The sequence below is a fragment of the Anopheles coustani genome, chromosome 2, assembly GCF_943734705.1.
Source record: "Anopheles coustani chromosome 2, idAnoCousDA_361_x.2, whole genome shotgun sequence".
Classification (NCBI taxonomy): Eukaryota; Metazoa; Arthropoda; class Insecta; order Diptera; family Culicidae; genus Anopheles; species Anopheles coustani.
In genome coordinates this window covers 65,756,143-65,822,063 of record NC_071289.1, presented here as the reverse complement: position 1 = coordinate 65,822,063, position 65,921 = coordinate 65,756,143, and the positions used below count along the sequence as shown (strand labels likewise).

The following is a 65,921-nucleotide window of genomic DNA, read 5'->3' as shown; positions in this document are numbered from 1 at the left end:
TCAAATTGTATAACCTTTGTTTTGCTGTCATTCTGACAGCATTTGGCAAAAGTAAACAAACTTTTCGAGAAATTCGATTTCATTTCAAATCCGCACGAGCTTCTCGACTTTGCGTTAGAAACGAAATTGACAAAAATTATAAACCGAAGAACACTTTACAAAATGTATATGAAAAACTAAACCCACAAATTAAATGTTTATGCTACGAATTCAACAGAAAAATGTAATTTATATAACCGTCTTAAGATTCCGGAACGGAGTTAACGGTTATCGGATCGTTGACTGGGTTCATTTTTGATCGTAACTGAAACTTGTTTGAAAACCTCGTTCCAAACTAGCAGAAAGTAACTCGGGGTCCACACTGCAGCGCGACGTCCCGTTTCAAAAGTAGCCCAGTTTCGGCAGAACAATCGCGCAACCCAAGCGCGACAGAGGTAGGAGAGTATGTGGAAATATGTATCACATTGGGGCGCAAACTCGGCTAATTTTTTTTATTGAATTTTGAGGTAGTAATGCATGATATTTGTTTAGCTACGTATTGTATGCACCCTGAGTGAGTTTGGCGCTTCCACATTTGAAATTCACTGAGAAAACAAACTTAAACAGACAACGACGATATTTTGGCCCGCCGTAGGAGGTATATATTTCCACATCATCTCCTACTTGTTGAAGAGCAGTTTGTCTACGTTTCGGCACCCGAAAAAAATTTGGTAAAAATATCAATTAAAACGGAGTTTGATAACTGAATTTCATTTGTGAATGTTAAAAATAAGTAGTACAACGAAAAATCCGATGTTTCGTGGAGAATATTGCTAGTTTTGTTCGCGTTTGTTTTTCGGTTTGTTTACGTTTTGTCCAGCGTCGGTTTGTTTTCGTTTCAAATTGACATTTGACAAGAACTAGCGTGACGTCGCGTTTTTCGCTGTTTCTACACTAGCGCGATTTGTGCGACATTTTTTTGTATGGAGTTCGGCCGCCTGTCAGGCGACGTCCCGTTTCAAAAGTAGCCCAGTTTCAGCAGAACAAATGCGCAAGCCAAGCGTGACAGAGGTAGGAGAGTATGTGGAAATATGTATCACATTGATAACTGAATTTCATTTGTGAAGGCTAAAAATAAGTAGTACAACGAAAAATCCGATGTTTCGTGGAGAATATTGCTAGTTTTGTTCGCGTTTGTGTTTCGGTTTGTTTACGTTTTGTCCAGCTGTCGGTTTGTTTACGTTTCGAATTGACATTTGACAAGAGCTATCGCGACGTCACGTTTTTCGCTGCTTCTACACTAGCGCGGTTTGTGCGACATTTTTTTTGTATGGAGTTCGGCCGCCTGTCAGGCGACGTCGCGTTTCGTGACGAGACGTCGCGCTGTAGTGTGGACCCCGAGTAAGATTAGCCGTACAAATTGAATGGATTAGTAACGAACCGTACACATTAAACGTGTTAATTAGTGATGAGGAAACTGAATCCCTACAGGGATTCAAATCTTTCGATTCAAATCCATTCTGAGATCCGGATCTTCGAATCCGAATCCCAATCCGTCTTATCATACATGCTCATCTAATGCCGATTTTTCATGTGATGTGTTTAATTCAAAGAATCATTTACATAAGAATATCAGTATAGTTGACATTATTTATCAAATTTTATTCAAACAACACGAACAATCTAGTCCTTTTTGGGAATATGCAGACTAACTGATTTACCCGAGTTTATTCCAAGAAGAGTAGCATTTATTATGTTTCAAAAACAATTATGACAGCGTTATCATTCAAATTGAATCCATCATAGGTCACTGAAACAGTGAAGCAAGTCCTTTGTGATGTTTTTGCGCACTTTCCCGGCGGGGACTTTATCGCGGATCGAACATGTTTGATGTTCCGATAACATTTTTCACAAATAGCGCCTCAGACATGGCTGCTACCATGTATTTAAAGCTAGACATGTAAGTAAACTGGTGCTTTGCGTCCATTACAATATATCTAATGTATTTGAGATATATGGGGGTGCCCATGGCGCAGCGGTAGCGCGAGGAAACACCACACCACAGGTGTGGGATCGAATCTCGAGTCTGGCACCCTCCGGTTATACGAACGGCTGACCACCGATCTATAATATACCGTCTTTCGGTCACACAAACTCTCTTCGGAGAGAGGCCTTGTCCCACTAGGGGATGTCGTGCCACATAAAAAAAAAAAAACGTAACGCGACGTCGCCTGACTCGGGGTCCACACTACAGCGCGACGTCCCGTCACGAAACGCGACGTCGCCTGACAGGCGGCCGAACTCCATACAAAAAAAAGTCGCACAAATCGCGCTAGTGTAGAAGCAGCGAAAAACGCGACGTCACGCTAGCTCTTGTCAAATGTCAATTCGAAACGTAAACAAACCTACAGCTGGACAAAACGTAAACAAACCGAATCAAAACAAGTGCATCAGAGCGGATGTTAGCAGTGCATAAGTTTCCTGAAGTAGTTAGCGGAAAAGTAAGGTTACGGCACGACCGCGTGGTGACGCCGAGCTGGAGCTCAGGTCAGATAAATCCTAGCTGCCGCACATCTCGTTCTGTTTGAGTCAATCAAGCGGACCACGAGTTCTTGTGTCCTGACAACGGAAGGAATTATCCCTCCCGTGGCCGGCGGGTGGACATATGGCTATTATTAGCCGGTCCTAAAGGACGAGCCCCTTCATAGGAGTTCGGACAGAGTCGGTACGCCTCTGATTACGAGTAAGGGAACAAACGTTCGACTTAGCGTAGGAGGATATACCCCGACTCGCATAGCGAAAGAAGAAGAAGAATATTCTTCACGAAACATCGGATTTTTCGTTGTACTACTTATTTTTAGACTTCACAAATGTAATTCAGATATTTAATAATTAATAATTTGATATTTTTACCAAAGTTTTTTCGGGTGCCAAAACGTAAACAAACTGCTCTTCAACAAGTAGGAGATTATGTGGAAATATATACTTCCTACGGCGGGGTAAAATATCGTCGTTGTTTGTTTAAGTTTGTTTTCTCAGTGAATTTCAAATGTGGAAGCGCCAAACTTACTCAGGGTACATACAATACGTAGCTAAACAAATATCATGCATCGCTATACACATTGCGCTAACTGAGTGGTTCCATTAGATAGCACGATTGAGTGAAGTGAGCACGTAAGCGAGATGCACTGATGTAACGCTTTTCTTACGCTTAGATAGCAATATAGCAACGAACGAGCGAAGCGAGCGCGAAAACGAGATGCACTGCAGCATACCGGTTTTCCCACGCGTTTGCTATTGCTAAGGATACTAAGGATGAAGGGGAAATTTTTGTTGCGCTCTGATCGGGTGAACGATTTGATGAGCGAATTTTTGGTAGTTGATGGTTACTTTGATTATCGATGGCTACTTTGCCGGAAAAAGCGGAAATCTGCAGACACAGTTTCATTCAAAGTTTGTAAAAGGAGGGAAATGAAACGTTTTCATGATTACGGAAACAATTTTTTCGAACATTGCATTTACTCTAGGGAAAGGTGGTGCTTCAACGTGATGAAAATAACCAACGCGGAATAAAATCAACATTTAAACTATATCCATAAGGTTAGGCCCTGTAGCCAGGGCCTGTAAACGGGCAATGCAAACGGGCAGTGTAACCGGGGCCTATAACCAGGCCCTGTAAACGGGCACTGTAAACGGGCACTGTAAACGGGCACTGTAACCGAGCCCTGTAAATTGGCCGTGTTACCGGGTCTTGTAAACGGGTCCTGTAAACTGGCACTGTAACCGGGCCCTGTTAACGGGCCGTGTTACCAGATCTGTAAACGGGTCCTGTTACAGGGCCCTGTAAACGGGCACTGTAACCGGGCCCTGTAAATTGGTCGTGTTACCTGGCCCTAAAACCGGGTCCTGTAAACGGGCCCTGTAAATGGACACTGTAACCGGGTCCTGTAACTGGGTCCTGTAACTGGGTCGTGTAACCGGGCCGTTTTACCTAGTTACTACCTCAAAATTCAATAAAAAATTTTAGCCGAGTTTGCGCCCCAATGTGATAAATATTTCCACATACTCTCCTACCTCTGTCGCGCTTGGCTTGCGCGATTGTTCTGCCGGAACTGGGCTACTTTTGAAACGGGACGTCGCGCGGCAGTGTGGACCCCGAGTGACAGGCGCAGAACTCCATGCAAAAAAAAACCTAGCGCGATTCGCGCGACATCGCGCAAGGTTTTTTTTATATGGAGTTTAACTCCTGTCAGGCGACGTCGCGCTGTAGTGTGGACCCCGAGCCAGAACCCCGGTGGCAAAATCATCATGCTTTCTCATTCTGTCCAATTGACAATTGATACCACCAGAACGAGAAAGCATGATGATTTTGCCACCAGGGAATCTAATCAAATCGAGTCCCAAACCAATCAAATCTGATTCGAATCCTAATCAAATCAAATCTTTAAACTCTGTCAGATGGGATTCGAATCTTTAGAATCCGTCAAATGGGATTCGAATCTTTGGAATCCGTCCAGGGATCGAATCTTCGAATCTTCCGAATCCCGATTCTGCCAACACTAGTGTTAACATAATGTCAAAGTCCGAGGCTGGTCAATGTTTATAAAAACGGTCACAACATCTCCAAGTTGCTTTCATTTCGGTGATTCGACTCTAGTGGACGGTCAACGACAGAATTACTCCACATCTTTGTGCTGCGAGTGCCTTGTTGTGAAATTGTAAATCGTTTACAAGTTTTCATTCGTCTCCAGTGTTTGTGACAGTGATCTGCGAAAATGTCCCGCAACCCAGCCGAAAACCAGCTCAACCTGTACAAGGAAGCCCAGAAGGTATGTGTTGTTCGGACGTGCTACTTTTCCCATGTTGGTCGAATGTTTTCTCTAAGTGATTGCCATGGAAAATCATGTTAAACCTGTTGAATGCTGCTACTTAGGTTTAGTTATGGAAAACTTTGGTGGCTAACTGTGTATTTGTCAATTCAACGTTAAACGCCGTCGTTTACACATGGCAGAACACCCCCCCGCCGTCGCTGTATCGTTTATTACCGATCGAGTACTAAATAGTAGAAGAAAATGCGCATTGCACGATCCAGTGCAAGCACTAATGAATGATCGTTGTGTCTATTTAGAAAAAATGTACTTGGCGTGAAAAATGTAAATTCATTCATCTTTCAAATAACGACGCCATTGCATTCATAGATTAACTAGTAGGCCTCGATTCAATGCATCAAGAATCAAAATTTTACAAAAACCGGGTGGAGTAGTAGTTTAGTTTACTCATTTCGAGTATTTTTGTTCACACTTAAAAATATAGTCAACAAACAACAACAGCGTCATTATCAGAAAGCAAATGTTTACTAAACGCAAAGCTGCCTTTTTTTTGCAGCTCCTCTGCTTAGCACACTACGATCACTGTAGGCTGCAACGGCCACCATGTCTCGACGGGAATGATTTGCAAAAAAATTAGCAGCACTAAGCAGCCATGATTCAATGGACATACGAGCCAGTTTTGTTGGTGGATGCTAACCACCAGAACCCCAGTTGTATCTTCTAGCTCGATTGCGTCTTTCAGACGGGGTTCTTATTTAATATGCTGCAACAACAAAATAAACAACAATAAAAAATGGAAGTTATTAACCTGCGCAACGGTTTCACTTCGATGGCCATCGCAGGAAAATAAAATATCCGGTTGAAGGAGCTGATTTATTTGAATGATTTGATTATTTTTCACCTCCTTCAAGGTCAATCGAATGGAGGGCCAATGTTCAGGAGTGTGGAACAATAAGTAAATAATAGGTAGTGAGGCAAATGTTTACCTCCCGCCCGCCTTTTTTTGCTCGCAAAGTGTGCTGGATTGCATAATTATTTGCCAGATCGTAATCGAAACTTGATGAACTAGAAGTGCAGTGAACAAGAACTGAAATCGAGGTAAAAGGATTTCCAGACGGGCGTTACGGTCCATGTAATATTGCACAACACGAGACAACTTGTTCCTAAGGTGTAAATAAGAATCGATCATTTATTATAAATCAATGATCGCCATTGGTAGAATTGCAAATAAAACGTTAATTGTCCGTTCGAAACCAATCTCGGAACAGGTAGCAGGTACCCACTATTGATGTAATTGTAAAGGGAGACAACGTCAAAACTAACCTCCGGTCATGCGAGTCATTAGCGAAACCCATTACGTCGTCAATTATGTCCTCAACCGAGATCTTGGCCCTTGGGCTACCGATCACAAACACTCGCTACATTGGGAGGAATAATCAATTAGTGATCGAGGTGTTGAGAAAATCGAGTCACAGCCATCGATCGTTGGATGTTTTATACCCTTTTCTCACACTTGTGAGTAACTTGGAAAAATTGAAAATGAGCCACAAACAGTTACACTAACGGTTGAAGGCAGTACATTGAAATTGTTGTGTACTACAATTCACCGATCTTTCAAATGACCCTAGAAAGTTCATTGCTATGGATAAAAATACCAGCATACAATTTCAAGGGATTGACTGCTTTTCGTTGTGTGATATACACCAATTGCGCTGCGACGACAGTTTACTCATCAGTTGGTCAAACGATGATGGCGTTTTGATGACTATTAAAGTGTCGTATCAATCACGCACGTTGGAAAAGGACCAATAATTATTGGTCCATGCGTAAAACAAGGCAACGTTTTCGTATCAAGCTGTTGTAAATTACACTGCTGGTTCACATCTTGATGGGATGTGCCTTTACGTGAGCAACCGGTAGCATAATGCTAGGCCCTTCTTTCTCTTCAGAAAGACAGTAAAGACGACAAGACATGCAATGTTTTATCAACACTATCGCTATGGTTCAATCTGCTGACTCGATGTCAAAGTCCTCCTATCGGCTATCACGTACGTGACCATAGGGAGGGGAGCCAGTTAATGTATGTTTTCCTGCAAAAGCCACCAGCCGATTTATCGACCCTACAGGTGAGTGATACAAGATAACGCGCGCCAGTTATAACGTGCCAGGCTCACAACCTCTTAAGATCGGCGATAGCCGGTGACAATGGCATGTGTAGCCCGGGCGTACCCGGCAACCGGTTACACGGATACCGGCATCTTGCTTTCGTTGTGTAACCGCCGCAGACCGCTGGATTTAAAATTAAACACCTCCTTACCGAAGGAAGCACACACTATTGGACAAACAAAATCGATTTTTATGACCCAAAAAAACTGACCCACGAGAGGGGGGGCTTGCTTTTCTTGACCTCCCTGATGCTCGACATGGGGTGGAGAGTTGTTACTCGAAATACAACGAAATGCTGAAGTAAAGGTAAAATTCCGTCCATCATCATTCCGGCTGATAAGGGTCCCTAATCCCTAATAAGGGCCGGTCGGTTCGAGTCCGCACCGCCTGTTTACCGTTGTGATTCGTCGCAAAGTCTTAAAAATCGACTGCTCAAAGTACGGTTAAGCCGGTCAATAGGTCAAACCCAAGCCAGTCTACCAATGGTTCAGAGGTCCACACAAAAATAAGTAACCGATGTCAAAATTAAGAAATTAAAAATTCCTTAATACGGGTACTTAATTTAAGGCTGCCTTAAAGCAATTGCATAAAAACACCGAGAATGTTCTTTATCAAAAAAAAACCAAAAAAACCGCCACCTAGGAGATAACTTATCATCGCACATGGGCTTAAATCCCACATTGCATGGTATAACAGTTGCGAAAATGGCAAGGTATGATCCGGGAAAGGAAGTGAGGAGCGCCACTCCGCTGCCGTACTTGCAAAACCAATACAATGCAAATGAATATGCAAAATGCGCATTTACAATAGCGATGGATGTTGAATAATTATGAAGATTGTTCCGGGCAGCCATTTTCTTTCTAACGAGTATTGCGATCGGGAATTAGTATCCGTGCTAGCGAACAAACCACCCCAGAATTGGTGCCCTGTGGTGAAGTAATTCGTTTCGAAACTACCTCATTAGTTAACGTTTTCTTTCGGCCTTGGGGGACATTTTGTTCTGGCTGAAAGAGACACTTTAAATAATGTGTTTAAATACAGTTAAAAAAGGAATGAAAATATCTCGGCCTGAAATGAGAAAGTGTGACGAAAAAGTAGTTTCATGCTGCTGTTCTACTTCACTGGTTAGAACTAGCTCGCGTTTCACATGGCATCGTGTCCAGTCAGTTCGCGGTTTCTGCAAACTCTCTCCACATCGCTAATCGTGTCCGTGGCCAAGCAGCGAAACTCCGTCGCGAAGCTTATTGCGTCCACCAGTTGGCTTTGTTAGCAAGTCATTGCGATATGGACTTTTCTGTTTGTTTGTGCGGTTTGGTGCGGCTTCTGGTGCGCAACGCAACCGTCCACCCAGACCACCATCGCACGACTTTGAATCAACAATGATAATGAGCCGAGCATTATCAGCTACAGACAGGCGGACTCGCGGGGTTCCAAACGGCCGAACAGACAATCATACTCCGTTGGGGGGACCTTAGAGAGTTTCATCGAGACTAAGATTGAAATATTTAAAACAGAAACGTAATCAAATCGGTCAAATAACAAGCGACCTTACGGTTCGTCGCTTATATCTCTACTGTAGATCAACATACAGAAACATGTTTCAAACCCTTGACAAACTTCACAACCTTTCCATTCTATCGTGGATAAGCAATAAGGAACAGAAGATATTTCTTCCCATTGGCAGTTCACTTCATTTGTCGACATCTTGTACCTCGAGCAAGCAACCCGTGGGCCTGTGATCGCCCGGTTGGGGTCAGTTTGAAGTCATTCCCTACTACGACGTGTACAGCACGGAGAGTGGCCACAAAACGGGTTTTCGAGACGCACTACGACGAGCGCGATCGGTTTTAGCTTTTATGTGGCTGCCCGAATTCTTTCCTTATTTTTTGCGCTGGTTCCCGATTGTGTTTTCACTTCACGAGCACAAGCAACCAAGAAAGAAAAAACGATGGCGAAAGTACGGCAATAAAAGTGCAGCCGCAGTTAAAGATAAGGTGGTACGGCTTTTACCGTTAAATATCATTATAGCATGTGTGTAGCATAAGATAAACATGCTTCCGTCTTTCCGAAGGCTGTTTGATTTTGTTGAAAATCAACAAGTACATTATGTTGTTTTAAAAATTTGTAAAAGTTGAAACAATCGACATAAAAGATGTTGCAATTTTTAAAATATGTCCAATAACTATTTTATTTTTTCGCAGCAAATATGCAACATTCAATGGTCTCCAAACTGCAGTCTAAACTGTGAATAATTTGAAGCTCAGGAACAGAATGAAAACCAAACAAGATCTTTGACGATCGCTAGCAGCAGTCTACGATCATTGAAGATGGTTGGTGCATATCGTGCATTTTAATGCAGTTTGAAAGTGGTCAGAAAAAAAACAAATGAACTGAAATGTCTTAACAAGCCTCCAACGAAGACATGGACGGCCGGAGCGAGCGACCGGAGGAAGCGTACATATAACTACGTCCTACGGAAATTAATCGTGACCGGTTTTTGCTTTTCGATGATGGTGTGTCGCGCCACGCCAGGTATGCATTTGTATGCCGTTCGAGTGGCGAAACGCACCCAAAGACACACCGAACCGGTCCCAGAACGGGATGGTTTTTATTTTATTTTTTACTTGTTTAAACGGCCACTCCGCATACTTCTGCCGGTAACTAGTTTATTAATGTTTGAGAGAAAAATGCCGGTGAGGCGATCTGCCTTTGCGGCTAAGTAGAGTGAAGATCGCCTATGTCTTACGAACATTTCTATACTTTTATTTATGTTGCATTCAACCTAAATATATTCATTACATCCTGCACATCGATTCAAACCGACAAACCTTGTGTGTTCGAAGTGCGAACGCTGCTGATAAGACAATTCACAAGCTGGGAGGTGAAAAACAAAACCGTTTCAAATCTTTACTGTTAAGAGAATATTTTCGGCCCGGGGGGCTTTCATAATTTGATGACCCGTTCAAAATTGCCGTGTAAGCTGATAAGATAAAAAAAAATCGCGTTTCATTCGAGCTTAGTAACATGATAACGCTCCCCGAAGCAACAGTGTTTACATAATACCTTGTTCACTTGCATTTTAGAGATGATAAATTAGATGTTTGCTTTAAAATATGTTTATGGTAGTTGTGTTCTTTACTTTTGGAATTTTATATTTTTAACATTTGTTGATAACACTTTTCCATGTTGTAAGACCGGTTTTAGGTGATCCGGAACAAGATCTTGTTAGATAGACGACTATCCGTGTTTACGACATCGGCGCTGTATGGCGCTCTCTGGTAGTTGTTTGCTAAGGAGTTGCTTTTGCAAAGATAGTATTCCACCATATTTGATCTGGTCGATAAAATTTTGTAAACAAATCCGAAGAAACAACAATACATGGTTATTCGCCTTGTTCGCCTCAACTAGTTGGAGATTAATTGCATCAACATATTTTCATACAATTGCGATGTAGGGCACATTCCGTGGACCGAGATTTTATAGAAATACTAGCGTCATTCGGATTCGAGAACAGCCACGTCCTCGTGCTGCAGTTAAGGTGACCATTTTATGTTCACATTCCGTTCTATTCCGTCAAAGTCGTCGGAGTGCTAATTGAAAGAAGGCATTTTCTACTTTACGCTCAAGTTTCACCGCACTAAATTTGTGGTTGTTTTAACGTTCAACATGAACAGTGTTGATTAGACCGTTTTTCTGCCCCAGTTCCGATCGCGTTAGAACAAGCCGGTAACGTGTTTAGGAGCCATTCGTCATAGCACTTGTTTGTGGCACCATTTTTTCCACTTCTTCCGCGCCGTTAAAATTGCATGACTTAAACGAGCGAGTGAGTCAAGGACAGGCGAAAGAGCATCAAGTTGAGCTAAATGTCGTGTAAGAAAACATGCAAAAACAAATTCGGAAAACTGCAAGCAAAAACTAAATACAGGATCACTAGCAGAATATGTATTCTTACTTACTATGTTATTCTATTTTACTCTGGCAAACCTTCTCCACCAGCTTATTGCAACAGGTAAAAGCTGCATGTAGTTTGCAAAAGAACAACCCCTTGTTCCTGCGATCACCGAGGATCGTTGCTGAATAATTCATTGGAAACCATCCACCGGGTCCACGCCATATCTGCACACGAATGCGTCCCAAAACCGACGAACCGTGACCGACTGTCTCAAGCACTATACAGAAGGGTTTCCAAGCCAAGTTCCTTCCGACAAGCAGCGGGGCCCCAAAAGAAGGAGGAATCATTTGCAAATTAAATTTCCTGCGATGGGCTTCGGCTGTGAAGCGCAACTGGTGCGAATAATTACCATTGAGCTTGGCGTGGTGGACAACACCACCGTTTAAGACAGCCCGCGGAAGACGATGTTTTTACAACACAGACACACGCAAATGGATAGTAAATGGTGGTTCAACAAGTCCAAAACATTAGTTTGTTTCATAGCAAATAATAAATGCCGAATGGAAATATTGTTTGTGCTTGAAATACTGAAAAAGATTGAAAATTAATAATAATAAAATTAAATTATAAAAAGTAAATATAGTGCGATATTAAACCGTGTCTGGTTTTGTACTCAGTTGTACTATTTTACACAATAAAGAGGTTCAATTTCTCAAAAAGCAATGCACGCAGAATAAACGGTTATTTCTCCCGTGTCTGCCTGCACGCCATTCGAAAGTATACTCCCAAAAATTTCTCCAATCTCCCCGATTCGATCGGTGTTTCGGTTGTTCCGAGTGTGGGATCCAACAAACCCGGTACTCCGATTCTATCTGGGTCAATCCGTGGCTGGTGGCTTAGCTTTGGCGGAACATGGCCTATGGCGGAGAGCATGGGCACTGGATGAAATGAACGGTGAAATGGAATCTTAAACTAAATCTCTTACCTTCGTGGTGTGTATTTGAAAGGGAACGTGCGTATGTTGACTCGGGATGATTTTTTCCCTTCCAGTAACATCGATTGATTTCGGTGATCTGAACATGAACATACTCTTAATGAGGCACTTCTTGTACGGGGGGTCGATGAAAGGTCGTAGGTTTAATGCGTAGATGATGGGCTACAGATGGGCTAGCATCCCGTGACTTAAAAATCAAGAGCAAAGTGAAAGGGAGCGTAAAAATTGAATGTTTTTGCAAATTCATTACCTTTCGTTTCTAAATGTTGCTCAAACAAATCAAATTTAATCCGGAAAATGTGATCATTAACCAAGCGCTATTGTGCTTCTTTTTTTGTATTATCTATTTCACTTGAATCTGGGTCAGGGAACAAGAACGACTCGCAAACACTCTGACCTGTTCTATTAAATCCATTCTAATAAATGTTCCCCAATGGGATTGTGCTCTCCGATCTTTGTAGGATAAGACGAAGGTCACCACCAGCCATGGAGCTCCGATTGGCACGAAGACAGCCTCCCAGACGGTGGGCCCACGTGGTCCGATTCTGCTGCAGGACGTGCACCTGATCGACGAGCTAGCCCACTTCGATCGTGAGCGTATTCCGGAGCGTGTGGTCCACGCCAAGGGCGCCGGTGCCTTCGGCTACTTCGAGGTGACGCACGACATCACGCAGTACTGCGCGGCGAAGATATTCGAGTCGGTCGGCAAGAAGACGCCACTCGCCGTCCGCTTCTCGACCGTCGGTGGCGAGAGCGGTTCCGCCGATACGGCCCGCGATCCGCGCGGGTTCGCCGTTAAGTTCTACACCGACGAGGGCGTGTGGGACCTGGTGGGCAACAACACGCCCATCTTCTTCATCCGCGATCCGGTGCTATTCCCGAGCTTCATCCATACGCAGAAGCGCAACCCGTCGACGCACCTGAAGGATCCGGACATGTTCTGGGACTTTATCTCGCTGCGGCCGGAGACGACGCACCAGGTGATGTTCCTGTTTGCGGACCGTGGTATCCCCGACGGCTACCGGTTCATGAACGGATATGGCTCTCACACGTTCAAGCTGGTCAATGCCCAGGGTCAACCGATTTACTGCAAGTTCCACTTCAAAACGGACCAGGGCATCAAGAATATGGATGTGTCGCGTGCGGACGAACTGGCCGGATCCGATCCGGACTACAGCATCCGCGATCTGTACAATGCCATCGCGAAGAAGGACTTCCCCAGCTGGACGCTCAAAATCCAGGTGATGACATTCGAGCAGGCCGAGAAGGTGCCGTTCAATCCGTTCGATCTTACCAAGGTGTGGCCACAGAGTGAGTTCCCGCTTATTCCAGTCGGTCGTATGGTGCTTGATCGCAACCCGAGCAACTACTTCGCCGAAGTTGAGCAGGCGGCGTTCGCCCCGTCGCATCTGGTGCCCGGCATTGAACCGTCCCCGGACAAGATGCTCCAGGCCCGTCTCTTCTCGTACGCCGATACTCACCGCCATCGTGTCGGTGCGAACTATCTGATGCTGCCGGTGAACTGTCCATACCGGGTGGCCACCCGCAACTACCAGCGCGACGGTCCGATGAACAGCACCGACAACCAGGCCGGAGCACCGAACTATTTCCCGAACTCGTTCAACGGCCCCGAAACGTGCCCATTCGCTCACAAGCTGCAAAACTCGCCCTGGAAGGTGTCGGGCGATGTGGAGCGCATCGAGACGGCCGACGAGGACAATTTCTCCCAGGCGACCGTGTTCTATCGGCGCGTGCTGGATGACGCTAGCCGCCGCCGGTTGATCAACAACATCGTCGGTCACCTGCGCAACGCTTCGCCATTCCTGCAGGAGCGTGCGGTGAAGAACTTTGCGATGGTCGATGCCGATTTCGGCCGCCAGCTGACCGAGGGACTGAAGCTTAAAAAAAACGCTAGCCTGTAAGATGGTAGGCAAAGCGCGGGTATGATGTAAGGTTTTTCTAAAGCTTAAACCGCGGGAATGTTAATAGCCGCATTGTATGGCACACGGTCGGGAACTGTTTCGCAAATATATTCTTTTTCATGTCATCACAATCCACACGCCCAATGGGAGCAATCACATTCTATAGCGAGACATTGATGATCACGTTTTTGTTATTTTTGTAATCTATTTCAATAAAGTTAATACATAAAGCGCACCGTTTTGTTGTGATTTTGAATGGGTAAAGGGGACACAGCAGCAATGGGTAGAAAGTGAAAGAGGCGAAAAATAATAGTAAAGTATGCCCATTACCAGTTATGGTTGTTTTGTAAATAATAGAACGAGCTTTTCTTGTAAATTTATTAAGTCGCCATTTATTATAGAATTATTAGTATTATATTCAAATCAATAGGTAAGTCTTATTTTAAACTCTTTTTAAAAGGAAGCACCAATATTTCCTTAGAACACTAAACATTTATAACGACATTTTTCAAGCGACACTCTTCTTCTTCTTCTTCAATTCGACGAGGATTTACTCCAGTACGGCTATTGAATCCAGCTTCCTGGGCCTTCGCAAGCTAACCTGGAGACATAGACCTCTTTAGGTTAAGGACTGGCAACTAAAGGCCATATGTCCTGATTTTCTGTGGTTTTCGATTTTCTGTAGGCGTCGCCTTTTGACTGCCACCATGCGGCCAGGAGCACTGCTAGCCAACCACGCTAGTGCGCAGTCAAAATGCGGCTGTTCACCCGCCGTAACGAAAGGAATATTTCCTTCCGTTTGTCAGATCGCACGAAACTCGTGATCCGCTTGATTACTCAAACAGCACGAGATGTGCGTCGAGCCGACGAAGTGTCAAAATCGCTACGCTACGATGCCGTGTGGACGCTGCCTAACTGTGGTTGGAAAGTTCGATTTGAAATCGAAATGCAACAGAGCTTTCAAACTGATAGCGCGTATAGGCTTTCACCTGGATTGAACACAAACCAGGCAGTGTAAACCCATTATCAGATTCAAACAAGTTTCACCGCCTTGGGCTGTCAAACGTCAGTGACGTACAGAACCACCATACATTCTAGTGATGGGAAAACTGAGTCCCTACAGAGATTCGAATCTTTCGATTCAAATCCATTCTGAGATCCGGATCTTCGAATCCGAATCCCAATCCGTCATATCATACCTGCTCATCTAATGCCGATTTTTCATATGATGTGTTTAATTCAATGAATGATTTACATAAGAATATCAATATAACCGGTGAACCGGTTCAGGCGAAACGTTGTTTCTGTACACGCACCGCGCATGTGCAAATACAGTGCGCGAGAGGAAATTTCCTCTTTTCTCTCGACGTGAGCTGGTAGAATAACTAGAAAAGATGGATAAAATGTAATATGAGACAAAATTACGCGACTTGCAAAGACCTTTCATTTGAGGGGTCATTTGTGGAAATCGGCCAAGGAACTAACAAGTTATGCGAGAATTGGCTTTTTTAACCTAAATTGCCAATCGACCTGATTTACCTTTTCGCCCCCTCGGGCGAACACATTCCCACCTGTGTAGTATAAAAGTACTGTGTAAAGTACGGAAAAATCTACCTTCAACGCAGTTGTGCGTCTTGAAAAGACCTTTCCTTTAAGGGGTCAATTGTGAAAATTGGTTTAGCAAATCAATAGTTATTAACAAATAGGCAGATTTTGGCTTTTTAGTTATCGATGTTTATTCACCTTGTTCCCGGTAGAGTGCTGTCTCTTTTCCACACAATTAGTTTTCTCAAAAACATATGACAAATATGAATGGATCTATTGTAAGATAGAGTTATGTGTCTTGAACAGACCTTTCATTTAAGGGGTCACATGTACAAATCAGTTCAGCAATTGTAAAGTTATTCACAAATTAGTTATTTCAGCAGAAAATACCAACCAAGGTTTCTGCACCTACGCCTCAGAATTTCATAAACTAAGAATTGCGCAAGAGTCTTTGTTGCACAGAGTTATCAGTCTTTAAAAGACCTTTTATTTGAGAGGTCTGGCGCTAAAATTGGCCAAGCCACTAAAAAGTTATTGAGAAATTAGTTAGTTTTTGAAGCTTGTTGCACAAAGTTTGGCGCGCAGCTTCGTTCGTAGTGGTTGGTAAACCGAATCCCCAAATCCGAATCCCAATCCAAGAAACAGTCGGAACAGTCCAAGCAGCGGATAGTGTTCCTTTGGAACTGTGGTCTTTGTGTACAAAATTTTGAAACGCCTGGTACCAGCGTATTTGGGGGAAAGGATAGTAGTTAGGACTCACACTCCTAATGCCGGTGAGCCAAGACTTCCCGGCTATCTGTCTGGAAACGTCCGAAATTCGTTGTTTTGCAAAGGAGTACAATAGTACAACAGGATGCCGAGAGAGATTAAACAAGCGTGAAATCTTAGGGAGTTCAAACGCCTATGCGCCGTATACGTAAAGCGGGTAGTCTGACGCTGTGCTTGCAATGCATTTAGTAAATGTTGTAGTTTTTGAGCCCGTAGTATTGCATTTGTCAACATGGTCTTCGATTATGATGATGATGAGTAAAAAAATGAACAGGGAATTTTTATTTTTATTATCTTATTTAACTTAATAGAATGAATGAGTCTACATAGTTTTGAGACACGCGCGCGTAAATGAGGACAATTGGTGATAATTTCTGTACGAAAAGAACTAATAGTATCTACACATCTCGCTGTAGTTGGGTCCCTTTCTGTTCTTGATACTGGAACCACATTATCAACCAATGGTAATTGGCGGGGGGAACTACAAACAGAGCCAAAATATTCTCTTACACTCCGGAAAGTGGTGCCTCGTTAACCTTGGGGGACTCGGCGATTTACCTTTCGAGGTGATTGCTCGGGACCGTTGTATGGAAGGAGCTAGATCAGGTCCCTTAAGTAGTACTGGTGGATTTCTCCACACTATCAACCATTAATAGCTGGCGGTGTTAACCAAAACTGTGCGAAAATACCTGCCCTACTCCGGAAAGTGGTCTCCTTTTGCTAGTTGGGAAATCTAAGATGTACCCCCTTGTGCAATCGATGGCGACCGTTGTATGAATGGAGCAGAGTTGGATGTGATTGTTCTGGAGAGTATTACCCCAATGACCCCTCTCGTTTGATGATTTATATTTAATATCGCAAGATACTTTCGTCCCTCTCAAACCTATGTAGGGGTAGGCGGTGGGACTCATCATCATCATCATTAACATCATCATCATGTAAACAAATCAATGTCGGTCTGGAAATTGTTTATCCTAATCAGAATGCCCAGAATCCGATTCAGAATTCGGTAAAAATGGTCTGGTCCTGATGAAATGGGTTTGGTTGGGTAGAACAACTCGGATCATGGACATTCTACTGTATTTCTTCGTAAAAAATAGGTTCCAGGAATTTTTCTCTCTTTAGATCGACTAGTCAGGAAATCTCTAGATCGACTATTTATGTGACTAATCCGACTCAAATCATTGTGAGTCGATTCATACAGTTTAGGAACAAGTCAGAATCGAATCAAATCGAGTCCCAAACCAATCAAATCTGATTCGAATCCTAATCGAATCAAATCGTTAGAATCCGTCCAATGGGATTCAAATCTTTAGAATCTGTCAGATGGGATTCGAATCTTTAGAAGCTGTCAAATGGGATTCGAATCTTTGGAATCCCTCTACGGATCGAATCTTCAAATCTTCCGAATCCCGATTCTGCCAACACTAATTCATTCGCACCAAAGTAGCAACCGCGACGGGTCCGCCGCGTCGTCGACGTATAAAAATTCTTTCGTTTCAATTCGATTCCCGTCCCGACGAAGCAAACTGTACGTGCGTGTCGAAAAAGTGCGAAATAATTGTTGATAGCAAAGGTGCCACAGGAAGGAAGCAGTGGTTCTTGCGAGGCAATTGTTGTTTGTGCGACTCGCTGTGTAGTGTTGACGCTTTATCTGCGGAAAGGTCATTATCGATGAAATTTTTCGCCACTGCTCCAACAAGCTTGGTGAGATGATAGCGACAAGTGAAACCGTGAAAGGATAACGAGAGCAGGCATCGAGAAGTGTAATCTAGGGCGAACGCAAGCGAAAAGCGCTGAAGACAAGTGGAGTTTGTGGGCATCCGGAGCCACAACAAAGCCAAGTGACAGCTTGTTCGCAACCAAAGCCCAGGAAAGCAGTGCCGTTGTTTTGTGAAGCAACCACCGCGACCGACACTCCACGAGCCTACAGTGCCGATCTAGTGCCACCCGATTGTCCACGCGCTCCCATCCGTCGAGAGACACACACACGGATCGGGAACCAGAAAAAACGAATTTGAGTGTAGTACAATTCCCCGCGCGCGCTTCGGATTCCATCTCTCGTTGCGATTCGTCGAAGCGCGAATATATCGGTCGTCGGTAGGGCGATTCGGACGTTGTCGCTACCAGCAGTAGCAACAGCAGCAGGGGCAAAACACAACACGGTGCACAGAAACGCGACAACCCTTCCCGGACATTCTTCCCCCGAAACCAGCCCCGTTGGGAAAACGGATTGCACATCGTCACCACAGGCGAGCCTTTTTGCAGCGGCTTCCTCGGTACGCCAAGCGCGTACCAACGGATCCCTTTTCCTACGCATACGCACGCGCCGAGGGCGCCTCGGGTAGGGCGATTCGAGGGACAAAAATTTCCACCGGGTGTGGCGGTGGCAGGAAGCGATTGGCAGACAAGCGCACAGGAACTCCAATATATCCCATCGTCGTTGTCGACGTCGGTGTCATCATCGTCGTTGCTCGTTTTTCTCGTGCACAAGGACCGAGGACGGAAAGGAAATTTCGTCGAAAATATCCGCCCGTGACTTTCGGCTGCTGCGCTGGTGCTACATAATCACATTCGCTCTGCATTCGGGTGAATCTTGTGTGGTTTTCGGTCTGTCGTCATCCTCGTTTGTCCCGTAAATCGGTCGAAGCGACAAACGTACACACATACCTCCACCTACTAGGAACACAGTCGTCCTTCGCATTTTTACTGTCCTTGCTGTGAAACCTACTTTCCACGACCGCCACCAGCAGCAGCAACAACACCGCTTCGCAGGAGTAGTCGCTGCTTTCGATGGATACAGATATTCCGGAACTTTCGGATGAAGCTGAGGAACACGTTAAACTAGAGAACGGCGATGAGGTAACGTATAATGGGTACCTTCCGCCAAGTGTAACTCATATTACCTGCGGTTATGTTTTTTTCTGAAACACCCCTGATGTTATAATTTCTTCTCTCCACCATGTACAACACCAAGCTCCATCGGACGTAGTAGGCTTGGTGGTTTTATTTGATAATTTTATTTTGCAGTTTGACAGATGTGCTTGGTTTTATTGTCGAAATAAGGGAATTATACATATAAATTAAAGCACTGTCGAGTGTTGTAAACAACAAACTGTGTTCGTAGTGAGGACGTCCATAAAATTGGACCGATCCAAACACCGAAGCGCCACGCTGTAGATGAATCCATCAACTAACCACCAGACCAAGTGCGGTTGGGGAGAAAAAACAACTGGAACCGAAAGGATCATCTCACGATGCACCCCCGGGATAATGGCGGGCAACCACCGCACCGCGATTGCACTGACAACACAACAGAAAAAACCGACCGACCATGCCGCCCGATCGGGCGAGATCGATCGGACCGCACGGACGAGACCATCGAGCGCAGCAGCAAACAGCAGCGGTACGTCTTATATACGTACGCCGCCCGAATATATCGGTCAATCTCGGCCCCGCCGCGAGAAACGAAAGGCGAACGAACGCGTGTCATGCTGCTGGCGTCCCCAACATTAGTACCGGGAACCGCTGAAAATACACACACACACGCGCTCGTACGCACACGTACATGCGGTTCCTAAACCATCGATGGCAACCCGCGGCGGCACGGCTTTGGTCGTCGGCGTCGTCGTGGTCTTCGTCTTCGCGATCATCGTGCGTCCGTCGTTTTTCATATCGCGGCTGTTACATTGTTTGCTGCACCGATTTCTCCGAAGCCTCGGCCACTTGCTGGAACACTAGCGCGCTGCGTCTCGCGCAGTAGTGGCGCTACGCTGGACAGCGAAGAACGTACGAAGGAAATTACAAACAAGAAAGACGTCCGCATACTCCCAGCAGCCTGACCCCGCGAGGGTGTGTAACGTTTGGCGTTAGCAATCCAGTTGTTGTGACGTAAGCGGCTGCTGTGTAGAGATTCGCACACTGATTGCTGTGCGTAGCATGCTATAAAACCTCTCGTTGCTGCTCAAATTATTTTTCATTCATCGTCGTTATGTTTAAACAACAAGTAAAATCACCCCAATCATCAATGACAACTTACAAGAAGAAGCTGCTAGCGCTACTATGTTTTTTGTCCAATAATGGAAGAACATTGCGTTATCATTGTGTGTAGGGAAGCACACAAAAACCCTTCGTCAGCCTCTGTACGGTTCGAAGTTGTTGGTGCGCATGCATTATACGTGTGTATGTGTGTACGTGTGCTACGATAACGGTGCTAGGCAAGTCAGATGATGAAGGTACCGCGACTACATGCGTGCGCGCATCCGTCAACTGGAACTTTTCCTAACTGTATTTTTCTGCCGTATGTAGGACGCGGCGAGATGGGAAGAAACACCCTAAATCGAGCTAAGGAAGAATTTTTCTTTCATCATGGTATTCAAGAATTTTGTAGAGAAGCTTGCAAGTATGTAAGGCTTAATTTTCAAAATTAAAATCAACCACACTGGATTGATTGAGCGAATTTTTATTTTCTGCATAAATCTTACTGTACCGCGACTCAAATGTATTATGTCCCTATACTATAAGAAAAATATCATGGAACTTTAGGCATGTCATAGTGTCGAAGTAATTAAAGGCAAAGTACTTCAGAGTCTGGAGACAATTCATAGTATTAGTTTTCAGTATTTTTAAAATTTACTTGTTTTGGGGTTTGATAAATGGAATTTTTTGTGGTTGTTGTATCGATTCCTCACAAAAACTGGTCACTGGGACTGGGTTTCGTTTTGTTAATTGGAACATAAATATTAACTCTAGAACACACCCCCTTACCAATTGCTACTCAATTGAAACGACCAAAGTAGACCACATTGTAGAATTCACATCCCAAAATGACCATCAAACTGTTTGAGAAGGGAATATCAACACTAGAAATTTACCGGAACACTTGGATGGATCTTTTTTCCGCGTCCAATGGCATCTTAGACTGAATCTTGCTTTGAACCTGACAGACGGTTTCAGTTACAAACACAAGCGTTTTTAATCGCGGTTAAATTATCGCGATTGTCCGATCTCGACACGTGGTAACGAGGGGATGATGTATGCCTATCGTAAAGGGTATAAACGACGAAGTTCACCGGTCGTGTACATGGCCATCCGCGATCCTACAACCTCTCTCCAAAAGAGGGGCGGTAGAACTAATCTGCGAGTGGAGCATAAGATCGTGCGATCAGGCTTCCATCTCCACCGAATCCGCGCATCCCACATCAGAGTGTGCTGGGGATCGTATGTTGTAACGAACGGCAACGAATGAGATGAGCTTCGCATCTTCACTACGATATAGCCGCGGCATTGCTGTACGTCGTTGTCGTCCGGGTTGTTTTGGTCCCCGATGTCGGTGAATGAAAAACGCGCGCCGGACAACCTGAACTTGGACGATTTCATCTTTCCGTTCGGGGTGTATTTTTCTTTTTATTGGATCCACCTCCCTTTCATCCCGGCGCGCGCGACCGTTTGGTACACACATCTCTTCGTCGGTCGAGAATGGGGGATGTCGATGATGGCGCCAGGCAGGTTGTTCGGAAACGGCTCGTCGTCGTGAGCGAGTGAACGTGTGTATGTACGTGCGGTCGGGTCGGATCGGTCGGAATTGGTTTCCGTCGGCGGGTGTTCGCTTTCCGCGTACAACATCTCGTAGCGGCACACGGTACGTTGTTCGGTCGCTCCATTCCGTTCCGTTTCGGGCGAAGCGTTTTGCGGCCCAGGATAGGTTTGTTTACGTTTTCTCTCTAACGCCTTCGTGAATACGCGCGCGGTGCGTTTTAGTCGCGCGCTACTCCCCACCCTCCCTTGGGGAAAGGGATGCTTGTATTTTGCTTCCTCCCACTCCCCCGATGTTGTTATCGTTGTTGGCAGATGTGCCGTCGCGTTCGATGGACGGGCCAGACGAACGCGGGCTATGGCCTCGCACGCGCCACTCGAGAGGCCGACCGAATCGGACTTCGGTCTTTCGGGACCGGCGTCAATAATGAAAACACCACCCCGGGAAGGGCAGCAGACCGGGTGGCTGCGGGTGGTGTTACTGGTTCGGTTCGGCTGTGTCCGTTCGATGTCGGGCCTACACCAATGTGTGACACGCGCGAGACCTGCCTGTGCCATGTGTTCACTCGGGTCCGGGATGACGTGCATCGCTCCAGCACGAACGCATGCACCAAGCATCGTCTCTTCTTCCTCCCGCAGAATATCTCCGCCCGACGACGAAACCTCGGTTGGCACGACGCTTCATTCCTCACGCACGGCGAAAGAACGCCGTGAATCAGCCACATGCAATTCCGTAGCACACGCAAAAGCGAGTGAAAGGTCAAGCTTTTGCTGCTAGAGGGTCAGACTTGCTAGAAAGTAGAGCAACCGGGCACATGATTTGCCTTCACGACGTTGCTCTCGGAGCACATGGCGGACCCCGCAGTACATGGCTATTTTCGCAACTGCGACCATTTACGGGGCGAGCCCGAATGCCGATGACGGGCGAAGGAGTCCAATCGGTTGCGGCTTTCAATTTTATCTCGTTCTCAATTCACTTTTTTTGTTTTATTTGCACCCGAACACCCCGTTTTGGTCACGAATCTCACGGTGCTTCCTTCCTCCGAGGACGACGAGGGTAAGATGTTGTACTTTCACTTCCACCTTGAGGAAGCTGTAGCACATTCCTTCCGACGGCTTCCGAGCGTCGTGTCAGCACGATCGTACGAGCTCTTCCCCGACTTTTCGATTGAAATAGAAAGCCATCGATACAACTACGATCTTTCCTTTTGCCCGCGCCTCGTTGGACGAACGAATGAGACAACAAAACAATTTAAAGAAAAAACATCACACCAAGGAATTTAAGGACATTCGTGTTCCGATGCCATGGACGGCTCACGTGTCGCACATTTGTTTTCAACAATACTTGATCCTTTTTCCTGGTTTTGTTCGTTTAGCTCATTAGAATTAGTAACTGTTTTGTTTGCTTTGCCAAAGACGAATTATGAGTTGAAAACATTAGTTGAATAATTGATTACTTTTTTTTTGTTTTTGTCCATTACAGTCTACGGCCGACGAGAGAACATATTAATGTTTCAAATAATGGCTCTTTTGAGCTGAGTTTTTTAGATGGCTTTCATTAATAGATTGTCTACGCGAATCCGATGGACAAACCATTTTTTTTCTTCTATAGGTTTTTGAGCAAATGGCTTTGCCTTTGCAAAACATGCAACGGATGAAAAAATTGTACTATGCTACTAGGACAAGGTGAATTGAAAAAAACAAGGAAAATTGTACTATGCTACGATATTGAAATGGTGCTGATCCGTGAGCACTTCACCATATGGTTATAAAAATTTACATTTATTTTGAACTCGTTGATTTGAAATTTCACTTCTCAACGAAAACAAATGAAGCTCAAAAAAGCCGTTGGTTTTATAAAGTTGCCATCGCAGCGAAAAAAACGTTGCTTATGTGTTTAAAAGTACTTGCTTAGGGTTCAGAAGGCATTTGGCAGTTCGGCATTGATCAACACATGCTGTCGTATAAAATAAGCTTAACGGACATCTTATGCTCATCATATTGTTGTTGTTGTTGTTATGTTTATAGAGATTTTGACCGGTTAAGGATGCTCATCATATGATGCGGTCATCATAATGTAGTAATCTTTGAAAAAAAAGTAAATCCCAACGTTATCACAGTCTGAGCCTTACCATGGTTTTCCTCTCCTTTCAGGTGGCACTTCCTCCTCGCACACGCCTGGTAACAACGGCCGACGTTCAGCAGGGCAACACACAGGTGGTACAAGTACCAGTCTCCCTACCGGTCGGCACACTGATCGGTGGCGCTACCTTTAACGTGCTCACCTCGGACCAGATACAGCACTTCAAACCGATGATATGCGTCGACAACAACGGGTTCGTCTCGAGCAGCACGGTCGTCGGTGACCTGGGCGGTGAGCTGAAGCAAACGCATATCGTCATCCAGCAGCAGAGCACCGGCGACTCACAGCAGGATGACGTGCTCGACGGTAACCAATCGCAGAACAACTCCCAGCAGGGCTCGACCCAGGAGTACCGCGTCGAAAGCAACAGTGCCCTGGCGAGCCACCTGGCCAACGTGGAGGTGCTCCAGGTGCGCTGCAAAACGACGACCGGTGAGCTGTACAAGAGTCGGCTCGGTTCGGGCGGCCGGGGGAAGTGCATCAAGCATAAGGATGTCTGGTACACGCCGAGCGAATTCGAGAACATTTGCGGGCGCGGCTCGAGCAAAGACTGGAAGCGCTCGATACGGTACGGAGGGCGCAGCTTGCAGACGCTCATCGACGAGGGCATCCTGACGCCGCACGCCACCAGCTGCACCTGTTCGGCGTGCTGTGACGACGAGTCCGGAGAAAGTAAGTATTTGTCTCCAATTCGGCAACACGGAGGAATCGAGAGGTTCTAAGCAAAAAAAAAAGCTCAAATTGGTTAAGTTTATCGCGAACTTTGTAAAACTCAGGTTGTCTCGTTTTAAGGATAAATGGTGTAAACTAATCGAAGAAAAGAACAGGATACTCTTTTAAATTTTATTTTAACTAATTTCAAGTTAGTGGTGACTTCTGTAGTATTTCAAGCACGAAAATGTTTTACTATCTTTCGTTAAATAGAAGAAAAATACTGAACATAATTTCCACACGGTCATACGACTACTAGCAAGTCGGCGGCATGCATAATTAATACTAATCCATCAATCTTTTACCTCCTTTTCAGACTCAACGTTTCGTAAATATAGATTATTTGTTGTGCTATTAAAAAATACTGTTTGATTACCTACAGGCTCTTTGGCAGACTTTTTTGTAGTCATAATAATAAGGGAGAAACATATGATCAAACTGATCCAGTTCAAAATAGGAGATCCATCTAAAACAGGAGTAAAATATGAAAGGCCTATAGATACACAATTAATAGTTAGGGAAATGTAGAACAATAAGAGAATTTAATGCAATTGAAGACGAAAAACAAGTTGTACATTGGTTTGTATTTTTTCCGTCTATTTTTAAGCTGCGACTGGACCTGTCCGATTGTTTACCCCCTACAAACGGCGGCGAAGGAATCAAGCCGAGCCCGAACTGGTTGTGCTCGAGCAGAAAAAAAAGCGGATCATTGTGACCAGCGGCAACAGTACGACCACGACCGGAGGTTCGTCGAACGCCACAAATACATCCGCCTCGAATGCCGCCAATAACGGTACCAACAACAACAACGCCATTATAAGTAACAGTACCAACAGTTCCGCGACCACTACTGTCACCAGTGTGGTCAACAATTCCGGTATCGCCCAGCATCAGCAGCAGCAGCAGCAACAACAACAGCAACACCAGCAGGTTGCGGTGCAAGCCGCTCAGGTGCACGCGACGAGACAGCAGTTGCATCAAGCGACCATTAATGCGACACCGATTATAACCAACAATACAAGCACCACAACGACCACCACAACCGTCAAGGTTGTTCAGCAGCAGCAGGAGCAGCAGGATCTGCAGAACGAGCTGGCCATCACGACCAAAGAGGAACCGTGGCAGACGCTAACGGAAGGCATCGAAAGTGCGACGGAGTACGTGGACCAAACAGCGCAGAGTAAGTCAACCGTTTACTAAAGATTTGAAACGAGAGTGTTACAACCATTTTTTTTTTGCAGTACTAACCGAGAACAATCTGCCGTTCGAGAAGCTGAAAACATTCTGCTCCCAACTTACCAAGCTGGCGCAGGAGATGCGAAAATCCGTCGTCGAAACGCAGGAGTTTTACAATCGTCAGATCGACTGCATGCAGCGGGAACGGGACGCTGCAATACTGACCGTAACGCAGCTCGAGCAAGAGCAGAACATCAACAGCAACTGTATTCCGCCCGGATCCATCCACGCTAATAAGAAGGTAAGCATTTCGAGTGCCGCTACTCTGGTTGAGATGAGCGGATCTGGAAAATTGACACCTTTCGTACGTTTTTTTACACACTAGTGCGCCAACTGCAACCGTGAAGCCCTGGCCGAGTGTTCGCTGTGCCGCCGGACGCCCTACTGCTCGACGTTCTGTCAGCGGAAAGACTGGATAACGCATCAGAACGAGTGCGCCCGCAGCAACCAGGAACCGACGCACCAGATCATGCTTATAGTGGATGAAACGCAATAGCCTTTAATGTTCTAATCGGGCCATCCCACCCCCTCCGGGCGGGAAGAGCTGATCGAAGCGGGAATCCACCGCCCCGGCAATTAACACCCCAACAAACCGATCAGTTCGGCTCCGATGACGAACACATAATAGGAACAAATGAAACGAAACTGAACAAAAACAAAAAAACACAACTCACGCCACAAACAAACCTTTGCTTCAGTGGAACACTGCGATGGTTTCCTGTGAGAGTGCATCAAAGAGAAGGCGGTGGAAAAGGAAACTATCGACAGTGGAACAAACCGCTAAGGAACAAGTCCCAAATCGAAGCAGGCCCGGAATTTACAGTGCCGGACAATCGTTTAGCTGCATCTCTCGCTGAAGCCTTTCAATGTGGAAGGGTGCGTTAAATGATTTGGCTCCTCACTGTAGTTTATTTGCTTTGCTTTTTATATTGTTTTTTCTTCTTTTAAGCATCAGATTAGATTCATTTAATTTGGAGGATTTGTTTAGTACATTGTGTACTAAATATACAACTGCATCAGTCAATATGATTGTACATTGTGGAGCTGAATCGGTTTCCTTCAGTTAGGCAAAGTAAAAGTGAATAGAGTATATATGAGGGATTAAAAGACTTACTTACCACCCGATAAAGTAATGCGGACTCACAAAACATCTGCAGCCCCCGTGAAAACCGTAACCTCTCTCAGAACCCATGCCCCGCGTCGTGGTAATGTTTATATAGGTAAAAGGAAGAAACTTAATTGTGTATGAAGACGACCATCTTTTGTTTTAAATAATTAATAATATTTTGTATATAGTTAGATATTTGTTATTTTAGATAAATTTAACCCATTAAACCTATTTAAGTAGAACGGTTTCCTTTTACTTTCCGTTTTCCTTGGCAGTATGGGGTTCGCAAACGTAGAAAAATATGTTTTTTTTAAAGCACTACTTATTTTTCTGTTGTAAGAATGTAACATGGAGTTGTTGTGCATCGTTTTATAGCTACAACTACATTGTACTGGACTGCTGTCGAAGTTAGTAGGTTTAGTGGGGGCCAACATGCTCGCCCGCTGTAAGGCCTGGGCGAAGGAAATACATCATCCGTCTAATGGCATCTGGTTAGAATCAGGCCGCTCTTCTGTCTGCGTCGAATCGGAAGTGTATTTGTAAAATCACAGTGTGAGTTTAGGACAAGATGAATACCGTGTTCAAGAAAAAAGCAGAATACGCTATTAACTGAATTTATTTTTTCTTGTTATTTCAATTTCCTTGTCATGAACGTTTGTTATTATCTTCTGTTGTTTTCTCTCTAATGCTTTCATGCTATTTCATATTTGCTTTCAAAGTTGATTTTATCGAAAAACAGACAATTACAAAACAAATTGTCAGTCATACTACCTTCTTTTTTGTTGGTTATTTTCTAATTACAATTATTTATCGGGAAGAATCATTCATATTTATGAATATACACCTGGTTCTGTTACTGTGTAACAGAGCTTAATTAAAAACTTGTGCAAATTATGTAATGCTCGATGGATTATCAATTTGAGGTAGGATGGAACACACGATATGATCATTAGATTTTACCTTCTCGGAGTGTTATTTAATCTTGTGTCAGCACACTTTTACAGCAGCATGGTATAGCCGGCTAGCGTTGAATTTACATCATCACGTAACAACTTGAGGAAAAGTAGAACCTATTCACGATCACTCGTAAATGCTGGAAGGTGTGAAAAGTTGACGAAAAATTTCAGAAAAAAGAGTGTGCTAAATTCAAAAATTCATTATCCATCGCATCGAAAGCATATTATAAACTATATAGGATTGCACTAAAGCGAGTCGATCAGGCGATACAATGATGTAAGATATAATCAATTCAAACAATTAACTCATATTTTGGGTAGATGTGTCAATGTACTAGATTCTAAAAATATTTCATTTTGGTTGTGTAGAAAGGGTAACGATTAAAAAACACACACATCGGAGATTGCACCAAGAATGGGGGAAGACAACATGCGTATCGAATCACAAAAAGGAACCAAACAAAATTAAAAATGAAAGAAATTTGTAGTTGAAATTTTATCTGTGGTGATCCATTCGTTTTGAAATATTTGAAATCATATTTGTACGTACCTTTGAGTAATTAGTCGCATTATCCATGCACAGCGACCGCGATAAATTAATTTACAAGCATGTAAATCTAATGAGGCAAGAAATGTAAAACATGAATCATAGCGGAATGAACGAAGGCATCATAATTTAAATTAACCTAAATAGCCCTTGTAGGTAACGCGCGACAAGGATCGATCGTTTCGATAAGTCATTCATTCGATTGGTTCTTAATCTGGACGAGTTTCTCGCGAGCCGAATAGAGGCTATGCGTGAAACGAAACGATTTTATACAATGAATGCAAATACGAAGTGAAAGACTAATGGAATAGAGATGAACGGCGCGATTCGAAGTAGATGTATTGTGGATCCCGAAACACGTTAGCTAAATACAGGTACTGGACTAGAGATTACTTGTGTATTGTAAAGAAAAATAAATCTTCACTGCAGACATGAGTGCAGTTGTCACTGTATCTCTACATAATTATCATATTCGTTGCATAAGGTAGCTTTTCTAATGAAAGAAAGAGAGTTATATAATTTATGTTAAAAAAATGTTGCTTTCCTTCGGTTACACTTATTTTTGTAAGTTAACGTTCACGATGTGCTACGATTCAAATTGAACGATATAGCATACTGAGCTACTATTTGACATGTGCTAGAAGGGGTGGTTTTGCTCAAAAAGGGTCCTTCAATTTGCTGCTTTAGTAAATCACATGCTACTGATAACCCGATACATAAACTAAAAAGAATCCAATAATGTTGTTTTAGACTTTTGATGCATTTATGGATTTTCATTAACAGAATAATTGATGAAATCCCAAATGAAACGTCCTTGCTGCAACTCAATCCATTTTGAAGTTTTCAACATGGTATTAAAAACCAGCGTGCTGGTTGTTTTGGTGAACCGTATGTTTAGAATGTTGATAATTATTTTTATTTCTCTGCGACAGCTCGTCCTGCTGCGTCGTATTGTGTGTTAGTTTCCTGATCTACCTCGAATAAATTTAATAATGTCCAGGATCTACCACGCCTTAGTGAACACTGCCGACAAGTTCGTGCCCGGAGCGCTCCAACCCCTGTGGAATCATGCTGCTGGTGAGTTTTGATTGGCAACATTAATTAGGTTTATATAACACCAATCATGAATCGTGCGTACTGTGAACTAAATATGATTTGATTGCAGGTCCCAAAACGGTGTTCTTCTGGGCCCCCGTGTTTAAATGGGTAAGTTCTTGGCACTGCCGCCAATGGAAAGGTAGAAACATTTCAACAATCGAACGAGTGCTGCAATGTTTACAAGACAAATTAGATACAGTGTATCGCTCGTAATGTTTGTTTTAGGGTTTGGTTGTTGCCGGACTCAGTGACCTTCGTCGATCCCCGGATCAGCTGTCAATTTCGCAGTCCGCCTCGTTGGCCGCGACGGGAATAATTTGGTCGCGGTATTCCCTGGTCATCATTCCCAAGAATTGGGGATTGTTTTCGGTGAACTTGTTCGTGGCCGGGACGCAGGTGCTGCAGCTGTACCGTGCCTGGGACTACTCGCGGAAAACCCAGAAAGCCGCTGTGGCGGCCCCCAAGTAGTGGAATTGACGAACAGGACGAGTAACTAATGTGAAAAATGTAGTAGTGTTTAAAAAATACTGCTGCACTTCGACCACTTCCTGTATACACTGTACGGTGCGGGTTTGTATATGCTGTTAATAGGACGTGTACAGTCTAAATAAATGCACAAGAGATTTTTTTTGTCGAACTAATGAGATTTAATTTTGTAGTAGCAATATTTGCATGATTTTGAAAGAAAAGTGCATTCAACATTACAGGACATTTCATTTAACGATACTGCTCTTCATTATCATTTTTAAATTAAATGCAAATTTTCGTTCAAAGTAATGCATAATGTCGAGAAACGTTTTTTTTTAACTTATTCAATATCAATTTTTAAAATGGTTCATTTTGACTTATGGAGAATTAAAAAAAAAATGGTATGATATTTTCTATTACCATCTCATTTCTATTCACACATAGAATCCACAGCATTCGCCATTTTCTAACAATTATCTAGTAATTTTTTCCGTACACTTGTGTTGAAGAAAGCAGGCAAATTACATTCTTTCTACAGGAAATTTTGTGTCTTTTTTTAATGTTTTCAGCATATAATACTGTTTTGATAAACTTCCTTGTTCTTTTTTAAACGGCGTTTAATGAATGTTAATGCATGTTTGAAGTATTTCTAAAATGTTTCTGACTGTATTGTTGGGATTAAAATGTAAAATTTTATCAATAGTCCACCTGAGCCCTCCAACATCTGCCTCCAGCTGCCAGTAGAGATGAAAAAACAATCTTAACATATGCTTCGAAAACTGTAGGCGTGGCTGAAAAGAGTTCGACCAATCACAGCGCAAGGATGCTGTATTTTCAAGATGGCTTTCAGGACGACTGCCGTAATCTGTGTCGATCGATGCTAGGGGTGCCACCAGCATCAAATCAGTTTGCATTTGAAACCCGGCCGGAGTGGATGGTTTTTGCGATTTAACTTTTCTGTAGTTCTCAAGTTGTGAAGCATAAAGAAAAAAGAATTGTACAAAGACTGTAATATAAAACCAGTTATTTCGGTCGTGTATGATATGTGGTAATTTGTCAGTGTATGTTATTAAAAACAAAACAGTGTAGACGCAATCGATTCAGAGCTGCTCTCAATAAATTGTACGTATTGGAAAATTATTGTCACAAAAACGGTGGTGATTGTTGAGTGAACATGCCTTTGAAATACAATATACAAAAAAAATGAGCATAAGCTTACATACCAAGTGGTGTAGAGAGCATTAACTTGGCAATCCAGATAAAATATTTGAATTTGGAAAAGTTTGAAAAATCTAAAGACAAGAATATTTCAATAAACCTTAAATTTATGTAAATACTGTTGCTTTTCGAAGAAAATTAATTTCAGCAAATGATTTACCGTCACTTCAGTTTGATATTTAATACTTTTCTAGTCTTACGTTTTTTGAAAAATCATTTATCAGAAAACTTTCTTTTATATTTAGTTTATTTGAAAATTTGATTTTGGTATAACTTTTTGTTAGTTAATCTCAATTTAGATAAAACAACTCAGGCCAAAACCATGGAAACATTAATTCACGGAAAACACTTTATTTTTGTCGATGGAGACGCCTAGTCGCTCATAATAATTTACAAATATAAATTGAGCAGAAAAAAAATTTGAAACATTGAAAAGTCATGTTTGAAAGGCCAATTTTGAGACCATTATAAACTGAGTGCATAATACCGCCCTCTTGTACCTTCGCAGATGGTTTATCAAATTAAAGACACAATGGAACTGTCGTCATGCTCGGTGGGTGTAAGAAAGCCACGGACAAAGAATCCGCCCATCTGTCCCACCCTCGAGCATCCCGGTGGCCAGCAACCAGTGTACGGCAATGGCACGGGCAATGGTCCGGCCAGAGTGCGCAAGCAACAACCAGACGGTTCTGCCACCGGAGCGCCGGAATTTTCCAGCCTATCGCGCGAAGAACGACGCCGTAGGCGCCGGGCAACGCTCAAGTACCGGACGGCGCACGCCACCCGCGAGCGAATTCGCGTCGAAGCATTCAACGTGGCGTTTTCTGAGCTGAGGAAGCTGCTACCGACGCTGCCGCCGGACAAGAAGCTGTCGAAAATAGAAATACTCAAGCTGGCAATCTGTTACATTTCCTACCTTAACCACGTGCTGGACGCTTGATTTGCTTATGTTATTTTCTTTGTAAGTATCAAATAAATAATCAATCGATTTAATCAATTACACTTGTTTTGATCATTTTTGATTCAAAGATTAACAGAATTCTATAGAAAGAAACGTTTCCATGTGTTTCATGTTGTATGATTGGAAATCATAGTTTTTTGCAAGAGTAAGAGATGTTATAATTTCTAACGAAAAACCTTCAACTCGACTGAATTTTCACATCTTCACGTAAATGATTTGTTAAGTCTTATGGTCTTCTGTTTATAACAAAGGTTCATATGTGCAAAAGGGCAATATATTTGTTAGTCATTTGAAATTTTTCGGTTTCCCATTTTTTTCTAACCTCATTACCTTAACCTACTGAAGGTAATCAGTTTGGAAGTATTAAAGGACAAATTTGTTTTACATTGAATCTAACAGATCTGCTGCAGAACGAAGATATTTCGTTGTTTTTTTGAAAATATTTCAATACTCTATTTAAATGAGGAAGTAGTGAAATCGACGTTTACACTCACATATTTTCTGGAAACACTTTAAAGTTTTTCGTTGCTTTCGAAAAAGTACCTGGTTGGACAATCAGCCCATGTTCTGTCGCTTACATTCTGTGCAGCAACATTATAACTACAAACGAAACTTAGCATTGATATTTGTGTGCCAAGTTAAAATAGAAGTTGGGAATAACTTTTGTTGAAACTATAACATTAGAGTGTAAAAGTTCTGAAATTTGTCGGTAGGATAGTAGTGAACAAAACGAAACAAACGAGCAAGATAAAATGTAAAATAATTCTACTAAGTAACAAACTCCCAAAAGGATGGAGAAATAGACCGTCGACATGTTTGTTGTGTAAAGTATGTCGAAGAAGTGACCAAAATTGTTCGATGCACAATTGACACCATCGAAAAGAGAAGATATGAGTAGAACATAGTGAAAGGTTTCCACAACCAATCATGGGTTCGTTGAATGCAGCATTCGAGGGGTTTTTTTTCCATAAATGTTTGATGCACCTACCCTGCAAGCCAAGCCAGTCGTGTGGTGAAACGCTTAAAACCAATATGCAATAAAAAAGGGAACCCTTTCCCTCGGACGACAGACAAACGGGGCTGCCCCGCCCGATGTGGACTAATATGCTGTAAATCATCACACTTACAAACCATATTGGCAAGAGTTCCCTCGAGAGAGCACCAAATATCCTCTTATGTTTTATTGCTTTTCCATATCTGACTATACAATATTCGCGCTATCCGAGGTGAAAATCGGCAAAAAGGAAAATCATTGACTAGTGGGTGTATTCGTGGCTTTGTGTGTATGCGTGTGTGTGTGTGTTCGTTAGTGTGTTCTATGGTTGAATGAAGAAATGCGTGGACGCGATGTCATGACGTTCGAATCATTGACGACAACATTGTCCTCCTCCTCAAGAAGGTTCACTGGTAGACCGTCTTCAGCAGTGGGTATTTCCGCTTCTCCATCGGCTTGTTGTACGCCTGCTGGTACACGCTGATCAGCCGCCAGTAGTCCGGATAGCCGGAGCCCTTCTTCCAGAACGCGAACGGCGGTGCCAGCGTGTCGATGACGTAGTTCTTCTTGGTGTACGGTTCCCGGGGAGGGATGTGCAGCAGCTTCTTGTAGTCGGCCGGCTTCCGGGCGGCATGGCCCGCGGGCCCACCGGTATCGAAGCTGCTCAGCGTACCGGACACGTTGCTCTGCGGAATGCCGGCCTTGAACGCGCACCGGTACTCCTGGTGGAAGTTGTACGGGAACTCCTCCGGCGCGAACTTGTGGCAAAAGCGTTCGATCTTCTCCGCATGCTTGACGGCCGCCTCGTGCAGCTGGCGTTCCATCGAGTTGGCACTGCCGGGCGGCAGGTGGCGGTGGTCCTTCTGGTGCTGGTGCTGGTGCTGGTGGTACTCGGCCAGTTCCTTCCCGTGCGATCCGTTCGAGCGTGCCGACGATCGTACCGCCGGCAGATTGTTGTTGTTGATCTCCATCGTTTCGTGTTCGGGATGCTGTTTCCGCTGCTGGTCGCGTCGCTCGCGGCCACTGCTGCCTTTGCGATGCTGCTGCTGGTGCTGGCGAGCGGCATTGGGAGACTTGGACGACCGGGCCGATCCGTTGCCGTTGTTGCCACACTTGCACCGGTTGCTGGTCGGACGCACCAAGCGCTTGTGCTGACGGATGACATCGCGGTCGAAGAAATCCTCCTCCCCGAGGGTGTTGGAAAACACCCCGCCGGCATGTACCACTACCGATGGGAGAGGACGCAACAAAAGGGGTTAGTGTTTGCTAGAAGGAATGGAATTTATTGTGTCCCTCTCCCCTGGGACCAATCCCGGGGATGGTACGTGATGTGCGGTGGTTTGTGGTTTTAGCGAATTTCCCGATTGCGCTTACCCGCGGGCAGATTCAACTCCTTCGCCGGTTCGACGACTTCGAAGATTGGCGGCGCCACCGACGGCTTCGACCCGTCCATGTACGTCTGGGCGTGCGGTTCGTGCTTGGTGCGGAACTCCCACCCGATGGCCAGATCCATCGCTCCAACCTTCTTCTTCACCCGCACACTGTCCGGCCGCTCGGGCGTCTCGAGGGCGCTCGGTACCTTCGGTATGACGCCGCACGTCTTCGGCCGGTACACCCGATATTTGGTGCACTTCGTTGGGCCCGCCTTGTAGTTCTTGCATCCAACACCTGGGAGGCGAAAGAAAACAAAATAAAATAAATAACGCAGGGTGCAAACAGGACCCGTCCCCGCACCACCTACCGGTTGCGTACGGGCCGACGCTCAGCTCCATGCCCGGGTTGGGAAAGCCGGCCGCCTGCGCTTTCCGAAATGCAATATCGATGACTGCATCCGGCAGCGGCTGGTGCTCGAGGTTTTCCTGGGCCATCTTCCGGGCCGTTTGAAAGTTGCAAATGGCCGGAATGAACTGCGACTTGGTGCCGGCGGACTGAGCGCCGAACGAACGGGGCTGCCGATGGTGCCCGGCGGCGTCGGCCCCGCCGTACGATGTTTCCGGCCGCGGACCTTCGCCCGATTCCAGCAGCTTCAGGTCGCGGAACCGGCTGATCATGTCGGGCGAGTGTGTTCCGTTCATCATTGGGACAAATTATTGAAATGACGAGCAACAGCAGAATTCTGTTGGAAAAGTAATTTATTTATTTATTTATTTTTATCTTCATTAAACACTTTGAGAAAAAAACATTTAATGAATTGATCATTCAAACACAAGAATTTGGTTGACAATTTTAATCTTTTATAGTTTCAACCGTTAATGATTTTTTAATTTTCATCGAACCGTACTTTTCAGTCGTAACGTGTCTGTTCACAACGTTCAATGATGAAATGTTGTTTTGATCGAGAATTTTGTAAGTTAATTAGGGTTTGCTATTCGATAGCATCAAGGCATAAGTTGAACATGGTTTGATCAATATTGATTGCACAACTCTTTTTTAATAGCTTAAATAGTTTCTACTCAAACCAACTTTTATTCAATTCTGCTGCTCTCTTTTTAGGTTTTACTCTTTGTTGGTATATTTATCTTTTTAGATGGCATTTTACTCTTTTTAGTTTATCTGTAATGAACCGTTTTATCCGAAGCTGTAGTTTCAAAATTACAAAATGATTATAGCCAGTGAAAAACTAGTTTTAGCTCAGAGCAACCCTCAATTGTAACATACTATGGATGGTTCGGTTTGATATGAACGAACATATTTGTTCTTATTTAATTCCTAAAATTATGGGCTGTTCATTAACACTTTCATTAGAAATGTACGGGCTCTATCAATTTAACCAAAATTTAATTCATTCATTTTATCAGTAAAACTAGTTTATCGTAAGGAATTACAATAACAAAGAAACAATCGGCAATTCGTAGACGTTCAACAACATCCGGGGGTTTTTCTTATCTTTATGTTACAGTAGAGTCAAGCCATGTATAAAATGCTGATTACAATAGCGAATAATTACATTACAATTGCATATTATTTCAATTCAAAAATTAAAAAAAAAAAATATTTTAATTTTTTTACTGACGTAAAAATGATTTATTTAGTCTTTTTTTATTATTTCAATCAACATTTGGTTGCGGCATGCTCAATTACTGACGGATCTCGTAGTGTAATAAAAAACCAGAACAGGCTGGGAAACATTGTCATCGACCCGTGTGATGTTTACCAAAATCATCAATTTTTAATGTAGTGCACGTGGCTGCCCAACGTTCTTCGGCAGGCTTTCTTTACAATCCGTCTTCGTTAATGTACCAAGCAAACCAAAAAACATGGTGTGAAAAGTTACACACTCGTTAACAACCGGTGGCAGATATAATTGTTGCAGAACAATTTTACGGATTAAATTCCATGGGCACGGTTTAATCCATCTTGTCCTAATTGCAGCCCCCAAGTTTTGGGCTATTCATCTCCATTTGGCCGTGCAGGATTTCCCATGCAAGGTGTTGATTATCGGAACCGAATTGAAACCCTTAGCCATCTTCCTACCGAGTGCGAACGATGCTCGTCGAGTGAGACGTCCCGAGATAATTGTAATTGAATGTTGTATCATATTTTCATCGACCGTTTCGCCACGCACTTGTCCGACGCCCCTAATGCTGGCCCTCGTCTCGCCCACCGACGTTTGACTTCCCACACTCGGCCGCTGTCAACACTTCGTCTTCGGCGCGTGCACTTGCTGCATAATTTACTTACGCCAAACAATTGGCGCACCCGTGACCATGACGGATCGGATGTGTCTCGGTTCGGTTACGCGGTTACCCAGATTAAACCGACCCTCGAGAGCTCTTCTCGTGGAAAAGGGAGAAAAAAAAAACCGCGACCGATCCTTGATCGACGTACCGGATCCCAACGACCGACCAATTACATTGTAATTATGGGGCGTTTGCATTCATAGCTCGTAGCTTTTCCGGGTGCATGCTTGCCGTGTTTAAATTCGAGCCTCTTCGGTCGCGCTTTTCCCGATTTCACACTTTACCGGGGCGTTTTCCACCCCTACGGATAAGGATAGCGAAGATGCGCTACCGGTTTTCCAAGTTAATCCCGAAATCAACACGTGTTTCAATTACCCTGGAGGGTGGTTTTGCTGGTAGGGAGTGTTCAAAAGGACACAACAATAGGGGAAATTCGTATAAAATAGTTTAGGGATTGTAGTGTAGAGAAGCATTCGGAGAACAGGGAAGTTGTTTGTCCTGGTCTTTGAGGGTTGCTTTAAAATATACCACGTTTGGGAAACGAAAAAAGAAGCAAATGGTATCTAGTAATAAAATTGTATCCACATGCATGAATAACCACTCTCACGCACTCTACTTTTAAATAAAAAAGTATCTCAAAAAAAGTATCTCAAATTTATCGAAGAACTGAGAAGATTCGGACAATCTTTGTTGATAGATGGGTAATTTTTCTTAAAAATGTTTTCTTAAAAGGTCCATATTTCTGATAACTTTCTACAACAGTAAGCATTATTTTATTCTTTCATCTTTTTCAGTTATAAATTTTAAAAATCATAAATATGACTTATTTAGAACACCCACAAATAAACATTTTTGATCCACTAAAGTGCTTCACTTCAATTCACACAGAATTTTTTGGTAAAGTTATGATGTAGCGAAGAAAATGAAGTGTACCTTAGTATAAAGAAACAATCTAACATGTTAAAAAGCTTACAATGGCCACAATATGTAACAATATGAGATATTCAATGCAAAAGTATAAATAACTAAACAGAAAAGAACCAATATTATTATTTAAAAAATCGCTGCATAGGACTCCAATTTGATTCTTTTAACCGGTGTTAGATCTCACCATCCTTGTATTCTATTATACTTGAGCATAAATATAGTGTTTAAAATAGTACAGGTACAAAAATCCTTTGCAAATAGCTCCCTTTGAAATCGATAACATCGAACACAACAGAGTACAATAAACACTTTTTCTTAACTGTCTTTTAGGAGTTCCTCGTTGCGTTCCGAATTTTCACCGAAGCACTTTTCGTACAACCCTTTTCCTGGTTTAAACTCACTTTAGGCACTCCGCAGCCTGTGCGGGTGTCTGTCTGGCTGTCTGTCTGTTTGTGTTCCTAAGCACACTTGATTTTCCCTGTTTTTTTGCCATCGTTGTTGCTTTTCCTGTTGTCTCTTCTGCTTGACACTGTTCCGGCTAGCCCGCAGCTGGGTCGCGCTGGCTCACGTACTTACGGCAAGGACTTTCTAGGGACACATGTGCACCAACCAAGCGACCACCCCGATCGAACCTGCCAAAATGGGATTTTACAATCTGTCTAGGGAACAATTTATCACTGCCGGATTTGGTGTCCCGCCCTCGTTGCGCCGTTGTAAATACGAAACAATTGGTTCACAGCGTTCCTCAACGTGCGCTTCCCGGTGGAAATTATTTGGCGGAAAATTACCATCATTACATTATGCGTTGCTGATCGTATTGCAGTACAATCGACACTATCGGCTCTTTTCCCCATAGGGGTGTGTGTCCAGTTTTCCGGACCGAATGGAAGGGTGGAGTGTCATCCGGTTCAGTTTAGTTTCCGGTAAATCACTTTTCGATTGCGACAAACGCCCCCGCGCGTCGATGTCCACTTCGGAATTAGTATTAGCGAAAATCGAATGTCCAGTACCTCCTCCGCAGCAGGAAAAATTACTTTACTTTTTTTTCATTTCCCATCTAGTTTCAGTTACACGCCACTTACCCTCCCCGTCGTAGAACCAATTCGGTGATCGGTGTGAAATACAATTAAATACTAAAGGCAGCAGGAAAGTGGCTGGCAGGAAATTTTTTTGTAGAAGAAAAATGGAAGATAGGTTAGAAATAAGCACCACTTCTTTTCCGATTCGGGTTCCTTTCCCTCCGATAGTACGGGTCGGAAAACTGTGCGTCACTGCGCCCTTTGCGAACACTGCAAAACACACCAAGCGCACGCCAAGCCCGCCAGGCGCGAACTGTTGTGTTATTTGGCAAATCACACAAAAATTGATTTTCCCCGCGGGAAGTGGTGCGTGCACGGCCTGTTGTGGAACGATAAACAATGCGCCGTTGCCGTGGGTTATGTGGGCGCTCTTCTCTGGTGCCCGTTGGACACAGACTTCGTTTGCTTCGGGTTTCCGCTTTTCACGCCCGTTTTCGTCCCCGAGCGACCCCTCGGGAGGGGTTGCCAGGATTGTTCCACCCACTCAAATCGGCATCCGAAATGCAACGAATACGTTCCAAAGACCCATTGTACCGTTGGTATTCTTGACCCGAGCGATCGGGCATTCCGTTGCCGTTCCAATGGTTTATGAGTTGTCCATTTCTACGAAAAGTCAACATTTTTTTGCTGCAACACTTTCCTGTGGTTAATTCAAGGCATAGGTGTGTTAATAGATAGGCTAAGAATTATGTCTGTATATAATATAAAACCTACCTATAGTTATAGACATAACTATAAAACCTACACAACTCAAACTAATCAACCCTGGTTTAACATAAATTAAAAAGAGACAAATAATGAATGGCACGATTATGAAAATCACCCCTAGATATCCTTTTATCCTTGTGTTTTCTCTTTCTAACTGTCGTAGATACACCCTCCCGATAAAATGCGGTGAATGTGTTAAAATCTATTAGCGCATCCAAACCCGGGAACAGTTTAAAGCGCCCTCGAATCGCAAGGGGAGTTCTCAAAACTAACCCCTCTTCAAAATTCCAAGGTTTGTGATACCGTTGGCCACTGGTGAGTGTGTCGGCACAGGGGAAAAGCTACATTCTCTAATATCCTACATTGGAGGGTGGATAAAAAATATGTTCAGTGGGTGGTACCAGTTTTGATTGAACACGATGTTTGTTTACATACATTTTATCCCATACGTTCGTAGGATTAAAAAAATGATAAATTATTCCTTTCAAATCCTGTAATTTTCCGATTCGATGGAACATATGTCTGATATTTTTGTTTGTAAAACAGGACTTCTTCGGGGTGGATGGTGTTTTAGGTCACTTTAAAACACTGTTATCTTAATTATGTACCATTTGACATTATTGGTATTACATGAAATTATGTAAAAGATTTCACTTTCACTTTTATTAGCTTTATTTAGCTTCTCTAAAGCACGAAGATGTTTTTCGATTCATATGAAGAAATTATACAACCCACACATGCGAGGATAGAAGGGTATCGCCATCAAAGTCAAACGGTGTTCAAAAATAAATATAATAATCAGTGATCACGTGAGGTTATTAAATGATATGTGTGACACGCTAATGCACTAACTCACTGCAGCATGATAGTTCATTCTATGACCATGATTTATTTTCAGATTTTCTTTCCCGGTGTGAGGTCAAAGTATTTGGCTCTGATGAAAAAATATCATTTTACCAGGAGCTGCAACAATTTATACATGAAAGTGAATCATGTGATTCGACCAAGATCTCAAAGAAACATATAAAAATTAAACTTTAGATGCAAGAAATTGTGGTAGTCAAGTTCTGAAAAAGGTGTTAAACGGAAGATCAATTAATACAAGATGAAAACGTACAAACTTGAAGGGAGTCTCAAGAACCGTATCCTGATTCGCTACCGTATGCGACAGGCGGTGGACAACAGCACTATCAACGGGATGAAGTATCTCGGAACCCGATGTAACCGCTACGGAAGGTGACTCACACCAGAGTGCAACATTAAATAGTAGTTTACTACATACTCTTGGTATTCCCTGTGGGCAGAAGCTTCTGGGTGCTGGTGTTGTGTGGATCGTTCGCCTCGATGGTGTTCATTCTGCTGTTCACGATCGACACCTTCGACGAAACGATCAGCGTCAGCCCGGACACATCATTCCTCCGGTGGAACAGCACCTTTCCGGCGATTTCGATCTGCTACTCGAAGGGGCGCACCGGGCAGATTTCCAACTTCCTGAAGGAACAGTGGATAGCGAGTAACTTTACGCCCGCCAAGAAGTAGGGAAATTATATTCTCCATCGGGAACAACATTTTCGTCCATTTATAGGATTTTTGTATTTTTGCAGTACAGCCTACTTGTGGCCCAAGTTGGCACAAACATACCTCTTTTTGAACCCCAACACTAACCTGGACAACGATATTACGTCGGTATGCGTTGGCTTAAACAGGACATGCAATCTTAATTTGGCAATTTTAAAGACTATGGTTGGAATATTTTCTTTTTCGCTCATTAACATGTGTAATAGTTCCAAGTAAAGCTCGATTTTTTCCTTTCATTGATTCATAGTTTTTTCCAACTGATTGTAAAGAGGTACTGTTCGATGTGAAGGTCGGCGGTGTGAAGTACGATTGTGATCGCATCTTTAATTACACTCTAACGGAAATGGGGAATTGTTTTACGGCAAACAGCATTCACGATCAGTGAGTACGAATGTGATACATTTTTATGATCATGAAGCAAGAAAACCCTAACATTTCACTATCAGTGACTTGCAGTTTGACCGGTTACCGCTCAAGTATAACTTTTGGACTCGTAAAAGACGTTTGGAGTTCCAATATCGGAATATCGATGTTATCAATTACATGGTACGCATTTATTAGTGTTTTCCAAGTTTTTTGTGCAATGTTTTAGACTGTTTGAAGTGTATAATTATCGCGTTTTCTAACATTGGTTTTCAGATGTACATTCACAGTCCGGAAGACTATCCCAATTTTGTCGAACCTTTCTATATACTTAGAAAGTCGGGCATGGTATCTCACTTTATGCTACAGGTATCGCTTCTTATTTTTATCATAAATTCAAAATCCTGCATCGAGCGTGTTGGACCATTTCAGATCAAAGAAACCTACAACCAACCTGAAGTTCGGGATGAACCGATCGAGAAGCGAATGTGTAGATTTCCCGACGAACCAATTCCTCCCGCGCGGGCGTACAGTTTTTCCCATTGCTTTCAGTACAATCGCATCCAGCTGGAGCTGCAAGCGTGCAACTGCACCATCCCTACGTCACCTAAAGAATGTAGGGTTTGGTTAGATACAAGGAAAGGAAGACTTAAAAATTGGTTGATTTTAACATACCTTGTTAAACCACTTTGTTTTGTAGATGAACACTTGTACTGTGACATTAAAGGATTACTATGTATCAACGATGGTAAGTTAGTGAGACTATAGAGTGAGAACGGCATAAACCAACCATATTCTATATCTTTTTTGAGTAGCAAACGTAAAATATCGAACAAAGCACGTTCACACTGTGCATAAAGATAGATCCTGCATGCAAGCCTGCCAGGCACTAGAAACGCTTGTGATTGGGTAAGTAAAAAAAAATATAACGATCCTCGGGATACTGAATGACGATGCCGCTTTGGTTGGTTAAGGGAAACGTATAATCCAACACCATCGAATTCCGATCCGGGAAAGGTAATTTTGGAAGTCCTAAATGTGCCCGTTTTCCGCTATCAAAGACGGGTCATACGGAATAAGATTGATTTTGCAGGTAAGCCATCATTAGACAATGTCTGTATTGTCCGCTAACTTTACCTTCCTCACAGTCTCTTTGGGTGGTATAGGTGGACTATTTTTTGGAGCATCTGTAATAAGCCTCATCGAGCTTGTATATTCGATGTTGTTTAAACCGTACCATCTCAAAGTGAAAGTTTCAATTCCACAATTTAGAGCAAGACCAGTGTGGTAGACATTTTTCAACATCTGATGTTATGAAGCATGCGGTGTCTATTGTCTAAATTCTAAAAAAATAATCAGTGTTAAAATAAATGAAAAATGAAAAAAAAACCATTTTATGAAAAGTACATATTTATGGATATCACACAAAATTCGCAAAATAATAAGTGCATGCTTCTAAAATGCTTGAATCAATCTATTATGATGTAGGTAATGTTGTAAGTTATGTATACCAATCAACGGTCGATGCAACGTGTTGCATTTAAATTCAACCGCGAAAGGGACTGATGACATCGATGACAACCATAGCTGTCAAGCCAGATTTTTTAAATAAAAACAAAAAACATAGTGAAAAAATGAACACAATACTCGGTAAATCTTGCAACTCTAGGTTTTTAAAACTATTATTAACACAAGCATCGTCTAACGTGTTACGCGTTTCCAATCGGACGCAATGCTACAAACCGGTAAGCAGGAGGGCGATAGCAGAAATCAAAAATCTGCGACGGGATCTACCCAGTGAAAGCAACAATGGAGCTGACCGGCGTACACTTGCGGAAACTTTGCATGCGCGGATACGTGCGACGGGACCAATAACGGTTGCCACCTATATGAGGGAAGTTCTACTCAATCCGTCGGCCGGATACTACAGCACGAAGGACCAAGTGTTCGGTAGCAGCGGTGATTTCATCACAGCTCCAGAAGTTGGACAAATCTTTGGGGAGGTAAGTACATGACACGATGGACCTTTGTAGTGGCTATTAATAAACTTGTTTTCATTTAAAGCTAATTGCCGTCTGGTGTATAAATGAGCTGCAAAAGTTTAACTACGATGGCGAAATACAACTCGTTGAGCTTGGCCCCGGAAAGGGCACGTTAATGCAAGACATGCTCCGTGTCCTCGAGCGGTTCGGACTCTCGAAAGACCGGCTGAGTGTCCATTTGGTAGAAATGAGTCCACACTTGCAACGGATGCAAGGTGAACGTCTTTGCGACGGGAAGGTGCATCGTACCACCGTGGATCAACATGAGTCACACGTGCAGCAAGGCTTGACCAGTGCCGGTGTTGGCGTTCGATGGTACACCGATATCGTGGAGGTACCGAAAAAATTCTCCATCGTTATTGCGAACGAGTTTTTCGATGCCCTACCGGTGCATATATTTTGCAAAGAATCCACCGAAGCTGGATCAGCATGGAAGGAAGTTTTAGTCGACATCGACGCCAAACAAACGGGACCTGCCTTCCGGTTCATTCAGTCGAGCAAAGCGACTCCCTACTCGGTGGTGTTTGGAAAACGATTCAATGAAAATGAATCGCTGTTGCAAGAGCGGAACCGTGTGGAAGTTTCCTTCGAAGTAGAACAATTCGCCCAAAGTTTAGCAACGCGATTCGACGCCTATGGAGGGTTTGGTCTGGTCATCGATTACGGCCACGAGGGAAACAAAATGGACACATTTAGAGTATGATATTATCGGTTGTTCTGCGAAAAAATGAAACACACTCATTTCGGTAAAATCCCAAATGAATCTAACATTCTAATTTTTTCTGCACATCTTTCCTCAGTCTTTCAAGCAACATAAGCTACACGATCCACTTCAGGATCCGGGAAGCGCTGATCTGACCGTAGATGTGGATTTTGCATTTTTGAAACATTTTCTAGAACAAGATGAAAAAGCCTTCACACTCGGTCCTGTGGGACAAGGTGCGTTTCTCGAAGCAATGCAGGGCTCGGAACGATTGAAGGTAATTAAAAAACATAAAAGCTACGTATCGAATGAAATTGGCTAACATTACTTCTTTTTCATCTCCTTTCAGAGCTTGTTGAATGTTACAACTGATGATAAATACCGCCAAATATTAAAAGATGGTTACGATGTACTAACAAACCCAGAAAAAATGGGGGAACGCTTCAAGCTGTTGTCAATTTTCCCTGCTTCTTTGAAAAATCACCTTTTAACCTCGAACAAAGTTGTAGGGTTTGAAAAGTAATCCGTACGGAATAGCAAAATAAAAACAGAAGAATACAAAAACTTTACACTTTTAAGTACTGATTTCAATGTTATTATTATTTTCGAGAAGCTATTCACGTTACATTTGAATACACGGAAAACTAAAACCTCTTTCCTATCGATTTTCCACCGATTCGCCTATCCTATCGTTAATCTCATATACACAATCACCATATTCATGCTTTCTGTTAATTCATGCTGCTCTTTAACACACCATGCCATACTTTTCCGCGTGTAATGTGTGCTGTTGTGTCCCTATTGCCTCTTCCTTGTTTATGCTTCCACCGGTGGTTGTGATCCTCCACAGAGTGTACGAGTGTTATTTTTGGTGTGATTGTGGCGTTTACTACCAACTATTTTACGTGATTCGTGTGCGGTCAAGGTGCTTATATATTCCGTAACTATACCTAGTCCAAATCGTCAACGATTCGACCGCAACTGTGAACAGATGGGTGTCCATTTATGTGACCGCTAAATCTCGCAAAAGCCTGAACCCGAGAAACACACACGCACACGTCATTCGTGCCAAATACCCGCTTTCTTATGCGACAAAAATGTTGAAAGAAAACCAAAATGTGAAATGATCAGATGTATGCATGACTTCGAATCAGTATTTCAATTTTAAGAACATAAAAATATTATAATTAGGTGCGAGCATAGCCATAACTTTGTATGAATTAGATTATGAGTAAACACAGCAGATTCTTCATTTTGAATGTAAAACTAAATCGAAGTTATGAAACCATATGACTAGGTTACAGAAATCTAAGAGCATTTTGAGCGTGAGTACAACACATTCAACTGGGTTAGAACATATTTCGTCGGTTTAAATGGCATAAACACTTTTCATTTTTCTTAGAGAGCGCAATAAAGCAAAAAGCAAATATTAAATACAAATGACTAAGTTTTCAAATTAACGAAATCGACTTGTGCCACGACTTATTACTAAACAATAGCTATAGAATATATAATTATTCTGGCATCACTTCTAAGAACGAGATTTGTTTTGTAAGGAAATCGAGGGTAAAATCCCAAATGAAGCCCACCCAGCCGAAATCGCTGTTGTGGCTACACCATTTGTGAGCGGATGCACCGTAAAGGTATGCAATTGGTGAAACGTGCCGTTGTGTGAACCGTTTGAATTGAATTCTCGTTAAATTAAAGATGATGATTATACTGGAAAGGATGTACAACATAAACTCCCTCATGCATTACTTACATGAGTGTATCAAAATTCGGCTACGCCATCAACCTAGGGGTGCGGTATGAGGGGGGCCCACGGGCCCCCCTTATTTCACAAATTTATAACAAACTCCCTTTTTCGGTAGACCTAGCGCAGTCCGCTCGCTGCGCTCGCTGCGGGCGCGCCGCCGTTTCAAACTCATTTCTTCAGTCCAACTCATTGGTTTATGATCTCCATCTTGCTCAGTTTTACCGATTAGTTCAAGTCATTACAGTTTCTAACGGAAATTCAACTGTTCAAATATTCAAACTTAATTGATGTGCCACCTATTGCATACTTTCAGGCGCACATGTGGAAAAAATGACGACGATGCGGCGACGGGGGGGCTTCATTTGGGATTATACCAAATCGAGAATACATTTTTGTGACACGTGATAAAGACGTGACCAAATAAAATGGAATCAATGGTTCGTTATAATCATCAGTGGGTTGCATACATCTGATTCTTTCCCACCGCAAAGCCAAAATCACATTCAGTTCATTAACCTCAAATGACAATGATTCATGCGTCTGCATGGGACGTTATATGATGGAGTGTTTTTCTATTGCTCCAACCACGAGCTCGTTACCGAGTTGGGACTCTTCAGCTGTAGAGGAGATGAAATTGAAAAAAAATTAAGTAAAACCAGTATGAAATTCCCAATCCATCTTAACGATGCTTACACTAATGTTGAACTGCTGTAACGTCTTCTCCAACCCGTTCGCGTTCCCAGCAAAATACGCTGCTATGGCGTTATGGAAGAGCAGCAATTGTTTGTGCATCACTTTGATCTAAAAACATACGAGAGGGTTATCGTCTGTATTGCGTTCATAACTGCAGCCGTTTTCCAGCATCAACCTACCCGATTTTCTTCCAAAAATTGCATTTTCACCACTATATCCGAGCGAAGCTTCTCGTACTGTTCCTTGCATTTCTCGTACTTCTTCTGTACCTCATCGTTGGAGTACTTCTGCTGCGGTTCACTGCCGCTGGTTCGCTGCTGCTCCAAATCGACCCGGTATGCATCGTACTCGACGCGCGCCAGCTCGTACTGTCGAATCGTTAGCAGCGTATCCTCGATCGTCTTGTTGCACAGCGTATTGATGGACGATATGAAAAAGTTCAACGCGTTCAGCAACAGCTCGCCGTTCTTCGTCAAAATGCGCTGTGTTTCGGCGTTCCTAAGAAACTCCTCCTGCAGTTCCGGACTCTTCTGGGCCAGATCGGCGAACGTTTCTGATAGCAGGCTCTGCGTTTGCATGCAGTTATAAAAGTGCGACGTGAAAGCACGCGATAAGCGCAGTATGCTGAGATACTTCTTCTGCGTCTCCTTTAGCTGATCGATCTGGGCCTCGAGCTCCAGGTCGACCGTGCGCGTCGATTTGCCAAGCTTCTCAAGCATTATCTGTTTGGTGCACTTGTACGTGGTAATGCTCCAGTTGCGGAACGTATCGAGCTTCGACGAGCCGTTCTTGATGTACGCTGATTCATCCTCCAGGCTGATCGACGTCGGTGACGAAAGACTGTGGTTGCTAACGTTCCGCAGGGTCAGCGTAGTCGAGTGCTTGATAGTTTGCTGCTCGGAGCCCGTGTGCACCACATCGGTACTGTCGTTCATGGACGGAGTGTTTTTTAGCATTTCGTGTATACTTTTCTCGTTCGTTTTGTTCATCGCGAAAATTCTGTTTCCGCAACTGGTTCCTGGATGTGCACGGTGCAAAGAATCGAAAACAAACGGCTACCACTGCTGCGACTGCATGCAACCAGATAGGCTGCTGTTAATTCAATTGCACTGGTTCTTCCAAAGCGTACTTTGCTACTCACCCGAGCTGTGAAATTACTATGTTTTCGTGGACAAAATGTAGATAAACTAGCGACAGTTTTTCCGTTTTTGTGTATACTTCGCGACAAATGACATTCTTCTTTCTGTCATTCCTCGCCACGTCTAGTGTTGGCAGAATTCGGGATTCGGAAGACTCAATCCCTGCACGATGCTCTCGGATTGGATCCCGGTTAACAAGCTCCTGTCAAATTTAATTCGATTTTATGCATTTGGGACTTGATGTGATATGATTTAGTATGGATTTACTATAGACTAAATTTGATTTGAAGTTAGCAAATTAGATTGAGATTTGCTCGGAATCGTTTTGAACTCGATTTGCCTCGATTCCTAGATCGCACCGCGCCTGCGCTCCAACCAAGGTTACTGAGACGAAGCAATACTACCTTCCTAACCAAGTATTGCTTCGCTCAAGTCACCTTGCTCAAGACAAAAATTTGAATTACGAAGCGGATCACGAATTCGTATTAATACCGTGCAGCATGGCAACTTAGGCTTTATTCTTTGTCGTATCCATTATTTTTGATATTATAAGGTTCACGGATGGTTGCACATATATTTCAACATTTCAAATTACCTTTACATTTCTTCTTCTCGGCGTAACGACCACTTGGTCATGCCTGCCCGTTAAGGGCTTACGAGACTTGTTTCCCTGTTGTACGTGGATAGTCAGTCCTGTCGTACAGGGGAGGGTCCGATCTCGGTTGGGATTCGAACCCACGCCGTCGAGGTGGTGAGCCCCGGCGCTCATGGGCCGATTTTCTAACCGGCACCTTTACATTTGCATGTATCCAATCAAGGAGGGCCAAAAAGTACATAGAACCGAATTAGTATAAATTAATTCTTAATGTTTATTTGTCACTGTTATTTCCTACAAACCGTCCCATGTACAAAACCAATCCAGTTGGATTATGTCTCACCAAGTACAAAAACGGAGTGTCGAACGTAAGCTTACTTTCTTGAGCACGTGGTGCACCGGCTGCAGAGCGATCTCGATACAGAATCTTACGCCGATTACGCCTCACCAATTTGTCCGATGATGCACTGGCCAGTAATTGATCTACCGATGGATTCCTAACCAAATTGGTAGAAAAGCTACGGAAAGGTGGAGCGCCCCGCCCGGTCCCAGCCTCACTGGCACAGAGTGCAAACGAGTCCGTCTGAACGGTTTCCGAAAGGTGCAGGTTGGAAACGGCGGAATCTTGCAGTCCATTAAAGTTGGCCACGTTCGGTTGGAACAAATTTTGCAGCCCGAGCTGCTGTATGCTACGGCTCATGTTATACATGGTGGTCTGGGTAAAGTAGGGCAACTGTACCTCCGCGTACGCCGTCCGGACCGTTTCATCGGGGAACAGTTTAAGCACGGCCGACACGCTCTGCGTGCGGATGTGGGTTTCGAGATCCGTCAGACCACCGGGGGTGGATGGTTTCAGGAAAAATACAGACACATTGCTAGTAGCTCCCGGCAGGGACAGAACAGTTGCATCGAGGGTATTGGAAAAGCCCGTAGAAAATCCGGAGCGGAAGGAAACACTGGGGATGGTGATAGTGCTGTCGGCACTGGCTGTCGATTGCTTGAAGTTCATCACACCATACGTTGTAGCGTCGTTACAATCGTGCTGTGAATTATATTCAAAATATAATGATAATATGTTAACCCACAACCAGTGTAATTTAAACCTACCCGATAACGGTTTCTGCTGATGGACACCAACGGTGAGCGCAGATGCTTGAGGGTGCCCACATAATCTCGAGGGAAATCGCCACTCAAATGCTTCAGTAACGTGTCCTTTTGCTGAAAATCGACCGTTTCTGCAACGGCGGAATATATCTCCTGAATGCGTGCCTTGAAAAACCGTTGTAAACCTCCGCGAGTCTTGTCACTCAGTAGTGTACGTGAAAAGAACGATCCTCGCTGTTCCTCGACACCCGGAATCGTCGAACGGCGCAAGGGTTTCGGTTTTAAGTCGTCTACGATCGACTTGAAAAATAGATGCGGATTAAAGGATGTCATTTCGTCCAGCCCAATCACGCCGTTGATACTTTCCGCCGACGCACCACGTGTACCGAGAAACAGCATCGAGAGTGTGGTGATCGTTGCGAACGGCGAATAAACTAGACTTCGGCCTTCCAACGACCGCTCACCCGCCGACGAACCGGTCAGGTAATCGTACACATTCGTGCCCAAGTTGCCACAAATCGATAGGAAGCGCAATAGTTCCGTTTCCTCCTCATCGACGACCGTTTTTAGCTCCAGTTGCGATCCTTCCTGAGGCTCTACGCCACTGTTGATCCGATTATTATTGTTATTATTACCATTGGCCATCGTAAGCATTTCACCAAGCTTCATGAATGAGGCAACCGTTTCGTTCAGCAGTGATTGTGTTGTCAAAGACTGTGGTGGGCGATTTGGTGGATCTTCCCGTTGCTCTACCTCGGCCTCGCCTTCATTGGAAATGATTGGTTTGAGCGGTCGTGTCTGTGGGAATTTAAGCACCGACGCTACCGTCGCCGTTCGGTCAACGTAATCGGTCATATTTAAATCAGCAGGATAGTTGGAAAGTGGGTTAAATTTGGTGAGATTCATCGAGTAAGTTTCGTCGCTTGGCAGGTTGGCAAATTTGCTTAGGAACTTCTCGATCGTTTCCATTATGTTGGTGTTGAAGTTTAGCCCGCTGGATGATGGTTCTTTTTCAACAGCTATAGCTGGAGCGGATGTTTTCAGTACCACTTTTGATGTCGTTGGAATGGCCGTAGAAGTCGTCCTCGCCGTAGTAGTTGTAGTAGTTGTAGTAGAAGTTGTTGTTGTTACGGGTGTTGTAGAAGTGATTGGCACAACGGCAACGGTGGTTTTCCTTTCCGGTGCCCGAGAAACTGTACTAGGTACCTCTTCCGTCGTTGTCACGATCTCTGTGGTAGTAGCAAGGAGCGAATTTTCACCACTGACCAACGAACCCTGGCCAAGCGATTGAATAATCGCATTAATGGAGCTTTGCGCGTCCGTGTCATAGTTTAACCCGGCCATGTCCATCGGATATGATTGTTCCTCCTCAGAAATTTCCGACTCTGACTCATCGCTTGCGTTGCTATCATCGTTGATCGACTGCAGTGATTCAATGATCTTGTGAATGGCATGTTGCGCATCGGACGGTATAGTGGAACTGTCCAATACCGTCGTAGCACTGCCCGAAAAATCTGATTCCGTTTGCGACGGTTTGTACGTCACATCGGTTCCGATGGCCGTTGTTTCACGATCCAATTGAACTTCAGTACTCTGTTGTACCTCTCCGGACTCTTCGCTACCGTAACCCGTAGAGTCCTCGAATGTCGATGCATCCGTTTCCACGGATGTTGTCGTCGGTATTGTCTCCTCCAAAGCAATTGTTTCGACAGTTGTTACCTCCGGGAGTGTAGCGGGCTTTGCGTAAGATGTTGTGAGTTTTTTCTCCGGTTCAACACCGGCCGACCCTTGATTGGTAACGTAGTGCGCCACAAGATCGTTGGGCAGCGTGCTTGATGAAGGTGTCGTGATTTCTTCACTGTCGGTATTCAATACCATTCCCACCAGGTCCTTAAGTGCCTCGAAAGCTCCCAACGGTGAAGGTGTTGGCGGAGCTTTAGTCGTAGATGAAACAACTTCGTACTTCGTTGGCAGAGGTGTGCTTGGCGAAACACTTGGTTTAGATGCCACCGTGGTCGAAACCTTACCACTTTCTGTCGTTATTACAATAGAAGAAGTTGGCTTCGTTGCAACGCTGACCGTTGAAGACTGCACTATCGTTGCGGGTGTTTTCAGCCCAACGGTTGATCCAACGCTTGATTTGACTTCCGTGTATCGAGTGGCTTCACTGGACTGTTCATACCCCGATTTTTCGGAGGAGTCTTCTGTCGAGTACTCCATCGAGCTTCCGTTTGTCGCTTCCTCCGAGCGAAGCGTAGAGTAATCCCCAGACTGTTCGGATGACTTTTCCGTCGAACTGGACTCAGCAGGACTCGTGGGAAGAGGTTTGTTCGTTGCCTTAATGATAATCTTTTCGGTAGGCCGTCCCGTAGTGGTGGTGGTGGTGGTGGTGGTGGTGGTACTAGTAGTAACAGTGGACGCTTCCGTTATCTTGAGTTTTTCCGTAGTGGGCTTGACAGTGGTCGTTGATCTTTCGGCTTGTTTCAATATGGGTGTCTCCGTAGGTCGCACAGTGGTCGTTGTAGTTGACTGCCGCTCTGTGGACAGTTTCTGAACCGATTCGACGGTTGTTTTTTGGGTCGTTGATTGCTCCGTTGTGGGTCTAACGGTCGAACGGATGGTAGTTCGTTCTGTGCTTTTAGCTGTCGTTGATGCTGGTGTGGTCAGGCGCACTTTTGGTTGTTCGGTTGTTGATCTTACCGGTGACTCCGTTGTAGGCTGTACCTTTTCCGTGGTCGTTCGAATCGTTGAACTTTCCGTTGATCGCATTGTCGACGGCTCAGTCGTTCGTTCGGTGGAACTTATCGTTGGTCTTATCGTTGTACGCTCCGTCGTCCTTACCGTCTCAAATTTTATAGTGCTCTCCGTCGGACGGGTCGTTGTAGTCTTCGACGTCCAACGTTTGGTCGTGCTTTCGGTCGGTTGTTCCTTGACCCGTACAGTTGTTTGCTCCGTTGGGCGACGCGTCGTCACCTCCGGGGATTCTTCGGTCGACTTATCTTGCGTGTACTCTACCGAGCTTCCATCGGACGCTTCATCCTGGTCGTTGATCATTTCCGAGATCGGGAGCTCGGCGGCCGAATTGTGATGGTCGGAGGAGCTGTCCTGACTATGCATCAAGTTAAGCTCGTTGTTTAGCACATTGCGCACGTTGGAAACGACACTGGACACGATGCGATCGTTGTTGTTGGTGTTCTCCATCAGCTTGAACCCACTATTGTCGCTACCGGCAACGATACTCTGAATTTCCTTGAACGTCATGATCCGTTTAACCACCTTCCCCTTATCGTCCAGCGTGAAAAACTCGTATCGATCAGGATTGAGTAAATTAATTGGACTTGCTATTAATCGCTGATCATGATGACCGAGCCTGCAGAACGAATACAAACATGTGAGTCACCAAAAAAAAATCCTTCCACCGAAGGGCATTAGAGATATTTACTGATTTTTTATGCAGTTTTTGCAACCTCCAGGGCCACGTTTGGCGCCGTTCGCCAGTGCGACGATGGCAAACAAAGCAAACAGTAGCCACCGTTCGCCAACCATTTTCCACCGATCTGTGTGGGATCTGAGCGTACGCGATTCAGCGGATGCACTCAGAAAGAAAGCTGAGAATATACATTAAAATAAAAGAACAACAAACCAAGGCTTTTAAAATATTGACACACGCGGAATTTTTCCTTCAATAAACTTTCACCTCACCTTCTTTCCACCTTCAGCTTTACTTGTGTTAAAGAGTCACGTTTTTTTGTTTGCGTTTGGTGCTTGTGCCCTGGAAAGAGGAACAAATAATTTGCAATCCAGGGTTGCTTCCTCCAGCCGATAGAGATATAGAAATTTAAATTGCACTCTCCCGCGTTTGATTTAACCCCGGTCGCAGTCCACCACTACCCGGTGTACACGGAAGGAAAACATTAAATTAAAAACATTTAAAGACAATCATCAGCAACGGTAAAAAAAATAATTCCACCAAGTAATTGCCACTAATGGCCTTACGGACGCGAGATGCGAATGTGAAGAAGCGCTCGCTGTGCGCAAAGGCTAAAAAAATAGAAAAACCGTTAAACGCAAACCGTCGTCGCCTGCAAGAGTAGAATCCTCCGGGCGTGGGTCATCGGTTTTCCGGTTTCCGCAGCGCCAGTGAAAAGAGAAAATATTCTTCTCATTCGGTGTGGGGCCAGTTTTGATGCAGTTCCTTTTCTCGACGGTGACGTAAAGCGGCGATTTCTTTGGCACACTTTTTCGATGGCAAACACACGCTCGCTCCCGCACGCGTCCCGTTATAGGTTCGGTTGAATATTAAATTAAGTTGACAGATCGAAAAATATGTGGAACAAGGCCCGCTGCGGGAGATTGGGGTTGACCGAGAAGGAGGTGGGGGAAGGGGGGCAGCCACTGGCACCGCGACCACTTTTTAGGAAAACTGTTCCGGTGAATGTTTGGAGTCCGTTGGGAAATGGTTCAATCGTATATGTTTTCGAAAGTAGGAACTCCTCTTCCGTTTTCTTCGCTTGAACGAAAAAGGATATTCGGGACGGAGCAAAAGAACGAACGGAAACCGTTTCTTGGAAAAGCGTAAGCCTACGAAAAGCGCACGCCTGCACACGATTAGGTACACTTACAGGCTACACACGGATCAAACCATCGGCTCTGGCCTATGTCTGTCTCGATCACCACTCACAATGCTACTGACATTGAACTTGAAAGCAACGGATCTTGCGCTGCTGCTACTGCTGCTGCTCTCAAAAACCCATCCTGGCGTTGGCCAATCGCTGGCCACTCACGCATTAGCCCAACCGAAGCATTCATGATGCGATGATCATCTCTCGCGCGATCGCTTCCGCAGCATACATGTTGCGCATGCCCACTTAGCTCAACACGCCTTCGCTGGCTTCTCGGAGTGGGTCTTCGGCGGGCGCCCCTCTTCTTTCGTTGGACCGGCAGGCTCGCGTGCGCCCGTAAGTGTGGGCTCGCGACACTCTCGTCGGCGAACGGACGACACAAGCACACTCCATCTTCTTCCGCCAAAGGTAATAACAAGGAGGGAAAAACAAACCGTCCACCGACCGGGCCGCAGAGTAGAACAGGTGAAAACCCCTCGCGATCCCGCGACGTTCTCCCGAGAGCGCTACTTTCTATTCGCGGCGTCGCGAGAAAGTCATGTGCTCCAGAAAAGCTTGTCCATCCCCGGCTCCACCCGGTTCGCATGCCGCCGTACCACATCTTGGCCCTCGGTTGCTGTTTACTGCACGAGACGATTCCCAACGATGGGAACGGCACATGCTCGCTACGTGTAGGCCAGGGGTCGGCAACTTTTTTTTGTGAAAGCCCAATGAGAAGCTTTACGTTGTGGTTTCTGCGTGGGTTTTTTCTATTGCGATTTAACTATAGTTGTATTACATTATATAAATATTTAATGGAATTATCCTTTTTTAACAATTAATGCACAGTTCTAGGTTCAAATAAATATATTATTCTATACCACATCCAAGTAGGTATTTAAATAAGCTACAGTGGAAAGTTGAGGTTTCTTTCTACCAGATTGCAACCACGTCTGGGCTTTAAGACTTTGCCGACCCCAGCTGGGAACGACGAACTTTAGGCATGATTCGTTGGATCAATTTCCAGCCCCGATCTTTCTGGAGCCGCCCTGGAGCTGCGGGGGTAATGCACAATCTCGTGAGCTTTCTCCACAAATACTTTCTCTCACTCTCTGCATTCGCGTTGCGGACCCGCTTAAGATCGTGTCCGGCACCACTTGGTACGTGCTTCCCGATTGGAATTGGCATCGTCTTCAGAATACAAGTGACCAATGACGTCGATCAACGGTGCATATTTTGCCGTTGCCAAAAGCGCAAAACTAGCTTTCCTTTCCATTGCCGGCCGAGTGCATACTTGACCGTCAATGATTAAGCTTATCCTGAATTTCCTCTGGTTGACTAGAGTGTTATTCGCAAAATTTAAGTAGATAAACAAATCAAATCGTTGTTGTGGCAGCCACGAGAACCGGAACGGTAATTACGCAAAGCAGCTCCATCAGGCCAATTGAACACGGGTTTTCCCAGCACGTTGGCCCCTTGTAAGATCTTTTTTTCCTAGTGCTTTGCTACATCCCGTGAGAGCGGCTGATTTTTCATCCATCGCCAGAGCAAACCACCTGTTATTTGTAGATCAGTCATAAACGGTGGAATTCGTGACTGCTAGCGTCTCGTTTTGACCGAAATCTATTTTCATCGCCCTATTGGTTGTGCATATATGGATCAGAAGGCTCCCATCCCTTGCATACAGCAACTGTACCATGTTGTTCTGATTTTCACAACCTTCATATTGAGGCACTTAGTTGGACTGAGCTATTACCTACATTTTTTGTTAACCAGAGGGGAAGTTAAATGTTGCTTTGCATGGCACAGCAAAACCGTATGAAGTGAAAATTACAAGAAACAAAATTAAATGAAGAACTCCCTTGGAATCAAGATGGAATAACAAGGAAAAAGACAAGTTCAGTGACCTGGGCGGAAGCTACGGGTTTTGTCACATTTCTTGTTGCTTCTCCGTTCTTTTCCGCATGGTCTTAGCGAGCGTGGGGAAAGGGAAAATTCGAAACGGTTTTAATACCAACATTCATGCTTGATTGCGAAAATCATTTTAAATCGACATTTTCGTAAGACTGCATTATACCCCAGTATCCAAATTCTAAAACATGCTCCAAAAGAGAAGATTAGCAGCATTCGTATAAAATGTTTATTGTTATTGATATTCACATACTTCATAACTAAGTTGATGAAAAATTACGCCTTGTTTACTCAGCACACAAAAATAAACTGAGAAGGCTGCATGATTAGGTACACAAAGTATAAAGGATTGGGACGATAGCAGTATGCATTAATTTGTTATTTAATTTGTTAATGGGTGGCAAACAACATTTATATTTAATGTGCCCACTTCTCTATCAGGTGGAACAATCGACCAGTGAGTGGGAAACCGGTCAAATAGAACGATTTCCATGACACAACATCCATTTGCATCCTTAAACATGGAAAAGTCGGTCACAATGTCGTGTTGGTCTAAGGTACGTTTAAAGTAAGATTTAAAACTAAGCAATGAAATTTAAGGACTCATGTATTGAACATTTTTCTGCTAAAAGGTTATTGGGCTTCAACTGTATAACAGTTACGCGACAGATGCAGCCGGCAAACCACCTTCTCTGTCGATATTGCGTTTGTTGTACAGTATTGCCTTTTTCGTCGCTTACATGGTGGGATTTATCAAAAGCACCGAGGTTATTTTCAAACCCGATCTGAACACCAACAGTCCCAGCATTTTCAAATACGGTAACGGGCGTCCAGATTTGCATTAATTTTCAATACTTCAAATTGATAAGGAAACAAGAAAACCTATCTTTTCTCTTCCTTGTTAGGACTTATGACACAAATCTACTCCGGTGTGCTCGCAACGGTCGTGTGTTTTGTGTGTTTGTGGCGCACGGAACGGATGAAGAGCGTCTACGTCGAAGGAATTAATTTGAACAATACGAAAATTAACGATCGCTTCTACCAGTTCCGCAACATGCAGGTTCCTTCGAAGCAAAGTGTGATGGTCTCGATTTCGACCACGATACTTTTTGTTTTATCGGGCTGCGAAGCTTACGCTCAGTACCGGTAAGAATTACAGCCGGTTCTAAATATTAACAGCAAACTACTATTAATTTGGGATGTGTTTTGTTTCATTTTTAGTGCAGAAAACTATTTTACCATCATCGCCATACTCTATCCTTTGTGGATGTTTCAAATGACGCTGTATCAATTTACGAACCTAGTGAAATCAACGGAGTGTATTATGACGAAACTTAACTGGTAGAGCTTGACGTTTATGGTGTCTTTGTCTCCTGTTCTGCTCTACAAATCTTCTCTTTGGATGTTTTTTTACAGGATGTTAGATGCGTTTCTGGAAAGCCTGCAGAGACAGACCACCGGTGTGCAGCAACGGATCGAAAAGGGAGTCAAGAGTAACAAGATTCATCCGCTCGACCGCACACCGTTCGTTCCCGAGCACGAACTGCTCAGTGGCGATCGACTCACGTACATGTTCGTTATTCACGAAAACGTGGCTAAGCTGGCGGAATTTATCAACGCAGCGTATTCCGTGCAGATCATCGCCATCGTAACGGTTACGTTTGTCAACACGTTGTTTGGATTTTTCATCGAAACTAAGGTAAGTGGTAGAGTAAACTGGAAAACTAAAACTAACGAAACTAACTACCTAAGAATGCTTATTGAATTTATGGTTTAAATTAGTTGCTATTTTGGAACCTAGAAATGGTTACATTGATAATACAAGCGGTACGTTATGCCGGTGAATGCATTCCAGCATGCTTGCTAACATATAACATGCTGATAGTGTGTGCTTCTACGCATACAGAGGTGGGTGGCAATTGGATTTAAATTTTTTTTTCTTCCTCTTAGATCGATTTCTCACCATAACCTTATGGTTTTGTTATATACATTACAGATGTTTAAATCGGCAACCCTCCTTCATAAACTCTTGCAGTACAAGTCAAATTATTTCATTGATGATCAGGCGTTGTTCGAACGATCAAAGGGCATCGCATTGCAGTTGCTACATCGTAAGAGATTCTCGGTATTCGATGGAAGCGGCCTTTTCAAGTTAGATTTTACTTTCATCTTTTCGGTAAATACAAATTAGATCAATAGATCGTGTATATGTTTTAAAAGATATTTTTCGTTGTTTTTAGATATTTAGTGCCGCAACATCGTACTTGATAGTGTTGCTCCAATTTGATCTGTCGAAAGATTTGCAAAAAGCCACGATGAACTGAAATCAAACACAATTCGCCAGATGGTATGGCTCAGCGCACTTATGTTTGTTGCAAATTAAAATTGATGTTATTCAGCACATGCAAGATCCGTGTTCAAAATATCAAATAAACAGATGTTTCAGAAGATATCATTGTCTCATGTTTTGTTATATTCAATACATGTGCTCCATAAAAGTAGCGCAATTTGTAATTTTTGAAAAGTAATTGATGTGAAAATCGATTGTATAAATTTGGTGGAAATAAATTCTAAGGAATATCAATATTACACTTTTGCTACAAAGATTAGACAGTCAGATGTTCCCTTAAGAAAAAGGACAGTTTTTGAAATAGTAGGACAAAAGAAATTACTTTCATAAATGAAAGTTTCTTAGCATAAGTGTATGAAATAAAATAAATTTTGTAAAATAAAGTTTAAGCGGAAATACATACTTACTTGCATAATTTTCCCCAGAGGTTGAAATTTTATGAAATACGAAAATTGGGGATGACGTTTAACTACACTTTAACGTAGTAGGCACCTAATCTCCTTGCTAATTTTGATGAAGTCGTTGTCTGATGTTTTCAGAACTGAGACTCCTCGCACTGAAATGGCACAACTTGCACAATCATGAAACTTTTTTTCGGATCGAAACTGCACTGTACAACACACACCATTATTACGTTTTTGACAAAACCGCCGATGAAAATACGGTTTTCCCACTTCTGTATTGTATCGCACAACGGTTGGACATATTTTCCAGCATTTTCACCGATCATGCAGCGCTGGTTTACTCGTTCTCCTCCTCATCATCATCGTTGGAGCTGATTCGGAAGTATCGCAGCTCGTACAGATCCTTGTCGTTCGACACAACACGGATCCAGTCACGGAGGCTGTTCTTCTTCAAGTACTTCCTGGTCAAGTATTTCAGGTAGCGCTTGGAGAAGTGGACGTCCGCATTGACGTACACCTTCATCTTCTGGCGCTCGAAAGTAACGTTGCTGCCGAGGTTTCCGGTCTTTCCGTTTACCTTGAAGCGCTCCTTCAGGAACTTTTCCTGCAGAGGGGAAAGGATGTTGATTAGGAGGAAACGGTTCGTAGGTGTTTTGGTTGTTTTCCCGATACTTACAAAGTCAGCAACATCCATAATGTTGTCTTCGGCAATGTTGGTGCAGTCAATGCCGAACCGAAGCTGCTCGCGCTTCTTCTTGGGAACATTCTTTCCGCGGAGGACATTCTTGGGACCCTTAGCTGGAGGGGCAGCAGCCTTTCCAGGCTTGGTTTTGACGTCAGCAACCAATTTCTCCTGTGTGGGGTAAAGAAAACAATGAGCGGCATGAAATAACCATCGTATCAACAACTGGCATCAACTTAACCTAGGATTCTTCACATCGCTGCCAGGCGTGAATGACACTGTACACACTGACACGTGCATGATGATCGACGACTTTTAAACCACAATTGCAGCTTTGTACGCACAATCATCTATGCACCGACGGTGCGCCCCGATCACTTACGATTGGCAATTCATAATGGCAACATGAAAGATACGATAACTTTCCGAAAACATGCTGAATTTTGTAAATAATTCACCTACCGTAGTAACCATGGCTCTATCGGTCGAAAGCTGAAATAAGAAGGAATTTTGGTTGCAACTTCGCAAAGTTGGTAACACTGCGGCTCGGTCGGGCTGTCACTAACAGGGTTTATAGATCAAGCTGAGCATTTGACAGCTATCAATCAGGAATTAGTTTTTATCTTCAATAAAAACTTTTCTGTATGAAATTAAGTTACTAAATAAGGTGCATGAGTATCCACCGCAATAGTAACATTTTCTAATTGTCTTTTTTTTAGGTAAACTACTTGAATAAATTTCCACATAGGAGCTCTACGAACCTTGAGCCACAATATAAATATGTCAGCGTGACAGATAAAGTCCGGTAAAAAAATATCTCATATTTATTTACAACAAAGTGCAAGCAAATAGGCGAAGCAATTTTGTAGCTGTTTAATGTAAAAATAAATATTTGTGCCTGCCAAAATGCTTCGCTACCGAGGCGTGAAACAGGCGCTAGATGCCGTATCTCAATTGGATGCATTCCCTAAAGTGAAGGAAGAATTTGTTCAGCCAACCAGAGTCGGTGGAACATGTAAGCAGACATCACTTATCAATGCTATTGGACGTCGCATGCTTATCCTTTTACCTTTCTGTTTTTTGTATCCAGTGTCGCTCATAAGCCGGTTGGTGATCATATTTTTAATCTACAATGAAGTTTCATATTACCTAGACTCGCGATTGATTTTTAAATTCGTCCCCGACACCGATCTGCAATCCAAGTTGAAAGTGCATATCGATCTGACGGTTGCGATGCCTTGCAAATGTAAGTTTGGCCACGTCAGACCATTTCAAATGCTACCTGGACGGATGATGATTTTTAATGATACCCACTTTAGCGATAGGAGCCGACATTCTGGATTCAACTAGCCAGAACGTATTTTCGTTCGGTATACTGCAGGAAGAAGACACTTGGTTTGAGCTGTGTCCGAGCCAACGGATCCACTTCGATTTCATGCAGCACCACAATTCCTACCTTCGCAACGAGTATCACTCGGTTGCCGAGATTTTGTACAAATCGGACCACGCAGTTGTGTACAGCATGCCCGAACGTGTGTATATTCCAGAGAGGCCCCATGATGCATGCCGCATACACGGTGTGCTAACGTTGAACAAGGTAAGTTAAAACGTGCTCCGGAAGAACCATACATTTCCTAGAGACCTTACAATTTTTTGTATATTTTTAGGTTGCTGGTAATTTCCATATAACTGTAGGAAAAACGGTCCATTTTTCACGTGGCCACATTCATCTGAATAGCATTTTCGCAAATACGCCTACGAATTTTTCTCACCGGATCAATCGATTTAGCTTCGGAGAGCATACTGCCGGTATCATACATCCACTTGAGGGAGATGAAAAGATTTACAACAACGGTAAGTGTTCGTATTTGATGGTTAAAATTAGAACTGATTTTTTTTTTAATTCATCAGGTCAAGTAATGATGCAGTATTTCATCGAAGTCGTTCCTACCGATGTGGAAAAGTTTTACTCACATTCCAAAACCTACCAGTACACGGTGCGGGAGAATTTGCAGCACATTGGTAAGCAGTTAATTACACTACCACACGCGTATACATTCTACCCCCTAAGCAGGTATCGTAAAACCGGCCCTAAACACGCGTCGGGCAGGCTTAACTTTTTATCGTTTCTTGTGCAAACGCACCCGATATCCTTATCTCTGACGCCTTACTCCGTTTAGGATTAACTGGCACGATTAATGTCACCGTAACACGTATGAAGAGTAAAGACTTTTGGACCGTGCCGCCGACAAAAGAATAAAAAAATGATGCGAATAACTGCATTTAGTTACAGTTATTTTCTCATTTCATAAAACTCTGATTTTTTTGGTATTGTGTAACTCTGTTGGGTACGTTTTATTTCTTCTTATGCATGTACAAATGTACCGCTTCCCGTGGGTACTTGTTTCTCGTATCGGGCGTCGTTAGCACCGCGATGAGACATTTCAGTAGTATCACACCCGAGAACACGAGCGTCTTGATGTAGGTGTTCGTAAGCGTACTCGGTACATTGAAGTAGATGATGTACACCACCATATGACCGACGTACTCGCAAATTAGAATGGATGAAACGGACAGCGCTCGCTTCTTCGGTGGGAAGGCCTCCGAAAGCATAATCTCCGGTACCGGCAGCATACCGAAGGTGTTGAACACCTCCGCCACCATGTAGAGGAATGGCGGAATCCACGATGCAACCACATCGTACGTCGCCAGGATAATACCGAGTGCCAGCATGAACGAGCCGGTAAAGACGGACGAAAAGCCGTACTGGAATCGGCGCGGAAGCAGATCGATGATGAAGATCGCCAGCACAGAACCGGCGAACTTGCTCAGCCACAGCATTGGTGGGGCCCAGTTGTGCGTGAATACCGTTAGGGTGAACATGAGTGACATCAACGACATCTTGGCCGTGTTCATGGAGTAGTTGAAGAACAGCAGGTTCGCTAGTTTCACGAGCAGTGCCAGCTGGAACGCGGGGAAATTTCCCTGCGAGAGGAAAAACGGCGACAGGCTTTCGCTTTCCGCGGCAAGCGTTTTCATATCCTCGAACTCGTCCATTAGCGACGGTGACTCCACGCTCAGGCCACGCAATTTGATCAGGTTGCTCCTGGCTAACGTTTCGTTACCGGACGTCGTGAGCGTGTGCAGGGGAGATTCGATCACCAGGAACCAGGCGGGCACGAGGGCGAGTGTACTGAGGGAAAGGATGACGATGCCGATCGCTCGGTTGGCATGCATGTTCGGTTCCACGATGAAGATGGGGTTGGTGGTCACCATCGAAAGGACAGTGAACAGAGCGACACCTCCTACGATGGACGATACCAGAATGGCTACCAGCTTGCCGCGGAAGTTCCGTGAAGCAATTTCACCGACGTAGATAATTGAAACTACGTGGCAAATTCCATGACCAAATCCTGAAGCAAAGAATATAAAACATGATCACTTTCAAACCTCATACGATCTGAGGATACAGTTAAAGGTTCGTTTCATCCTTACCTGCAATAATGCGCGTTGCCACCGTTGCGGCGTAGTACGTCGGCATCGCAGTGAAAAACACACCGTTGATCATGAAAAAGAAAGCCGACAGTACCAGCCAGATGCGTGTCGGAACCAACTGCTTCGTGGCGGCCACGATCAGTATGATAAAGCCGCACCCGGTAAAGAAGGAAAGTATGGCGAAACGGAACTCATCTACCGAAATACCGACCGCCCACGCGTTGCCGCCCATGTTCAGGTGTGTTATGCTCCAACCGATGTGCATTCCGCCGCAAAACAAGAGCAGTATACCTACGGAAGTTAGACATTCAAAAACGTTGCTATAAGTCCTTTCAAATTGCGCACGTGAATATGGTCACTTGTTGTACGCACTGCTCAAAATGCAGGAGAGTTGCTTCCCAAACCCGGACATTGTGCTGCACGGGGTGAATGTACCAAAGGACACTGGTTTGTTGCTCTAAACAAATGGACGGTGGCACGGCACGGACACGACTGAGTGCGCTGCAGCCACTGGGTGTGAATCTAACCCGAGGTCGATCGGTGCACGCTCCGCCCTTCGTCGTACGCACACCAAAAGGCAATGGATCTCGTCCCATATCTAGTCTTTAATCTGGACCGCACCATATCGCACGAAAACGAAAACAATCAGCATTGGTAACCCGGTCCGATTTTAGAGGGGGTTGGGGGTAGGTTAGATATCGCACATTTTATTTGTATCGGCAGACCAACGAAAAAAAAAAAATGCATCAAACTTGAGCGCAAATCCCGTGCGGTAGGCATAATGCGAATCGCTCGCTGATTCGAGGATAAACTTAAGGTAGAATAGCTTGCTATAGCAAAGATCCGCCCGAGAACCGCCCGACGTCTATTGGAGGTGGGATATTTTATCTTCATTTTATCTTCTTTGGCCGATACTTTACAGCTACCATTGTTTCATAGCACACTATGACGCATTTTGCAAGACGAGAACGGGGGGAACGTGCCGTGGCCCTATCGCGAGAAAGATTTGCGATTTATTAAATCCCGGTTTACTTCTTCTATTTTCAGATATCGATAAGGGAATGCAAGCGGTTGCCGGTATCTACTTCAAGTACGACATGTCTGCTCTGCGAGTAATCGTCCGGCAGGATCGGGACGGCATTGCCCAGTTCATCGTACGGCTGTCGTCGATCATTGCCGGCATTGTCGTAATATCTGGATTCCTCAGCAAGTGTATGCATCTGATCGGCGATCTGTGTTGTCCGCGAAGCCATGACCGATTACCGACCGAAACTGCCACGCCGAAGCCCTGTAAGGAGCAAAACCTAACGAAAGGTGCAATCGTTATCAGTTGACGAGCATATTTGCATGCCACCCGCCCCATCGGCAAAAGTGGCTCATAGGCTTGCTGTTTTGATTAGCGAAAGTGTATCAAGATCTGAAACGAATAAAACGATTTAAGTGATAATGTCAAATGTTGTTATCGATTTGTTGCTACCTGCCCTTGAAAAAAAATGTGCAGGGGGGACCATAATTCAGACGAAATGTTTTATACCGCTTGTATTGATAATCGTTTCTACACGACGATAGCAACATTTTTTCTCCAATATATTAAAATGTTGCTTGTTCTCCATAAGCAGCAGTACAATTTAAAAATAGGTAATACCAAAGGTACCTGTAAATAACCCCTTGGTTGATATGACTGTCCATGTCTTTTTTAATTCTTCGTACTCCAAAGTTTACAAAAGAAAGGGTAGAATATGTTTTGTTTCGCATGCTGGACAAATTTTACTGTCTACTAGTGATACAAACACCCTTAAAAAAGATACAAATTGTTAGGTGGTCTGATAGAGAATCGGTGGACCATCGTACACCTTATGTTAAGCACCTAATTTCTATACAAACCCGCTCACAGCACCGATACGGTAATTCACAACGTCTGCCGCACATTCCAATGCACCTTCAGATACATTTCGATAACGGCCCAACTTCAAATTCGTCTGATAAAGCTCCACCTTTTTTTTTAATGCAATGTTTCCCTTCCTAAGTGCAAAGATTGAATCAGCTTATGAGAAGCGTAATATCCCTGGCAGTCGATAAGCAAACGCTTATCAGCAGCAGTTGATTTATCATTGCGATAGTAGATCATTTGGGGGAAACGAGAGTTTTATCTCTCGGGAAATCACCCAAGCCTAATTGCTGTGTCCATTGTAAGGCCGATGTACTAGGGTGATCAATCGGCAAGGAATTAGTATCGATTGAGGCTTGCAACATCCAGGGAGTGAAATCATCGTAAATCATTTGTAATTTTGCATCGATTAAGATTGGCTCAAGATGAAGTAAGATCTGTTTTCTTTTCTTTTATTTCATATGATGAAAAGATCATAACTTTTGATGATATGATTGAAATAAGAATGAAATATTTTTAATGAGTAATGTTAATTTGATTTGAATTTCTATTTCAATGATGAAAAATCGAAATCGAAAATCTTTGGTTTTCAATTTTATTTTATTAAAAAAAAATCTTAAAAAGGTTCTTTACTTTTTTGTTTTAAAATCTTCTGAGCAGGGCGCAGTGTTGATCCCGTTAATATTTCTAAACTGAGATATTGGTCAACCAAGGATTAATTCAAGTCTTAATACAACGTTATGTAAAATAAGCGTAGGTTAATCATAGAAGATTTATTGCTATGCAGCAATATCGACGTTGCCATCTTCATCATGTCACGAACATCGGCATCGCAGTATTTTTTTGCCATTTTCCTGAACATGTTTTATTTTCTCCGACAGTTACATACACGCCGTTGCGACCGTTCGCATTCAAAAATGCACATTTCCGGTAGAGCACGTGGTAACCGCCATATAAGCGAAACAGTGGCCTACGCCAAATCGCCGTATCCTTCCACCCGCACGCTACGAAACCCAACCGGAGGCATGACCCCATGGCGAGGGATTTGCTTTGCGGCGGCTGGCGTTTTCCGGCACCAAGAAAATTTGTATGAAAATGCTGTCTGAGGTTACGAGTGTCGCAATGCCCCATTGCCCAAAGCCCGTGGGATTAT

The 65,921-nt window shown here is 43.8% G+C and overlaps 14 protein-coding genes across 17 annotated transcripts; 9 read left to right on the top strand and 5 right to left on the bottom strand.

Annotated features, from left to right (window-relative positions):
- Positions 1–4,629: 4,629 nt before the first annotated feature.
- LOC131266340 (catalase) lies at positions 4,630–14,017 on the top strand. 2 transcript variants are annotated; one of them, XM_058268813.1, is made up of 2 exons: positions 4,630–4,808; positions 12,322–14,017. In XM_058268813.1, exons 1-2 carry the CDS (start codon positions 4,755–4,757, stop codon positions 13,780–13,782), a joined length of 1,515 nt encoding a protein of 504 aa, XP_058124796.1. In that variant the 5' UTR covers positions 4,630–4,754; the 3' UTR covers positions 13,783–14,017. The 2 variants fall into 2 exon arrangements, with proteins under 2 accessions (XP_058124796.1, XP_058124797.1); XM_058268814.1 differs by having other exon boundaries at positions 4,630–4,817.
- A 3,540-nt stretch (positions 14,018–17,557) lies between these two features.
- LOC131263269 (deformed epidermal autoregulatory factor 1) lies at positions 17,558–28,763 on the top strand. The gene is made up of 5 exons (XM_058265440.1): positions 17,558–18,957; positions 23,785–24,445; positions 25,092–25,664; positions 25,726–25,961; positions 26,046–28,763. The coding sequence occupies exons 1-5, from the start codon at positions 18,889–18,891 to the stop codon at positions 26,214–26,216; spliced, it is 1,710 nt and encodes a 569-aa protein (XP_058121423.1). The 5' UTR covers positions 17,558–18,888; the 3' UTR covers positions 26,217–28,763.
- A 501-nt stretch (positions 28,764–29,264) lies between these two features.
- LOC131263300 (mitochondrial pyruvate carrier 2-like) lies at positions 29,265–30,066 on the top strand. The gene is made up of 3 exons (XM_058265477.1): positions 29,265–29,408; positions 29,497–29,537; positions 29,655–30,066. Exons 1-3 carry the CDS (start codon positions 29,324–29,326, stop codon positions 29,895–29,897), a joined length of 369 nt encoding a protein of 122 aa, XP_058121460.1. The 5' UTR covers positions 29,265–29,323; the 3' UTR covers positions 29,898–30,066.
- A 1,557-nt stretch (positions 30,067–31,623) lies between these two features.
- LOC131265714 (helix-loop-helix protein 1) lies at positions 31,624–32,055 on the top strand. The gene has a single exon (XM_058268017.1). The coding sequence runs from the start codon at positions 31,624–31,626 to the stop codon at positions 32,053–32,055; it is 432 nt and encodes a 143-aa protein (XP_058124000.1).
- A 1,422-nt stretch (positions 32,056–33,477) lies between these two features.
- LOC131262674 (uncharacterized) lies at positions 33,478–35,145 on the bottom strand. Its single transcript, XM_058264728.1, has 3 exons — positions 34,812–35,145; positions 34,445–34,738; positions 33,478–34,295 (listed from the first exon to the last, which is right to left on the bottom strand). Exons 1-3 carry the CDS (start codon positions 35,143–35,145, stop codon positions 33,478–33,480), a joined length of 1,446 nt encoding a protein of 481 aa, XP_058120711.1.
- Positions 35,146–40,569: 5,424 nt separating this feature from the next.
- LOC131264855 (uncharacterized) lies at positions 40,570–41,427 on the top strand. Its single transcript, XM_058267122.1, has 4 exons — positions 40,570–40,700; positions 40,769–40,999; positions 41,069–41,150; positions 41,290–41,427. Exons 1-4 carry the CDS (start codon positions 40,570–40,572, stop codon positions 41,425–41,427), a joined length of 582 nt encoding a protein of 193 aa, XP_058123105.1.
- Positions 41,428–41,750: 323 nt separating this feature from the next.
- On the top strand, positions 41,751–42,696 carry LOC131264854 (uncharacterized). The gene is made up of 5 exons (XM_058267120.1): positions 41,751–42,021; positions 42,106–42,153; positions 42,221–42,314; positions 42,380–42,498; positions 42,554–42,696. Exons 1-5 carry the CDS (start codon positions 41,751–41,753, stop codon positions 42,694–42,696), a joined length of 675 nt encoding a protein of 224 aa, XP_058123103.1.
- A 341-nt stretch (positions 42,697–43,037) lies between these two features.
- Positions 43,038–44,711, top strand: LOC131266996 (protein arginine methyltransferase NDUFAF7 homolog, mitochondrial). The gene is made up of 4 exons (XM_058269716.1): positions 43,038–43,408; positions 43,470–44,144; positions 44,248–44,427; positions 44,500–44,711. The coding sequence occupies exons 1-4, from the start codon at positions 43,040–43,042 to the stop codon at positions 44,671–44,673; spliced, it is 1,398 nt and encodes a 465-aa protein (XP_058125699.1). The 5' UTR covers positions 43,038–43,039; the 3' UTR covers positions 44,674–44,711.
- An 18-nt stretch (positions 44,712–44,729) lies between these two features.
- On the bottom strand, positions 44,730–47,834 carry LOC131266997 (arfaptin-2). Of its 2 annotated transcripts, none has more exons than XM_058269717.1 (4): positions 47,741–47,834; positions 46,779–47,669; positions 46,600–46,707; positions 44,730–46,523 (listed from the first exon to the last, which is right to left on the bottom strand). In XM_058269717.1, the coding sequence occupies exons 2-4, from the start codon at positions 47,586–47,588 to the stop codon at positions 46,479–46,481; spliced, it is 963 nt and encodes a 320-aa protein (XP_058125700.1). In that variant the 5' UTR covers positions 47,589–47,669; positions 47,741–47,834; the 3' UTR covers positions 44,730–46,478. The 2 variants fall into 2 exon arrangements, with proteins under 2 accessions (XP_058125700.1, XP_058125701.1); XM_058269718.1 differs by having other exon boundaries at positions 46,779–47,688; positions 47,741–47,803.
- A 773-nt stretch (positions 47,835–48,607) lies between these two features.
- LOC131264853 (mucin-2) lies at positions 48,608–52,983 on the bottom strand. Its single transcript, XM_058267119.1, has 3 exons — positions 52,880–52,983; positions 49,441–52,807; positions 48,608–49,375 (listed from the first exon to the last, which is right to left on the bottom strand). Exons 1-3 carry the CDS (start codon positions 52,981–52,983, stop codon positions 48,608–48,610), a joined length of 4,239 nt encoding a protein of 1,412 aa, XP_058123102.1.
- A 3,487-nt stretch (positions 52,984–56,470) lies between these two features.
- On the top strand, positions 56,471–58,273 carry LOC131264852 (putative gustatory receptor 28a). Its single transcript, XM_058267118.1, has 8 exons — positions 56,471–56,506; positions 56,582–56,768; positions 56,855–57,095; positions 57,171–57,290; positions 57,366–57,648; positions 57,732–57,857; positions 57,946–58,125; positions 58,190–58,273. The coding sequence occupies exons 1-8, from the start codon at positions 56,471–56,473 to the stop codon at positions 58,271–58,273; spliced, it is 1,257 nt and encodes a 418-aa protein (XP_058123101.1).
- A 656-nt stretch (positions 58,274–58,929) lies between these two features.
- Positions 58,930–59,973, bottom strand: LOC131262918 (large ribosomal subunit protein eL22-like). Its single transcript, XM_058265016.1, has 3 exons — positions 59,848–59,973; positions 59,380–59,556; positions 58,930–59,307 (listed from the first exon to the last, which is right to left on the bottom strand). Exons 1-3 carry the CDS (start codon positions 59,857–59,859, stop codon positions 59,041–59,043), a joined length of 456 nt encoding a protein of 151 aa, XP_058120999.1. The 5' UTR covers positions 59,860–59,973; the 3' UTR covers positions 58,930–59,040.
- Positions 59,974–60,200: 227 nt separating this feature from the next.
- LOC131263038 (endoplasmic reticulum-Golgi intermediate compartment protein 2) lies at positions 60,201–64,328 on the top strand. 2 transcript variants are annotated; one of them, XM_058265168.1, is made up of 6 exons: positions 60,201–60,400; positions 60,476–60,631; positions 60,705–60,982; positions 61,053–61,239; positions 61,297–61,407; positions 63,928–64,328. In XM_058265168.1, the coding sequence occupies exons 1-6, from the start codon at positions 60,292–60,294 to the stop codon at positions 64,212–64,214; spliced, it is 1,128 nt and encodes a 375-aa protein (XP_058121151.1). In that variant the 5' UTR covers positions 60,201–60,291; the 3' UTR covers positions 64,215–64,328. The 2 variants fall into 2 exon arrangements, with proteins under 2 accessions (XP_058121151.1, XP_058121150.1); XM_058265167.1 differs by having other exon boundaries at positions 61,053–61,407.
- LOC131263037 (uncharacterized) lies at positions 61,741–63,329 on the bottom strand. The gene is made up of 3 exons (XM_058265166.1): positions 63,253–63,329; positions 62,881–63,171; positions 61,741–62,798 (listed from the first exon to the last, which is right to left on the bottom strand). Exons 1-3 carry the CDS (start codon positions 63,290–63,292, stop codon positions 61,741–61,743), a joined length of 1,389 nt encoding a protein of 462 aa, XP_058121149.1. The 5' UTR covers positions 63,293–63,329.
- Positions 64,329–65,921: the final 1,593 nt, after the last annotated feature.

Bases quoted from the DNA above. Each gene is read 5' to 3' on its own strand.
- LOC131264852 (XM_058267118.1), top strand. From the start codon at position 56,471: ATGGAAAAGTCGGTCACAATGTCGTGTTGGTCTAAG. The intron at 57,858-57,945 runs GTGGGTGGCAAT...TATACATTACAG, and splicing joins GTGCTTCTACGCATACAGAG to ATGTTTAAATCGGCAACCCT. The intron at 58,126-58,189 runs GTAAATACAAAT...CGTTGTTTTTAG, and splicing joins ATTTTACTTTCATCTTTTCG to ATATTTAGTGCCGCAACATC.
- LOC131264855 (XM_058267122.1), top strand. From the start codon at position 40,570: ATGAAAACGTACAAACTTGAAGGGAGTCTCAAGAACCGTATCCTGATT. The intron at 40,701-40,768 runs GTGACTCACACC...CCCTGTGGGCAG, and splicing joins CGATGTAACCGCTACGGAAG to AAGCTTCTGGGTGCTGGTGT. The intron at 41,151-41,289 runs GTATGCGTTGGC...ATTGATTCATAG, and splicing joins TGGACAACGATATTACGTCG to TTTTTTCCAACTGATTGTAA.
- LOC131266996 (XM_058269716.1), top strand. From the start codon at position 43,040: ATGAACACAATACTCGGTAAATCTTGCAACTCTAGGTTTTTAAAACTA. The intron at 44,145-44,247 runs GTATGATATTAT...ATCTTTCCTCAG, and splicing joins ACAAAATGGACACATTTAGA to TCTTTCAAGCAACATAAGCT. The intron at 44,428-44,499 runs GTAATTAAAAAA...ATCTCCTTTCAG, and splicing joins AGGGCTCGGAACGATTGAAG to AGCTTGTTGAATGTTACAAC.
- LOC131262918 (XM_058265016.1), bottom strand. The intron at 59,308-59,379 runs GTAAGTATCGGG...TCCCCTCTGCAG, and splicing joins TTATGGATGTTGCTGACTTT to GAAAAGTTCCTGAAGGAGCG.
- LOC131263038 (XM_058265167.1), top strand. From the start codon at position 60,292: ATGCTTCGCTACCGAGGCGTGAAACAGGCGCTAGATGCCGTATCTCAA. The intron at 60,632-60,704 runs GTAAGTTTGGCC...TACCCACTTTAG, and splicing joins GGTTGCGATGCCTTGCAAAT to CGATAGGAGCCGACATTCTG. The intron at 61,408-63,927 runs GTAAGCAGTTAA...TTCTATTTTCAG, and splicing joins GGAGAATTTGCAGCACATTG to ATATCGATAAGGGAATGCAA.
- LOC131263300 (XM_058265477.1), top strand. From the start codon at position 29,324: ATGTCCAGGATCTACCACGCCTTAGTGAACACTGCCGACAAGTTCGTG. The intron at 29,409-29,496 runs GTGAGTTTTGAT...ATTTGATTGCAG, and splicing joins CCTGTGGAATCATGCTGCTG to GTCCCAAAACGGTGTTCTTC. The intron at 29,538-29,654 runs GTAAGTTCTTGG...TGTTTGTTTTAG, and splicing joins GGGCCCCCGTGTTTAAATGG to GGTTTGGTTGTTGCCGGACT.
- LOC131266340 (XM_058268814.1), top strand. From the start codon at position 4,755: ATGTCCCGCAACCCAGCCGAAAACCAGCTCAACCTGTACAAGGAAGCC. The intron at 4,818-12,321 runs GTTCGGACGTGC...CGATCTTTGTAG, and splicing joins AAGCCCAGAAGGTATGTGTT to GATAAGACGAAGGTCACCAC.
- LOC131264853 (XM_058267119.1), bottom strand. From the start codon at position 52,983: ATGGTTGGCGAACGGTGGCTACTGTTTGCTTTGTTTGCCATCGTCGCA. The intron at 52,808-52,879 runs GTAAATATCTCT...TTCGTTCTGCAG, and splicing joins AAAAACTGCATAAAAAATCA to GCTCGGTCATCATGATCAGC. The intron at 49,376-49,440 runs GTAGGTTTAAAT...TATAATTCACAG, and splicing joins TCAGCAGAAACCGTTATCGG to CACGATTGTAACGACGCTAC.
- LOC131263037 (XM_058265166.1), bottom strand. From the start codon at position 63,292: ATGTCCGGGTTTGGGAAGCAACTCTCCTGCATTTTGAGCA. The intron at 63,172-63,252 runs GTGCGTACAACA...TAACTTCCGTAG, and splicing joins ACTCTCCTGCATTTTGAGCA to GTATACTGCTCTTGTTTTGC. The intron at 62,799-62,880 runs GTAAGGATGAAA...TCTTTGCTTCAG, and splicing joins GGCAACGCGCATTATTGCAG to GATTTGGTCATGGAATTTGC.
- LOC131265714 (XM_058268017.1), top strand. From the start codon at position 31,624: ATGGTTTATCAAATTAAAGACACAATGGAACTGTCGTCATGCTCGGTG.
- LOC131262674 (XM_058264728.1), bottom strand. From the start codon at position 35,145: ATGAACGGAACACACTCGCCCGACATGATCAGCCGGTTCCGCGACCTG. The intron at 34,739-34,811 runs GTAGGTGGTGCG...TTCGCCTCCCAG, and splicing joins CGTCGGCCCGTACGCAACCG to GTGTTGGATGCAAGAACTAC. The intron at 34,296-34,444 runs GTAAGCGCAATC...TCCCATCGGTAG, and splicing joins GGAGTTGAATCTGCCCGCGG to TGGTACATGCCGGCGGGGTG.
- LOC131264854 (XM_058267120.1), top strand. From the start codon at position 41,751: ATGGTATCTCACTTTATGCTACAGGTATCGCTTCTTATTTTTATCATA. The intron at 42,315-42,379 runs GTAAGTAAAAAA...TGGTTGGTTAAG, and splicing joins CTAGAAACGCTTGTGATTGG to GGAAACGTATAATCCAACAC. The intron at 42,499-42,553 runs GTAAGCCATCAT...CCTTCCTCACAG, and splicing joins GAATAAGATTGATTTTGCAG to TCTCTTTGGGTGGTATAGGT.
- LOC131263269 (XM_058265440.1), top strand. From the start codon at position 18,889: ATGGATACAGATATTCCGGAACTTTCGGATGAAGCTGAGGAACACGTT. The intron at 18,958-23,784 runs GTAACGTATAAT...CTCTCCTTTCAG, and splicing joins AACTAGAGAACGGCGATGAG to GTGGCACTTCCTCCTCGCAC. The intron at 24,446-25,091 runs GTAAGTATTTGT...TCTATTTTTAAG, and splicing joins TGACGACGAGTCCGGAGAAA to CTGCGACTGGACCTGTCCGA.
- LOC131266997 (XM_058269717.1), bottom strand. From the start codon at position 47,588: ATGAACAAAACGAACGAGAAAAGTATACACGAAATGCTAAAAAACACT. The intron at 46,708-46,778 runs GTAGGTTGATGC...GTATGTTTTTAG, and splicing joins AATTTTTGGAAGAAAATCGG to ATCAAAGTGATGCACAAACA. The intron at 46,524-46,599 runs GTAAGCATCGTT...TCTCCTCTACAG, and splicing joins TACAGCAGTTCAACATTAGT to CTGAAGAGTCCCAACTCGGT.